At 42.3% G+C, this 72,089-nt stretch overlaps 8 protein-coding genes across 8 annotated transcripts in view; all 8 read left to right on the forward strand.

Moving 5' to 3' along the window:
- Positions 1 to 17, forward strand: part of LOC138801849 (olfactory receptor 1M1-like) — a 576-nt gene extending 559 nt beyond the window's left edge. Inside the window, exon 1 of the mRNA XM_069984949.1 lies at positions 1 to 17. This exon is cut by the window's left edge and continues 559 nt beyond it. Within this exon, the coding sequence (XP_069841050.1) occupies positions 1 to 17 (17 nt within the window).
- A 19,094-nt stretch (positions 18 to 19,111) lies between these two features.
- On the forward strand, positions 19,112 to 22,232 carry LOC138801850 (olfactory receptor 1L4-like). Its single transcript, XM_069984950.1, has 3 exons — positions 19,112 to 19,221; positions 19,882 to 19,956; positions 21,296 to 22,232. The coding sequence occupies exons 1-3, from the start codon at positions 19,112 to 19,114 to the stop codon at positions 22,230 to 22,232; spliced, it is 1,122 nt and encodes a 373-aa protein (XP_069841051.1).
- A 6,141-nt stretch (positions 22,233 to 28,373) lies between these two features.
- On the forward strand, positions 28,374 to 29,060 carry LOC138801851 (olfactory receptor 11H6-like). Its single transcript, XM_069984952.1, has one exon. The coding sequence runs from the start codon at positions 28,374 to 28,376 to the stop codon at positions 29,058 to 29,060; it is 687 nt and encodes a 228-aa protein (XP_069841053.1).
- Positions 29,061 to 33,611: 4,551 nt separating this feature from the next.
- On the forward strand, positions 33,612 to 34,298 carry LOC138801852 (olfactory receptor 1M1-like). Its single transcript, XM_069984953.1, has one exon. It carries the CDS (start codon positions 33,612 to 33,614, stop codon positions 34,296 to 34,298), a length of 687 nt encoding a protein of 228 aa, XP_069841054.1.
- A 13,920-nt stretch (positions 34,299 to 48,218) lies between these two features.
- On the forward strand, positions 48,219 to 49,142 carry LOC138801853 (olfactory receptor 2K2-like). The gene has a single exon (XM_069984954.1). It carries the CDS (start codon positions 48,219 to 48,221, stop codon positions 49,140 to 49,142), a length of 924 nt encoding a protein of 307 aa, XP_069841055.1.
- A 6,979-nt stretch (positions 49,143 to 56,121) lies between these two features.
- Positions 56,122 to 56,889, forward strand: LOC138801854 (olfactory receptor-like protein DTMT). Its single transcript, XM_069984955.1, has one exon. The coding sequence runs from the start codon at positions 56,122 to 56,124 to the stop codon at positions 56,887 to 56,889; it is 768 nt and encodes a 255-aa protein (XP_069841056.1).
- A 7,061-nt stretch (positions 56,890 to 63,950) lies between these two features.
- LOC138801855 (olfactory receptor 1C1-like) lies at positions 63,951 to 64,874 on the forward strand. Its single transcript, XM_069984956.1, has one exon. It carries the CDS (start codon positions 63,951 to 63,953, stop codon positions 64,872 to 64,874), a length of 924 nt encoding a protein of 307 aa, XP_069841057.1.
- A 7,168-nt stretch (positions 64,875 to 72,042) lies between these two features.
- Positions 72,043 to 72,089, forward strand: part of LOC138801856 (olfactory receptor 2T29-like) — a 921-nt gene continuing 874 nt past the window's right edge. The window contains exon 1 of the mRNA XM_069984957.1: positions 72,043 to 72,089. This exon is cut by the window's right edge and continues 874 nt beyond it. Coding sequence (XP_069841058.1) covers positions 72,043 to 72,089 — 47 coding nt within the window.

A 72,089-nucleotide genomic window follows, 5' to 3' on the forward strand; every position in this document is an offset into this window, starting at 1 on the left:
TGGTCAAGGCCAAATAAAACCTCCAAGATGAACTAGGAAGAGGAGAGGATTCTTTTTTTTTTTTTTATAACATTTACATACAGAAAATGTGTGGAGCATTATTTATGGATGTCAATATTACCAGAGGGCTGCCTTTTCCATGCTATGTTTCCGAAGTGGGAGCACAGCCTCTACCCTGATTTAATTGATGTTCTTGACAGTTCCAGCATTGAGATATAAACTGTTTAGAGTAATTTGCAAATTAGGCCCAACAGCCCACAGGGTCTTCCCATGTATTGAAATACACTAATGACCACTTTCCCTAATATTATGACCTCTCAAACTCAATCTTCATTAGTCCTTCCCTCTATCCAACCTAAACCTGGCGTCTTAGTCTGTTGGACTAGCATCACTCTTGTGTGTTAAAGGGGTAGTGCGGGGCTAAAAAATTATTTACAGAATAACACACATTACAAAGTTATACAAAGTTATACAAAGTTATACAAAGTTATACGCGGCCGCGTCATCAGCTGCTCAGTCGCGACTGGCTGAGCACAGTTATGCTCAGCCAATCGCGGCTGAGCATCGGATGACGCTGCAGAGGGCGGCCGCCATTCGGAACAGACGGAGCTGTTCGCCGGCCAGCCGAAGAAGACGTCACTGAATGAAGATCGGAGACTGGTGTCGGTACGTGACAGGTGAGTATAGCGCACCACACTTCCGGGTACACGGGTGGGGGTGGTGGGACACGGGGAAGGGGGCCATTCACGGACATAACATACATTACAAAGTTGTATAACTTTGTAATGTGTGTTATTCTGTGAATAATTTTTTAGCACCGCACTACCCCTTTAAGCTCAATGCCTTGGGGTTATACTAAACTCAGATTTATCTTTTACTCCCTATATCCAAGCCCATCTCGTCCTGTCACCCCCAACTCAAAACACCTTCAGAATCTTTCCATTTCTTACCATGGGCACTGCTCAGACTCTTACTGTCTCCCTGATCCATTCCCGTCTTGACTATTGTAACTCCCTACTAATCGGTCTTCCCTTCTCTAAGCTCTCCCCTCTCCAGTCTATCCTGAACGCAGCAGCCAGACTCATCTTCCTCTCCAGCCGTTACACTAACATCTCCCCCTGTGCCAGTCAGTGAACTGGTTGCCCATTAAAGGGTGACGAATCTAACCTGCTGATCTATCCCTACTGCACAGGAGATGCAGAGAAGATGGTGCAGTTAGTTGTGTACTCTGTGGTCCGGTGAGACCATTAGGAGCACTGCCCGCCCCCATAGCGCCCCCCGGCCAGCCAGCTCTATTCAATATCATTAGAAAGGAGGGGGCAAATCAGCACTATTGGGGCAGGCAGTGCTCCTAATGTGTTCCCCTAGTGCTCCTAATGGTCTCACCGGACCATGGAGCACATGACTAACTGCACCGTCCCCTCAACGTCTCCTGTGCAGTAGGGAAAGATCAGCAGGTTAGATTCGTCTAACCTGCTGATAGTTTCCCTTTAAGTGCAGAATTTAGCTCAAACTCCTCATCCTCACCCATAAATCTCTCCATAATTCTGCCCCTCCATACATCTCCTTCCTCATCCTTACTTTTATACTGAAACAAACATTTTAATTAATTGTGAAGGACTTTGATATGGTCCTCTCCATTTTCCTCCCAATCTATCTGTAATCTCTTTTTGATGTTTGGCAACTAATATATTCTTCAGAAACAGATTTGACTTAGTAGTCTCTGTGTGTTGAAAATGTGTTGTAAGTAGGGATAAGCGCACCTGTGGACATTCAGGTTCAATGGGTTTGTCTGAACTTGAAGAAAAGACAGGTCCCAGTAACCGAACTCAAACAGGGAGTTACAGTCTGGCTCTCAGTAGGTTAAAGGGGAACTCCGGATAAGAAAAACTTGTTTTCTATTAAAAGTACATTAAAAGTTAAATAGACATGTCTATACAATGTATTACTGTATCTGTACGGTTCTGCCACACTGGTAGCTGATAGAAATCCAGAAAGTGAAAAAAAAATGGCCCCTGTGCAAATCCACATTGTCTTCTGCTCCTTCTGCTATCCTCCCTTAGGAGACAAATCTTCCATGCCTCTGTCTCACATTGTGTGTATTTGCTGAGTACAGGCTGATGATGCAGACAGCTGGCAGGACGTGATGTCACAGGAGGCTAGGCTGGATCCCCAATCCCCTGAGTGATTCACCATCTCTGACTGGCCAGAAGCAGGTGTTGCACTGATTTTTCTAATTGTGCAGAAGTGTGCAGTGAAATTAGGGCTGTGTTCACACATGTTGGAGTGTCATTGCAGTACTGCAGCGTATTCACAAAAATGATGCAGTAACACAAGTAAATGATGCTATGTGGTGCGTGGTGTTACAGGTAGAGAATACAGTGCTGTGTGGTGTTACAGGTAGAGAATACAGCGTGCTGTGTGGTGTTACAGGTAGAGAATACAGCGTGCTGTGTGGTGTTACAGGTAGAGAATACAGCGTGCTGTGTGGTGTTACAGGTAGAGAATACAGGGTGCTGTGTGGTGTTACAGGTAGAGAATACAGTGTGCTGTGTGGTGTTACAGGTAGAGAATACAGCGTGCTGTGTGGTGTTACAGGTAGAGAATACAGTGTGCTGTGTGGTAATACAGGGAGAGAATACAGCGTGCTGTGTGGTGATACAGGTAGAGAATACAGCGCGCTGTGTGGTGTTACAGGTAGAGAATACAGCGTGATGTGTGGTGTTATTGGTAGAGAATACAGCGTGCTGTGTGGTGTTACAGGTAGAGAATACAGTGTGCTGTGTGGTGTTACAGGTAGAGAATACAGCGTGCTGTGTGGTGTTACAGGTAGAGAATACAGTGTGCTGTGTGGTGTTACAGGTAGAGAATACAGCGTGATGTGTGGTGTTATTGGTAGAGAATACAGCGTGCTGTGTGGTGTTACAGGTAGAGAATACAGTGCTGTGTGGTGTTACAGGTAGAGAATACAGCGTGCTGTGTGGTGTTACAGGTAGAGAATACAGCGTGCTGTGTGGTGATACAGGTAGAGAATACAGCGTGCTGTGTGGTGTTACAGGTAGAGAATGCGGAAAAGAAACGAGTCCAGCTCCCGGCAAGGTGGAATCAAGTGCGTTGTTTATTGTATCTCCGTCACCGTACGGTGACGGAGATACAATAAACAACGCACTTGATTCCACCTTGCCGGGAGCTGGACTCGTTTCTTTTCCGCATCTACTCAGGACACCTGTTGGAGTGTGAGCCCGTGCTGTGAAGCTCGGTGGATGGGGTAAGCTGGCTTTTTTCCGTTCATGACTTACAGGTAGAGAATACAGCGCTGTGTGGTGTTACAGGTAGAGAATACAGTGCTGTGTGGTGTTACAGGTAGAGAATACAGTGCTGTGTGGTGTTACAAGTAGAGAATACAGCGTGCTGTGTGGTGTTACAGGTATTAACTGTGTGCTGTGCGGGTGGGACAACAATGAAATCATAAATTACTGCAAATAATTCTGTAACACAATGAAACTGCAATGTGTGAACACAGCCTAGATGTTCTGCAACAGATTTGGGTGGGGAATAGGCAGGGTGGAGGGCTGTGATAAACAGCTGAGGGAAAGCATTGCATTCTGAAACCTTTAGTACTGTGTACAACTGATAAACCAGGAAGTGCGGAAACATCAAACAGAACAAACCCCCCCCCAAAACAAATGGGTTTTTGGTAGTTTCAAAAATGGAATAGATAGGTAAATAATGCTTTATGCTTCTGCAGAAGTTTCATTTTTTTAACCTCTACCTGGAGTTCCCCTTTAAGCAGGAAAGCCACTAACTGGCTGAGCAGACACTGCAGGAGCCGACCCTCCTGAAGAAAGAAAACGTATGCTGAGCATATAAGAGTGAACTATATTCCCCCTTCTCCCAACACAGAACAGTATGGCCTCCAGGGCTTAAGTGGGAATGCTCTGCGTCCCCACTTAAACCTCTCAAGGACAGATTGTGCTCCACCTGTTGTGCTAAGGCACATTGACGATCTCAGTAAGGAAGGGGTTAATTGACAGGAGTAATCCTGTTTACCCATCTGGGCTCAGGTGTTCTATCTTCAGCAAACCTGGCATACAGTGTTTCATGTGGAAGTCTTTTCCTGCAGTGTCCGCTCAGCCAATCAGCGACTGATGCATGACATGCTGACACGCTGCAGATGCTGACTGTCTGAAAGCTGTTTGCAGGGGCCAAACAAAACACAACAACTGCTGTGTGTTGATCTGCTGAAAACCAGAACCCAGGACGATAGTTAAAATTTCCCCCCAATGGGTAATAGTTGTGGAAATGCCCACAGCCTTAAAGCTTGTTGATCAGCTGTTGGTGTCCTTTACAGCATGCAGCATCTGTACAAATAGCTGCTCACTATCTGGTCTCCAGGAGCTTAAGTAGGGATGCTATGCATCCCCACTTATTCAGACTGTGCTCTACTGGCTGGCTGAGTGGGGCAACCGTCAGCCGGGTCAGGGCCGTTTCTAGCACCGCGCAGGCCGGGCCACTGCACGGGGCGCTGACAGCTAGGGGGCGCCCTCCCTCACCACACAGCATCAGTGATGTTCTGCACAGGGCAGCAGGCTCGGACTTTGGAGCGCCCACACACACAGTACCTGGCTCCTGGGGGCTCCTTTGTGGCCTGTGACCAGAGGGAAGAGGATAGAGGAGGCAGCAGGGACTCCCCCATGTTCCCCCCTGCGGCTCTGCTGATGATCCAGCACAGGCAGCAGCTCCAGTCTGAGAACGTCTCCTCCCCCGACCCGGCCTGGACACAGCTGAAGAGAGCGTCTATGTAAGTGCTGCTGTCTGTCTGGAGGGGGAGAGGGGGGGTCACTGTGGGGGATCAGCAGTGTTGGGGTGTATGTGATTGTTAGGTGGGGGGGCAGCTTCATACCCCACAGTCTATACTTTCTCATCTTCCCTCTAACTTTCATCCTTTCCCCATAGCTCTCAAGACTCTGCAGCTTCAGTCAGGAGGAGGGGGTGGGGGAGGGTTATTAGCATAGGACCTGTGCCTGGTGATTTAACCCTTCCTAGACTGCACCCAGCTACAAAAAACTACTCCACTATATTTGTGTGTAAAGAGTTCAATGTGCAAAGGTATGTGTGATATCCTTTGTAATGTATAGTGTGCTGTGTGTGATATCCTTTGTAATGTATAGTGTGCTGTGTGTGATATCCTATGTAATGTATAGTGTGCTGTGTGTGTGATATCCTATGTAATGTATAGTGTGCTGTGTGATATCCTATGTAATGTATAGTGTGCTGTGTGTGATATCCTATGTAATGTATAGTGTGCTGTGTGTGATATCCTATGTAATGTATAGTGTGCTGTGTGTGATATCCTATGTAATGTATAGTGTGCTGTGTGTGATATCCTATGTAATGTATAGTGTGCTGTGTGTGATATCCTATGTAATGTATAGTGTGCTGTGTGTGATATCCTATGTCAGGGGTCCTCAACTGGCGGACCGCGGTCCGAACCCGGACCGTGGAGGCCAGCTGTCCGGACCCCTGGTCAGACCTCCTAACCGCCCCGGATCCGGTCCGTCCCGCTCCCCACCGCACTGCCTCCCGTCCCATAGGCGTACTGTCCTTAGATGTCAGTACGCCTGTGGGGCTGGGGGCAGTGTCGGTCCGGCCCTCGGCTGATACGCGCTTTCTGGGGATGTCCCGGGGATTCCCCAGCAGAGCGCGCACCACAGACCTCAGTGTACGCTGCCGGCCTGTCCTTCCCGGAAGTGCAGGCCAGCGGCGTACGCTGAGGTCACTGATGCGCACTCTGCTGGGGAATCCCCGGGACATCCCTACAGAGCGCGTATCAGCCGGGGGCCGGACCGACGGGAAGAGACGAAGACAGCCACAGCGGGGAACGAGGTGCTAGGTGAGTTGTTTTTGTTATTTTTTTTTTCTGTCTGGGGGGCATCTACAAGGGGAGAGCGCACAGGTGGACTATATACTACAGGGGGGACCTCACAGGGGGCTATATACTACTGAAGGGGCTATATACTACTGGGGGGAGCGCACAGGGGGCTATATACTACAGGGGGGACCTCACAGGGGGCTATATACTACTGAGGGGGCTATATACTACAGGGGGGACCTCACAGGGGCTATATACTACAGGGGGAAAACACAAGGGGGGCTGTATACTACTGGGGGGAGAGCAGAGGGGCGCTATATACTACTGGGGGGAGCTCACAGGGGGCTATATACTACAGGGGGACAGCGCATGGGGGGGCTATATACTACAGGGGGAGCTCACAGGGGGCTATATACTACAGGGGGGAGCTCACGGGGGGGCTATATACTACTTGGGGGGAGCTCACGGGGGCTATATACTACTGGGGGGAGCTCACAGGGGGCTATATACTACAGGGGGAGAGCACAGGGGGGCTATATACTACTGGGGGGAGCTCACAGGGGGCTATATACTACTGGGGGACAGCGCACAGGGGGCTATATACTACAGGGGAGAGCGCACAGGGGGGCTATATACTACTGGGGGGAGCTCACAGGGGGCTATATTCTACAGGGGGAGAGCGCACGGGGAGGCTATATACTACTGGGGGGAGCTTACAGGGGGCTATATACTACAGGGGGAGAGCGCACAGGGGGGCTATATACTACTGGGGGAGCAACAGGGGGCTATATACTACTGAAGGAGAGCGCACAGGGGGGGCTATACACTACTGGGGGAGCAACAGGGGGGCTATATACTACCAGGGCAGTCACCCCCTTTGTACCTTATATCAAAGGCCTGGTGAGAGAGAAAAAAATTCCAATTTTCCCGCTAATAAGCAGCAATTCTGTATATAAATAGTTGAACGTTTGTGACAAAGTAACAAAACACGTTTCCTACTGATGTTCAGCTCGGACCTTCACCTGACAATAGACCCCGGTAAGTGGACCTTCACTAAAAGTTGTTGAGTACCCCTGTCCTATGTAATGTATAGTGTGCTGTGTGACGTGATATCCTATGTAATGTATAGTGTGCTGTGTGTGTGATATCCTATGTAATGTATAGTGTGCTGTGTGTGTGATATCCTATGTAATGTATAGTGTGCTGTGTGTGATATCCTATGTAATGTATAGTGTGCTGTGTGTGATATCCTATATAATGTATAGTGTGCTGTGTGTGATATCCTATGTAATGTATAGTGTGCTGTTTGTGTTCTATGTATGTGTCATGTCCATACTGTGTAGTATACAAGTATATATATATAATTGTATGTAAATACATATCTATTGATCTGTCTGTATATACACTACAGATGAGACAACTTAGGGTAGCTTCACACGTACCGGATTCGCAGCAGATCTCACGCTGCGAGTTTGGAAGTGTGATTTGCAATGGGGTTACATACCCACAACTCGCAGCATGAAATCTGCTGCGAATCCGGTAAGTGTGAAGCTACCCTTACAGTAAGGTCCAGAACCAGACCCGCATGGTGCAGCTGTTGATAACGCAGCCTGGAAAAGAAAAAAGATACAGCTACACCATCCAATTCTGGTTCAGGTTCAAACTTACCATAGGTTTATAAGGGTACATCCACACATACCGCATTTGCAGTAAATTTCACGCTGGGAGTATCACAGTGAAATCTGCTGCTATACTGATTTCTATTCCAGTCTATGGCGCTCCATTCTTCCATTCTTCCATTCCTGAGGCGGATTTTCATTCCTCTGGAAGAATGTATAGTGCCATAGACTTGTAAAAGATAAAGCAAATCATTAACTTAGATTTTCCCGGTAATGCTACTAGCGGTGCCCGGAAGATGCCAAAATGCTTCCTTACCCTGTGTTCTATGTCTTCTGTAGAAATTTAGGTGCTGAAACGGTCTAATATTTTGGCGCATGAAACAAGCAGAGAGCCAGGAACTAGTCACCTGGGCTGTGACTAGTCATGGCTCTCTGCCTGTCTGTGAGCTCTGCAGGATGACTGACAGGAAAATAGGTCGGTTAGAAGCCTCTTTTCCTGTCAGTCATATTAGAACGCATCCTCTTTTTTTTTTAACGTACACAAAAATTCAGTCTACTGTGTTTTTGTGTATGTTAAAAAAACAGAAGTCAATGGAAAAACAGATCAGAACGAATGCACACGAGCATCCATTTTTCCATACATTTTTTTATCCGTTTTTTGGGAAAACATCGCAAAAAAGTAGTGTGAACCCAGCCTTAGTAAATTCAGAGGGGCCTGCTCCGGAACAAATGCGACTCCAACTACAACAGCTGCAAACACTACTACTCCCAGCATGTACTGACAGTCCACAGCCCTCAGAATATACTGGAAGTTGAAGTAAAAATGAACAGACACCTCAAGGTGTTGTCATCTCACAAGCTATAACTTCCAGCATACCCTGAGAGCTTCATAAGTGTAAGGCATTCTGAGAGTTGTAGTTGTTATTTAATGAAGCTGTGGTGTCTCTTCTCACTGGTTCCTTTGGTAGGTGTCCCCCAGTATCAGCCCTCCCAGGAGTCCAGGACACATGTTCCATATAGGGGCGCTCTGCAGTGTGTGTCCTACCCAGACCTCGCACCTCACTCAGCAGTGATTGATAGCGGCCCCCCCATTAATAGGAGGTGGGGGGGGGGGCGCTTTTCTCAGAGTCGCCCTGTTGCCAAAATGGCCTAGAAACTGCCCTGAGCCGGGTCATGACTGCTGGGGAGCAATAAAGATGAAGATACATGGGCATCGGGATAGGTATATATAACTTCCTTATTATGTTCCCCCACCCCACCCCAAATCCTTTTTTGTCCTGTTCCTATTCTTACAGTGCCTGCTAATTACAAAATCCCATCGAAGCCCTGAGCTACTTGCAGCACATAATGAATATTTTTTTCCATCGTGTAAATTGCTGGACTGGGAGCTGGACTAAGAGATTTGTCCCTGAATACATGTCCCTGCAGAGAATATTCTGGTAAATAGATAGACTATTACATGTTTACTGCACAGTATATATATCTCCTGGTCCGCACAGTACATATATATATATCTTTCATCCCTTGGTCTGCACAGTATATATATGTATATATATATATATATATATATATATATATATATATATATATATATCATCTCCTGGTCTGTATATATATATATATATATATATATATATATATATATATATATATATCATCTCCTGGTCTGCACAGTATATATATATCTCTCATCTCCTGCACAATGTCATCTTTCAAAACAGCTGCATGAGATATTACAATAAGGTAAGATCTGCTGATCCTGGACAGATAGAAATTTCTTGTACAGTATATAGTTAGAAGTTACCTTCTATGTTGCTTGTGGTCTAGCGCAAGACTGATAAGCAGGCAGTGACAGTATAAGAGGGCCCAACACTAGGGGTCACACTGCCCGTCTGCATGTCCCAATCTATGACCCAGGTGCCGGGGTTCCAAACAAATAGATTGGCCAAGTGAGAAACTAATAAAAAAAATGTATATTTAATAATGTAAATGAAAAAAATCAGTTTGATCATAAAGCATTTTTATATAATTTATAAATATTTTATATATTATTTTTATATAATGATTATTGTTAATAATTATAATGTAAAGATGACAATAAGACCATAAGTAATAAAAGTAATAGACATGGGCTGCAGTAATAGCAAAAATAATGGAAAAAATACAATTAAGAAAAATTTCAAAGAAGCTGTCCAAAAGATCACTAGATCCTATACGATCCTGGACAACTAAGGACTGCTGAAGCTGGTTGTATACATAAATGCGAAGCTCCCTTCAAGGGGCCCCTACAAGACAGTGAAAGTAAAAAAAAAATAAAAATAATAAAAAAAAAATATATATATATATATATATATATTATTATAAAGCACAAATATTAGGCGTTTCAAGAGGTATACTCCCTTTATCAGATAACAGTGCATACCATACAGGAGTAATGAACAGGTTTAGGCTATGTTCACACTACGTAAGTTTCCGGACGTAGCGCGTTCCATGAATAAGCGGCCGGAGACTTACGTAGTTTGCGTACAATGGGAAGTATACGATGTACGGCTGCACAGTTCACACTACGTACGAACTTACGCCCGGATCGTACGCGGCGCCGTAAAAAATGAACCAGACCATTGTTTAAGGACCAAAATGCTGTAACTTACGCCCGTAGTGTAACATGCGGTCCCGTACGTAGTGGTGATTACTTCATTTTTGCAGCTTTTTGTGCCGATCCAAAAGGTTCTGTGGGGTGTCCGGGGCTAGGCGAAGATTTCCAAGTAAAAGACCGCTGTCAGGTCGCTACGTAGGGCGCTCGGGAAGCGTAAGTAGACTTCGGGCGTAAGTTCGCAGTCCGTACGTAGCTGGCCGCAAGTAGCGTAAATCTCCGGCCGGAGTTTACCGCGGCCGGACATATACGCAGTGTGAACATAGCCTTAAAAAAGGTAAAAATAAACAACAATAACAAAACAGTATAAATAAATGGAATACATGATTAGAACTGTAAAATGTAATGAGTTTGATGAGACCTGAGAAAATGATGTTAAAGATGTTATCCAGCGCTACACAAAAATGGCCACTTTCTTCCAGAGACAGCCTCACTCTTGTCTCCAGTTTGGGTGCAGGTTTTGTAACTCATTTCCATTGAAGTGAATGGAGTTTAATTGCAAACTGCACCTGAACTGGAGACAAGAGTCATGCTGTCTCTGGAAGAAAGTGGCCATGTTTTTGTAGGCCCAATATGTCAACGACCCCGTAGCCCGGCGCTGTGTCCCGCCCACTGTGAACTCCCCCTCACCCTTCCTCGCGATCAGATTTAAGCCTTGATGGTATTTTCCCATTCAAAATACGATCCCACATCACTGCTCCTATTACGAGATAACGCCTTACCAGCTGATCTGATACATACATTGCCCGGGCGGCACTACATAAGCATTAACCTCATTTTCTCAGTTCTCATCAAACTCATGACATTTTACAGTTCTAATCCTGTATTCCATTTATTTATACTCTTTTCACTCACTATTTTATTCTCTACTATTGTTTTTCTCTTTTATTGAATGTGTTTAGAGCAATGTGTTTCCCCGCCCTTTTGGCGCCCTTTTACCCTTTTTAAACCTGTACATTACTCCTGTATGATATGCACTCCTGTATACCTCCTGAAACACCTAATATTTGTGGTTAATAATAACTTGGCTTTGGTGGACATTCATCTTGACGGCGCTGGTGATAGTACATGTATTTTTTTTATTCTTTTTTCTTTTTTTTTCACAATATTCAGTCCACCTTCACACCAACGGCCCAGGTATTAAAGGCGCAGGTCACATGAAGATCATGAAAATTTTATTAAAAACTCCATTGTCACGTGTATAACTTTTACACTTTAGGGTAAGGTTCACACACCGTCTTTTTTTGGCAGTTTGACCATTGTCTTTTTGGACGTCCATCATTTTAAGGCCATATCATATCCATTATCTTGTAATGATGTCTGTGAATTCAAAATAAGGTTATTTCACCTCAAAAAGTGTGTGAACCTGTCCTGTAAAAGAAATGGCCCATTTCTAAAACCCATACAGAGTCCTGGCCCAATGAAACGCTAAAGTACTGTAATATATCTTAGCTGTGACCTCTACCTTGTACCATATTTCTACATCATTATATAGGTCTGGGATCCTCTAGAGTAAAGGATTGTACACAGTCATGGTGGTTGGCATTTCATATAGTTTTTTGGATGTTTGTCCTGAGTTGTGATGGCCTCATATGAAATAACAAAGAAATTATCCACTTCTCTTCTTAAAAAAAAACTATCAATATAACATCTAACTTATATATCTAACCAATATAAAAGCAACAGAAAATGACTTCAGGTACGAGCAAGTAAAAAAATAAGTCGACTTTAAAAAATTAACAAAAATTTGTTTTAAATTTTCCCGCCGATTGTCATGGAGAATTACACCTATAATTTTTTCACTTTGACATTTTCTACGAATTCAGAGGATATGTCATTTGTATCTATTTTTTTTGTTGTGATGTACCTAATCGGACTGATAGCCAACTCCGCCACCATCACAGCGATATACACAGACCGCCACTTACACACCCCCATGTATCTATTCCTGGGTAATTTATCCATTGTCGACATTTGCTATACAACCACCACAGTCCCTAAGTTGGTCCACATGTTACTCAGTGGTGACTATACATTGTCCTTTGCCGAGTGCTTCACCCAGATGTACTTCTTCCTACACGTGGCCACTACGGAGGACCTCTTGTTGTTCATCATGGCTTATGATCGGTATGCCGCCATTTGTCACCCTCTACACTATAATCATATATTAAATAGGAAGAATTGTATCCTGTTGATGGTCGTCGCTTGGGTAACTGGATGCATCAATTCTACTGTTGCGACATTGACCACGTCTAACATCCCATTGTGTTATTCTAACACCGTCCCTCAGTTCCTCTGTGAATTTAAGGCTTTTGCTAAAATTTCCTGCCCTAACACTGGTTTCCAGCTCTTTTCCTATATGGAAGCTATAATATTTGGTGTCGCCCCTTTTCTATGTAGTATAATATCCTACATCCGGTTGATCACTGTGATCTTATATATTAAGTCTAGTGATGGGAGAAGCAAGGCTTTCTCCACCTGCTCGTCCCACCTCATCGTCCTAACCATGTATTATGGCACCTGGATGTCTGTCTATGTAATACCACCATATAAAAACAACAGGCTCTACGAACTGACCCTTTCCATTCTATTTACCACCGTAACCCCAGTGTTAAATCCTCTGATTTACACCATACGAAATAAAGATGTAAAGAGGGCTCTACTGAAGATGGTCGGAATCAGAACAGGAGAAGAATAATGTCATAGGGGCATGCTAAGTTTTTCTTCAAGGGATTTGTCCACTTTTGTCCAAGCGTTATGTGTGGGCAAAGGCAAGATGTAGTTGTTACCTATATTGTATGTATGGCCTGTCTAATTTATTCAGGTGCTGGCAGAAGTTCCAGAAAATATTTGTAAAATAAAAACCCTTTTTACCCAAGCAGCTGGTTCTGCAGAACAAATCCACTAAAGGGTTCATCTAATCCTTCTACAAAAGCCTTCTAGATGAGTCAACATTAGACGACAACACCACCCTCGCCTTCATACTATCACAGGAGATACATTGAGACACCACCTTCAATGAACAAATGGTTAAATCTCTTTTGGTGGTGCCTAAACTATTAGATGTATTAGAATACAAGAAGATGGTTACAAAGCCTCATCTAGCTGGTATCTGACCACTTCTGAGTTCCACAAAATTGAACAAAGCCAACGAGACTTCTGTTGGAGATGCATTGCCAGCTCAGGCTCTTACGTACGTAGGTGGTGGCATTGTTACGGTATAATAAAGTTTTGGAACAGATTATCTCCAACAATCTCACAAAACAGAGACTCTCCTGTACCCCAGAAATCTGCCCCCACATCTACTCTCCTCTATCGCAAACTACTCAGCTGCTCAAAAGAACTCTCTTGGCTGCAGAGAGCTCCTTATTGCAGCCTCCTTGAGGCTATGTTCACACTACGTAAAACTACGGCCGTAGTTCTCGCCGCTGGTGTGTGATATAGCTTTATGTTAAATGGGATCCCGGCCGGAGCGTACACACATCGTACACGCTCCGGCCGGGAGCCCATGCGGCGCCGGAACAAAACTGATCAGTTTTCTGCCGCCGGAATTTAGTGAATTCCGGCCCCAGAAAGACCTGTCAGTGCACACAGTCATTGTGGGCTATGGGAAGCTCTGATGCGGGCGTGCGCTGATGAGCCCGCATCAGAGCTCCGCAGCCGGACGGATCATCTGCCCGGTACTTAAGTACCGGTCACGATGATCCGGGCACAGACTGGCCGTTCCGTGACCCGGCTGGGGTCACGGAATGGCTGGTCTAATACGCCGTGTGAACATAGCCTGAAGCTGGACTCACCTAAACCCCCTCATTGCAAAACTGGATCGGAAAGATGGATCAGCTTTTCTGACTAGAGGATCTGGCCTACTGGGAGCAGAGACCACCAAATTCAGGCACTTTCAACACCATGCGGACCACCCCCTACATTTTTACCCCCTTTTTGTTTGTATTTTAAAAAGGAAAGGGCAAACCCTAACTATACACTCCCAATATTCTTATTGTAACCTTACTGTGCTACCATGGCTTTAGCAAAAGGGGCATTACATACGTATGTTCAAAAACTCGGTTATGAAGTACGTCAAGTAAACTTAGGGCCCTATTCCACGGGACGATTATCGTTACATCGTTCGGCTCTAAACGATAATTGTTCGGTTGAATAGCAGTTAACGATTAAACGACGAACGAGAAATCGTTGATCGCTTAATAAGACCTGGACCTATTTTTATCGTTGCTCGTTCCCAAATCGTTCGCATTGAATAAGACACCGTTCAGTCGTTCGCAGTAGCCACAAACGCAATAGCGATGACAAGACGACCGCAAGAACGATCAAAAGTAACGATTATCGTTCCATGTAAATGGGTGAACAATCGTTTGAAATCGTTTAGCGTTAACAATTATGCGAACAATAATCGTCTCGTGGAATAGGGCCCTTACAATAGTGAGTTGTCCGTCGGTTGTATACAGTTGTCCATCTAAGTTTGCACTGTGTGTTTACACAAGCAGATAATCATTTAAATTATCGTTATCACGAAGATTTGAATGTTTACCGCTCCAACTAAACGGACCATAAATTATAGTCATACAGTTATGTTTAAATAGTAAAATAAATTAATTAATAAAAACATATTCTTAATCCATTCATGTCGCAGCTAATTCTTATTTTGCATCTTAATTTGTTTCATGCTTGTTTTTGAGGAGCCATAACTTCCATCTTTCAAGTGAGGGATGAGGAAGATTAGTGGGCAGCAGAGAGGAGAGAACAAAGCATTACACAGCAGGAGCTGTGTGAAAGCTGGTATTCAGAGGTCAGAGAGGTCAGTGCTGACTTCAGAGGAGATAGCCCGGTGATGTAGCTGTAAATTTGTTGTCCTGTTTTGGTGCCTCATCTCCCTCCACCCCTCCCCTCTCCACAGACAACCATGAAGACAGGGGGGAGAGCTTCAAGCTGCTTTTTCATGATAAAAATGCATTTTTCAGCTAATAAACCCAATTACAAAGTTTCCTATACTATTCATTTCTTTAAAAAAAAAATCAAACGACAGTTTGGTTCAGTGCAATAACAATGATACTCAACTGATCTGTACGGATACCCAACTGATCTGTGTTTTTTATTTTATATTACCATTTTGAAAAAAATAATTTAAAAAATGCTTAATTTGCTCTATTCTGACCCCAGTCATTTTTTTATTTCCCCATTAATGAAGATTTTTGGGGGAGCTCATGTTTTATAGTTTTTATTAGTACTACTTTTGCCTATACGTGATCATTTTTTATTCTATTTTTTAGGGCTGGGTTCACACTACGTATATTTCAGTCAGTATTGTGGTCCTCATATTGCAACCATAACCAGGAGTGGATTAAAAACACAGAAAGGATCTGTTCACACACTGTTGAAATTGAGTGGATGGCCGCCATATAACAGTAAATAACGGCCATTATTTCAATATAACAGCCGTTGTTTTAAAATAACAGCAAATATTTGCCATTATATGGCGCCATCCACTCAATTTCACCATTGTGTGAACAGAGCCTTTCTGTGTTTTTAATCCACTCCTGGTTTTGGTTGCAATGTGAGGACCAAAATACTGACTGAAATATACGTAGTGTGAACATATAAAGCTACGAACCCCAGGATGTCATCACTAGTCTGGTGTGCAACGGAATCCACAATGTTTAGTGTCAGCGTTGTCCATGCACCAGGAAAACCCCCATCATATACACATGCAAAGATCTCTATTACCCAACAGGGTCACAGATATCTCTCAGACACAAGAATGGAAACTGGCCAGATGTATATCCTCAATGGACAATGTAACGGGAGGCGATCACATCTCCTATATTCCATCACCTTGTTAAAAAGATTCAGTGAGTCTAAACTCTTATAATGAAGTCCCCAGGGGGATGGAAGCCAATCTCTACCCAACGCCCATAGTTATTTAACCTGATCCAGTCCTAGTCACCCCGGCAGTATTCATCCTGCCTATAGTGCCAGTCATTGTACGCCAGACCATCTGCAGTATTGGGTGCTGGCGCAGAGCCCAGCCGACTGATCTGCCTCTATAACAGTGAGTAATATAATACTGCTCAGCACATGGGGCGGGATGGGGGACGGGGGGCATGGACGGGGAAGCCGCAGTATATATTATATACTTCTGCTGCTTAGATTAGGAGAGAGGAGCCCTGGATATAGATAGGAGATAGATAGATAGATAGATAGATAGATAGATAGATAGATAGATAGATAGCAAATAGATAATCCACGGCACTCACGGGGTTAAACGGTGAAAAAAGTAAGTGAATTATTGCAGCATTCCAAAACAAGACACAACGTTTCGGTAACCTCACGTTACCATCCTCAAGTGAGGTTACCGAAACGTCGTGTCTTGTTTTGGAATGCTGCAATAATTCACTTACTTTTTTCACCGTTTAACCCCGTGAGTGCCGTGGATTATCTATTTGCTATTTGGGAACGATCTGTGGTCAGGATCCAGGACCGCTGGCACCTGAACATTTTTGAGCAGTGCTGCTTAGATTTTCTGTTACATAGATAGATAGATAGATAGATAGATAGATAGATAGATAGATAGGAGATAGATAGATAGATAGATAGATAGATAGATAGATAGGAGATAGATAGATAGGAGATAGATAGATAGGAGATAGATAGGAGATATATAGATAGATAGGAGATAGATAATAGATAGATAGATAGATAGATAGATAGATAGATAGATAGATAGATAGGAGATAGATAGATAGATAGATAGATAGATAGATAGATAGATAGGAGATAGATAGGAGATAGATAGATAGATAGATAGATAGGAGATAGATAGATAGATAGATAGATAGATAGATAGATAGATAGATAGATAGGAGATAGATAGATAGATAGATAGATAGGAGATAGATAGATAGATAGATAGGAGATAGATAGATAGATAGATAGGAGATAGATAGATAGATAGATAGATAGATAGATAGATAGATAGATAGATAGATAGATAGATAGGAGATAGATAATAGATAGATAGGAGATAGATAGATAGATAGATAGATAGGAGATAGATAGATAGATAGATAGATAGATAGATAGATAGATAGGAGATAGATAGATAGATAGATAGATAGATAGGAGATAGATAATAGATAGATAGGAGATAGATAGGAGATATATAGATAGATAGGAGATAGATAATAGATAGATAGATAGGAGATATATAGATAGATAGGAGATAGATAATAGATAGATAGATAGATAGATAGATAGATAGATAGATAGATAGATAGATAGGAAATAGATAGATAGATAGATAGATAGATAGATAGATAGATAGGAGATAGATAGATAGATAGGAGATAGATAGATAGATAGATAGGAGATAGATAGATAGATAGATAGATAGATAGATAGATAGATAGATAGGAGATAGATAGATAGATAGATAGATAGATAGATAGATAGATAGATAGATAGAAGATAAGGGCCGCACAGAGGAGGAGGGAAGGACCTCAGGACCTGGTGAGTATGGGCATTTTGCCTACTGTCTGTGTATATACTGTATGCATTCAGTGTGTGGGTGTATGTGGGTGTGTGTACAATTTATTCCCTTACGTTTTTACTGTGACGTTTCATTCATGCACTAAACCCCCATAATTTGGAATATATTTAGTTGCGGATCTTCAGCTATACCTACAGCTATATCATTGGATTTCTATGGACTTCATGTTTTTTTCTCATATTCAGCTTATAAGTGCATATACCCATAGACAAAGGCCCCACATCTGTCTGTCTAGGCTCATATCCCTGTGCTAGATGGATGTACAGTATACAGAACGGAAGGCATGTACTATGCTAGATAGAATATACTGTAAATCTCTCCATACACGGCTATTACCACACACAGACCGGAAGAGAGTCATTTTGGCCTCCATTCAGGTTTTCAGTGCTATTTCATAGTGTTTTACTGTGTATTTCTGCACCATTTATCCAAAATCACAAACAGCCAAAATATGTTACGGAAATGTTGGAAAGCTCCGAGCAATCATATAGGTTGTAAGGGATACGGGTGTATAGCTCAGATACAGATGGGAACACAATAGCAGCGTTCTCTGGGAACTGTAATACGAGAATCACCAGAATCTGACCGGGCTTATTCAGCTTCAAAAAAGAAAGCACAAATGTACAAAAAAAAAACTCTATAGACATAGAAGGGTTATATTATATCATATAAGATTTGTAAGATAGAAATAAAAGCAAAATCTTCCATTTTGAGTTTTTTCAGTTTTTTGGTGAAGTTAACCCTTTCCCCTTAATACCCAGGTAATTTTTTTTTTGTTCTTTTCACTTTTCTTCGGTCTCCTCCCAATCTGTGTAACCTTTCTATTCTCCCATTGACATGGCCAGATGAGGGCTTATTATTCACGGGACAAGTTGCATTTTTTTTTTATCAGTACCATTTTTTATTACGGTATTTTGGGAGGCAGATTAACAAAATACAGTATTCAATGTGCAGAATAAAAATAAAATAATGTTATTGTTCAGTTCGGTATGGATTTTTATGTTTTATTTAGAAAAAGGAAATGTAAAGGGAAAAGTATTGTTTATTTTTGGGGAGGATGGGGGGAATTTATGTACATTACATTAATTTTTGTACCTTTTTTTTTTACTTTTTTGATGTCGCATGTAAAGGGTTAATCCACCAGGAGCTGTATCTACTGTTCTTGGTAGATGTAGTGGGGACCTGGCTGTCATTTTGACAGCCGCACTCCTATGATCTCCGCACAGGGGCAGCACGGAACCTTATTTTAGGCTCTCCATTAAAAAGCGGCAGCCTAGAATAATGGACCTTAAAGGGGTACTCTGGGTGGGAGGGTGCCTGGAAAAGGGCACCAACATCCACTTACCTCCCCGATTTCAGTGCTGGGCTCCGGTCTCCGGTCCCTGGCCGCTTCCTGCTTTCTGACAATGAATGGCTGGGCAGGCTTGAAACATCACGTCTCAAGCCGCGTCACAGGCAAGGAAGCAGCCGAGGACCAGAGGAGCACGAAGCAGGACCCAGCGCTGGAACCATGGAGGTAAGTGGACGTCGGTGCTTCATCCACCCCCTGCCGGCCATAGCCAAAAAACTTCTCCTGTCCGGAATACCCCTTTAATAACAGTTATGAAAAGGCTAAGAGGTTAACTTTATCATGCGGGGTCAATACAATTACAGCAATAGTAATATATTAAAATGCCAGAGACATAGAACGCCAGCACTGACCTAACAACGTAAGCGCATCTGGGCAAGGTCTGCAAAGAGTCCGCTATGAAGGCTGAGTGGATACTAAGGGTCGTGGTCGGGTAGTGGCAGTAAAAAAATATCCAGTATAAGAGAAGCAAAGCCAGCACTCACAGTCATAATAGACTTTAAGCTTCAGTTTATTACCATGATACATACAGCAGGGGGAGAACATAAGTGCAGGAGCGGACCTGGGACAGCCATTTCAGATGGCCAGAAGAGGCGCAATGATGCGCGAAACAGGTTTGCGCCACCACCTGGCTATGTTCCCCCTCCCTGCTATATGTATCATTGATATAAACTGAAGTTTGAAGTCTACTAGTGAGGTGAGAGCTGGCTTTAATCTTATATTAGAAATATTACATAGTTTTTGTTGTTTTATGACTTATCACATTAGCAACCATGTTTAGATTGCTATGCATCTCCCTATTCTGTAACTTCTTTTTATTTTTATCAGGTTGAATGAGGGTTCATTTTTTCTAGGCGGAGCTGTAGTTTTTATTGATCATGTTTTTATACACGTCTTTGATGGGTGAGTTTTATTAGTCAATAATTTACCAATATTAATTCTGTTTATAATTTTTTGATGATAAATGTGAAAGGGTAGATGATTATTTTAATTGTTTTTAATTCTTGTAGGTTTTTAAGTTTGCATTATAATTTTAGTCCTCCTAGGGGACATGTACCTGGTGTGATATCTTGTGCAATGCACAATCTAGGGGACATGTCTGATCACTTGTGCAATGCACTGCCAAACAAAGGGATCTAAAAAGTTAAGTACCCAGGATCAAAATTTCCTTTGAATTGTCTTGGCTGAAGTCACTAGCCAACGTCTACAGTGTGGGCCACTCCTGATCCAGCTCCCTACTCCCTTCCTGACATTATGACATATATGCCAAATCTCGGGGGATGGAGGAGGGGTGAGGGGGTTAATATCCTTAGGATTAATTCGATCAGGCTGCAAAATGGTACAAGGTGATTTTGTTAAAATAAAAATGCTAGTCACCAACATAGTCCTTGAAATCCGGAATGGCCCTGTCATAAACTCTTTGGCCATTTGGGCACCGCTACTGACCATTTCCCGAGACCTAGAAATGCCTTTCCAGGTTTCCAGGGGAATAGGCATGAGATGGCGATATTTTCTTTCAGCCTGGGAGTCTGGGGTGTCTGGTTTTACACCCTTACATATGTTATCTGGTATTTCTCCTGTCTTGGTGTTTTTGCCTATACTTGTTCATTTGGTGTTTACCGGACTGCCTGATCTTTTTTTCTCGTAAAGGGACCTTCACCAAGTTTGAGGCCCCACTAAGGGTGGATAGTCTAACTAGGTAGGACATGTAGAGTGGCTGAGAGCAGGGCTGCACTTATCCCTGACTAATGTGACAAGTCCCCTATAAACATAAAAAAGAAGAAAATAACATGTTGGTAAGCATACAAGCTAAACAAATTATTATACTTACCTTGGCTCAAGCCAGGGCAGAAGCTAACTCTGGTTACTGCCACAGGGCAACTGGGCGTAAAACCTTTTTAGGACTCCCCTTCTAAAATGACATTGTTTTTGAAGGGCAGGGGTGAGAAAGTGGATAATAATTCATAGAAAGGGTGCAAAGGGATAACCAAAAATCAGGCCCCTATTTCTTGAGCGGGAGCAGATTGGATTAGATTAGTAGAAAGCCCATATGCTATGCCTGTGTATAAAAAAGAATCTTCTGAAAATTATAACGCAGTCATCTCTAATTATGGAAGGTACAAATTCCAACCTGAAGAATATATCATCCGTATAGGGTAATCAAAATAAAAATTTATTAATGTATTTATTTAGTTTAGTTTTTCTTTTTACCTTCTTCCATTGTGTTTCCACTGTCTTGAAGGAAGTCTGACAACATCATGGCAAACCAGAGTTCTGCAGCAAATTTCCAGATTGTTCCTTTTTTTTCCAACCCAAAGGACACTCCGTACATTTTTACCGCACTCTTGACTATATATTTGTTGGGACTATTAATAAATATGATTATAATCACGGTCATCTATAGTGATCGTCGGCTCCACACCCCCATGTATCTGTTTCTTTGTAATTTATCCATTATTGATATTTGTTTCTCGACAGTAATAATTCCTAAAGTCCTGTACACGTTATTGACTGGTATTAAAACAGTATCATTTATACAATGTTTTACTCAGTTTTTTTTTTACGTCTTGTTTGGCACCTCAGAGGATACCTTGTTGTTTGTAATGGCTTATGACCGATATGTCGCCATCTGTAGACCTTTATATTATAGTCAAATTTTGAGTAAGAAATCATGTTTTGGGCTGATTGTCGGCATCTGGTCTTCTGCCTGTATGAACTCTCTATTGATCACAGTCCAGGCCTCCAAGTTGACCTTCTGCAGCACCAATAAGATCCACCATCTCTTCTGCGACTTCAAGGCTCTGTTTAAGATCTCCTGTGGTGGCTTAGAAAAGTTCTTCAATCTCGTGTATTTTGAAATTTTAGTTTTTGTCTTCTTTCCGTTCTTGTTCAGTTTTGTCTCATACATAAAAATTATCACGATCATCTTGCATATCAAGTCACACGAGGGAAGGAGGAAGGTCTTCTCCACCTGTTCTTCTCATCTCACGGTGCTCCTCCTCTACTATACAACAGCTTCATCTGTCATATTGGCTCCAAACTCAAAGTACTCCGATATCTTAGAACAAAGCTGTTCAGTGCTATATACCACTGTGACCCCCATGTTAAACCCTCTCATCTACACTCTTCGCAATAAAGAAGTCAAGAATGCCCTTTGGAGACTGATGAAGGCCAAATAAGAGTGGGTTGACCCCGTGCTCATATTCTTGTACTCCAGCATAAATGGTAGAGATGAGTGAATTTACATTACAAGTGATTACAAGTGTTTGCTAGGCTCTCGGCTTATACGCCGGCTGCCTTTGATCTCTGTGCCGCTCCCTATTGCTCCACACAGGGTGGCAGGAAAAGCTGGATCCAGTCCTGGGAAACTTATCTCAGTTTTCAAGGACTGGATCCAGCTTTTCCAGGCACCCAAGATGGAGCACCACGGACATCAAAGGCAGCCAGCATATAAGCCAAGTGCCGCTTCCATTGTAATGTTAATTTGCTCATCTCGCTCATTCGCTGATAAGTGGCTAAAGTATACCCAGCGAATACCTCTGACACTAAAAAATGGAGAGTAACTAAACTCTAAAACCCCAAGGAGGATTAAAGGGGTAGTGCGGTCTAAAACATTTTGTCACTAAATAACACACATTACAAAGTTATACAACATTGTAATGTGTGTTATTTACGTGAATTGCCCCCTTCCCCATGTTCCCCTCCCCCCCCCCCCCCGGCCACGGACCCGGGAGTGTGATGCAGTATACTTACGGAATCACTGTCGACCCCGGCCGCCATCTTGGGATGATTATGTGATCTTCATGAGGCAGGCTCGACTGCTCCAGCCCTCCCTCATGACGGCCCCCCTCCAGCGCGTCATCAGCTGCTCAGCCGCGATTGGCTGAGCACTGTTATGCTGATTATTTTTTTTCTAGACAACTTATCCAAAAATCACCAACAGCCAACATTTTTCCAGAAACCTTGGAAAACCATAATAGATGATAAAAGATATGAGTGTACAGGTCACAATTTACTATGTATTTACTATAAAAAAAATAAAATCATAACTACAATATCAATGACCTTGCCAAGTCCCTCCAATGGCCAAAAAATCATGGACAACTTTTTGTCATAGACACTGGGAAAAATTCTCCAGTGTGAATAGACAGTGAAGGAATATACAGCACAGATGATCGGCAACTGTGCCCCAAAGATGAATTTGGAAGAGTGAAATATTAAGGGTACTTTTTTATTACTTGGGCCCACATTATCAGCGACAAAACATAGGGCGCAAGATTTTATATAAAAGAGATTTGCTCTTACAAGGCTTCATTAGGTTCAGTCAAGTGCCTATAGGGAGCTTGGATGGAATTTTGAAATCTGCTCCTTATCCTATGCCAAATTACAGGATAAGAAGTTTCGTAGGGTTTATGTCATTAAGTTCTCAGGACACTTAAAGTGTCACTGCCATTTCAAAAATGCGTCTGAGAGGAATGTCAAAAGTTTTGATTGGTCCACGCCTGAATGTTCAGACCATGACTGATCGTGAGAATGAGCGGGGAGAAGACTGCGCTCCCCCTCAGTGTCGAGGGAAAAGATGGCCTCAGACTTTCATTACGAGTCCATCTTATTACAGGACACAGAGCCGGGAGAGGAATGCGTTAAGATTGGTCGTCTCCCGATCGGTTGGGGTCTGAACACCCCAGTCTGATCAAAACTTTTGACATGTCTCTGTGACATCCAGAAATGAAGTTATCCAACCACATCCAGTAGTGAAGACAAGGTGAAGTTTACTCAAGTATCGTACGCAGTGGTGTTTGAATAAACTTCAATTTATCTTCCCTACTGGATGCTGTTGGATAACCTCATTCCTGGATGTCATACGGTCTCTAGTTGGGATTAGAGACTCTTTGATGTTCGTCCCACATCCACTAATACAAAAGCTATTTTCCACACACGTAGTTTGAAACCACAGTGACACTATAAGGCTATGTTCACATGACGTATTTATTCAATTAATAACGGCCGTTGTTGAAGATTGCAGTGTCACAGAACGGCCGGTGTCATACATAATGTGAACTAAAGGGGTATTCAAGACAAAGGGTGATTTTTACTATATGGCTGGGCATGGGCTGGGTTACTATAATGAAGTAAATTTACCTCCAGGGCTTCACCGCTGCCACCACAATCCTGCCACTCCGTCCCTTGTTGGGGGGCTTCTGGGTGTTGGGGCCATGATGTTGGAGGCCCACCCATACAATCAGCGACTCTGCTGCAGCTACCGATTGGCTGGAAGGGGCCAAACAAGGGACCGAGCGCCAGGATTGTGGCTACGTTGGAACGACGGGTAAATTTACTTTATTATGGTAAAACAGCTCATGTCCAGCCATATAATAAAAAAAAACACCCTTGCCCAGAATACCCTTAAGGGGCAAAGGAGTTCTGTACTTATTAAAATCCTAAATACAGATCACCTATAAGTAATTGTTGGGGTCTTCTCATTGAGACTTTTATGGATCATAAGAACAAAGATGAGATCACAGTGTTTAGTAGTTTGCAGATGGAATTCTCGTGTTTCAGGTTCTGTAAATAATAGGCAAATAATGTCACCTGTTGTATTCTATGTATTCATTATATTCTATGTATTCATTGTATTCTGTGAAAGAACAAAGACACAGACCGGCACAGCTGGTGAGTCCTCTAATACCACTATTACGGGGGGATTGCTGGGTGCAGTGGTGCGTAAGGGTAAATCTGCTAGATGGGGTGCTCAGTCAGAAAATATAAATGTCCAAAGTAATATCAACGTAAAGAAGGGGCGGCACTCACCATCAATCTGTGCAGAATATCATGCTCGGTTTATTTCCGTATGTCCATAATTACATACAATTCAGCAGGTAAAATGCCAACCGGCCATGATGATGTCAGATGACAGCTGTTTTGCACCTTACTGCGTTTCTTCAGACCTGGAGAAGCGCTGTAAGGCGCGAAACAGCTGTCACCTGACATCATTATGGCTGATTGGCGTCTTACCTGCTGAATTGTATGTAATTATGGACATACGGAAATAAACCGAGCACGATATGGTGAGTGGTGGTGAGTGCCGCCCCTTTTTTACCTTGATATTCATTGTATTCTGTGTATTCATTGTATTCTATGTATTCATCACTTTTCTACCAATGTCCTGTAAGGAATAAGTTATCGTGTTTTCTCTAATAAAAAAATAAAGGTAACGTCTGGTTATTTCTATGTGAACTATAAGAATTTACAATACACACAGTGAAGTCCCTAAAATCATCAATTTATTTCATTAGGTTATTATGATTAAGTTAATTAATCCCAACACCTTGATAGCCGTCCCTGCAGGAGCCATCACCTTGTGGGTGCACAGTAGAAATATATCTCATTCTCTCCACTGAGCATTTACTGTACAGGATGCATGGACGTGACGGTAAGACAGGCAGATCACAGTTACGCTGAGTTCACACTACTTTTTTTCTCCTGTTTTTTCATTTGTTTTTGCAAAAAAAAAAAAAACAATGAAAATCAGATGGAAAACGGATGCATTTGTGGATCCGTTTGATCCACTTTTCGCATTGACTTTCATTATAGAAAAAGAATCAAAACGCATCTGTTTTTTTTAATGTACCGAAAAATAAGGTCGCCTTCATTTTATGTACGTTAAAAAAAGGGATGCGTTTTGATTCGTGCTTTTTAAATGGAAGTCAATGGAAAAAACCGGTGCACACAAATGCATTTGTTTTTCCATCTGTGTTTCATCCTTTTTTTGCAAAAACATATTAAACAAATGGATGAAAACTGTGATCCTGTATCTGCCATGGGCTGCTAGAAATAATACGGGAGCTTCTGTATTTAGTATATGTGTATATAAGTCCTTGCTGGATATATAGAACACCTACTCGCCATTGTTCTCTGTTGTCAGCAATTATCACAGTCTGTTCTTTATAGAAACCCAAACGCCTGAATTATTTGGCCCCAGATTTGGCACTTAGAACCACTAGATATCCAGGAACGTTTTTGTAAAGTTCCTAACATTGCCGGATGTATGCAGCACTCACTATTGTTCCCTGTTATCAGCCATTATTCTGTTTTGTCCTCTATAGCCATCTATACCACCTTTCAATCACGAATTTGAGTACACTGGGTGTTTGGGAAGGTTTATGTGAAGTTCCCAATCTTGGGGAAACTGCTCACCATGTCTTATGACTACATCTCCTACCAGTTTAGCTGTTAGGTATTTACTTGGCCATACCAACCAATCACAGCTCAGCTTTTATTCCTCTATTCTAGTAAAATGAAAGCTCAGCTCTGATTGGTTGCTATGGGAGATAATATTTTAAAGGGGTTATCCAGCGCTACAAAAACATGGCCACTTTTCCCCCTCTCTTGTCTATTAAGCTCTATTTACTTTACTGGAACTGAGTTTTAAACCCCACCCAATCTGGAGACAAGAGAGGGGGATAGGTGGCCATGTTTTTTTAGTGCTGGATAACCCCTTTAAGTTTATTTTATATTAGCTTCCTAAATAGCTAACAGCTACACCAGTGGGAGATTATAAGACCCCATGAGCAGTTGTCTGTAGCATCCAATCAGATTTCAGTGCTCATCTTTCCAAGGCCCCTTTGAAAAGTTTTGTTCTCACACAGGTTAGGTGGTAACTTCAGGGGTATCTGGGGCTTCTTGCAATTAAGAAAAAAACAATAAAACAATGGCGAGGTTTGTCCTCCTCCCTTTAAACTACTCCTATGAACATGTAAACGGGCAAACTGACACTTTACCTAGACAGGGCCCGCTACTATAATGTTGGTGGGGTGGATTTCAATTCCGCTGCGAGAATGTAGTGACAACTTTCTTAAATTACTTCTATGTCGGGCAAGTAAAAATAATGAAGAGGAATAGATATGAATCCCGGCACTCACCAAGTAGAATAATGCTTATTTATTTAGTGCAGTTCAAGCAGCTACATGAAGGACGCGTTTCGGCTGGAATAGATGATGAAGGCTATATTAGCCTATAGATGATGAAGTCTATACTAGCCGAAATGCGTCCTCCATGAACCTGCACTAAATAAATCATCATTATTCTACTTGGTGAGTGCCGGGATTCATCTATTCTACTGCCTAGGGACTGCTCCTACCACAAGCACCACTAACATGACATGAGTGCCATCTTCTATTATACCGGTAAAAATAATAAAGACAACATGCTTAACAACTTCTGTTTCTCCGACGTGGTCTCGTCCACTTCTTTGGGTCCCGGCTCGCTGAAAGTCTGATCACTGCGCTGTCCCTTGGCTGACAGTGATTGGCTGACTGGACTGTCAGTGAGCCGGGACCCAATAAAAGCAGACGAGAATACAGTGGAAAAACAGGAGTAGGTAAGCATGGTATCTTACCGGCCTGCCATAGAAGTGGAGTAACACAATGGATTTGCTACACAGCATGAAATCTGCTGTGAACTCATTTCGTGTGAATCTTCCCTTAATAAAATGCCAGCACTTGCCGTGTGGTGGTTGACAGCTTCCACCACACCTGTCTGGTTTCTTCTGCTGGTCTTTGCTGCGCTGCAGATGATATAGCCTGAGTAGTGATGGACAGTTACCATCTCCACTTATCTCCCTTCTCTGTCAGTCTGTGTCCTGTGTGGTCTGGATGTCAGAGGACTTGTCCAATCACGCCCTGGACTGGGACTCTAGCAACTCATAAGAAGTCCACTTGTGCTCTGGGACATTGCTTGCAATAGTCTTTTGTAACTAGAGCTGGCATTGGATTGCATTGTATTCTAACCCTTTTTTTCTGTCCTTCTTAGCTTTGTTTTTGTCCCCTGTGTTTTTACTATTCTGCTATCTCTGCTTTGACCTGTATCTGCCTGACTATTCTTTATTGTTTTGTCTGTCTTGTCTTCTTCACTTACTCAGAGTAGCGACCGTCACCCAGTTGTTGGCAAGTAAGCAGGGACACTTTTGAGGGGCCTAGTATTACGGCTGTCACTCCCTGTATTCCATCCAGAACCCAGGATCCCATTCAGCCACACTAATATTTCATAACATCTTCATCTACCATAGAGATATGACAATTCTGATGCCAAATTTCACCTATGAATTCTTTATATTGACTTTTCCTACACAAGCAAAGAATAAGCCATTTCTATCTATTATCTTCCTCCTGATATACCTGACTGGAGTGATAGCAAATTCCATGACCATCATAGTGATATACAGTGATCAGCACTTACACACCCCCATGTATCTATTCCTGTGTAATTTATCCATTATCGACATTTGCTATACATCGACCACTGTCCCTAAGTTGGTTGACATGTTCCTGACCAGTAACTATACATTGTCCTTCACTCAGTGCTTCACCCAGATGTATTTCTTCGGCCACCTGGCTACCACGGAGGACCTACTGCTCTCCATCATGGCTTATGATCGATATATGGCCATTTGTAACCCACTACATTATCACAGTGTGTTGAATAAGAAGAACTGTGTTGTGTTCATGACCATTGCCTGGGCTTCAGGGCTTGTAAATTCTGTCATTACAACTTTCGCCTTATCCAAGATACCAATGTGTTATTCTAATACAGTCTCACAATTCTTCTGCGAATTCAAAGCCTTCGATAAAATCTCCTGCCCCAATGTTGGGTTTCAGTCGATGATCTACTTGGAAGTTGTAATATTTGGTCTTAGTCCTTTCCTGTGCAGTGTAATATCTTATATTAAAGTCATCATTGTCATTCTACATATCACATCTAGTGACGGGAGAAGCAAGGCTTTCTCCACCTGCTCGTCCCACCTCATCGTCCTCACAATGTGTTATGGCACCTTCATGGTTGTGTATGTCACGCCACCACTAAAAGAAACACAAGTCTTTGGACTGACCCTTTCTGTCCTGTACACAACCATTACTCCTATGTTAAACCCTCTAATATACAGCGTACGGAATAAAGATGTAAAGAGGGCTCTACTGAAACTGGTGGGGAACAAAGTCAGCGAAGAATAAAGTTACTACCTTTATGTATTTTGGGGTCTTGTGTTTATGGTGCTTTACCTACGGACAGCCAGGTTTCAGAGACATAGACATCCCATATAACCCCCAGCAGGTCATAAATTTAAGTGTCATCTGGACTCTCCTCCAAGCCTCTTCCATATCACCTTGATTGATGGGTTCCTATTTGTTATATGGAGTCCATTTCATCAAGATGAGAGGGAAAAGCGGTATAGACCCCCCAGATACTTCCGGCACCCTAAAGTACCTCTTGGTAACACTAAATGCTCAGTCTTCTAATATTATTGGTTCCCCATAGATGTCTCTTGACCTGGTTAACAAGTAAAGTGTATATTTTCTATATAGAAAAAAGTTACTAATGCTGGACAACCCCTTTAAGACCAAGATTTTTTTTCATTGTGCGTATATTTTTGCCTTTAAAATTCTATGCCGTTTACTATGTATATCTTTTGGTTTACTCAGTATACCAAGTCAATTTTTTTCTGTCAGCGTATAGCTGTCTGGCAGTAGATTGAAGTAGATGAATAAAGTTGTCAGGAATGTGCACAAACAGATCAGAGACATCATCTTTAAACACATCCACATATTGCGGAGTGACCCAATGCTCAATCACATCCTACAGCCAGGATGCCGGGTAGTGTCCAGTAGAGCCTCTACCTTGGGGGACATTCTCTCCCCTTCCACCACCAAACAGCATAGGTCCCTCACGTGGCTTAGCTGCAAGGGTTTCTACAGGTGTGGACAAGTTCCTTGCCGCACTTGCACGGTAGCACTGCCTAAAAAGTCGTTCGCCAGTAGTTCTGGCAGGGAGTTCCAGATAGGCTGCTTTTTGAACTGTAATAGTACACATGTAGTGTACATTATTTTGTGCACTCTTTGCAATCTTACTTATGTTGGTTGTACTACACGTAAATTCAAGACTCGTATCGTGGAGCACATTTATGACATAGGACATCCCACTACACGCAGCCTATCTGGAGCCTCCCATCATTTTGTGCACACCCATCAGGGCAAATTGGATTCTTTCAGAGCTTTTGCTATTGACCGTGTACAATTGCCACCTAGAGGGGGCGATATTACACATGCCTTAGCTAGAAAAGAAGCCTATTGGATTTTCCATTTAAACACTATTGCACCATATGGTTTAAATCTTCGCAGAGAACTTCAACTGTATTATTAGAAGCTTAGAACTAGCTGTCTCATGTTGTACCATTTAATTAATTATTTATATCTCTTATACATGATGTGCTTGGATTGTTTTGACACAGTTTATAACTGATAACAAGAACGTAAAAATTGGTTTTAGTCTGCACTTTGTTTATTATGGGTGTGTGCATATGTAAAGTTCTGACGCCATCACGCTTCTGGGCGGAGTCAGACCACCTATTTATACTCACCTGTATGGCTCTAACCTTAGCCATGATTAAGGGTATGTGACGTACCAGAAACATGTTGGCGTGAGACTGTGAGAGCCGATGTATTGTCTCCGTTGCTTTCAAAGGATCACAGAATAAAGCTATCATTGAGCACTGCAACGCTGAGCCCAGGTGATTTTCTTCTAAGGAATGTGCACTAGCCTGGTGGGAACTGGGCCTGGTGTTTGCTTTTATGTGCCACACCCGATTGCTTCTCAACTTCCTGGCAATGCAGGAGTTAAGCTGAGAAGCTCCTAGACTTGATTTATACACCTGAGTGGTCTGTGTGATTTGCCTGTCTGCAACCTGTGAGATCAGAGCGCCGGACCAATGGGGATCCGGACCAGGCTCTTGGTAAGCATAAAAGGAAGCTGAGGCAGTCTCCAAGCACTGGCTATTAGGTTAACTCCTGGTCCCAGCTCCCCCGTGTCTATTCCTGCTACTCCCTTCCTAATTCCCTCTGACTGCTCAACTTGTTATCTGACCTCCCGCCTGACCTTAGACTACCCGATTGGTTTGCTGATTTTGTACTGCGTTGTTCTTTTGGTTCTGACTTGGCTTGCACACTATTCTATATTGTGTTTGTCTGTCTTTCTTGTTTTGTGTTCCACATATACAGTGTATTGAACACCTTTGTGGTTGTCCGCGGCTGCCTAGGGCCGACTGAGACAAGTAGGTAGGGACAGTGGGTGGGTTGTGACCTAGGGCCCACTGTCTTTACCTGTCCGTACCTCCCTGTCCTGACAATAGTCATTGCAGTCCTGAGGGCCTTTGCCAGGCCCCCAGCGGTCTTGAAAAACCATAGTGACTTCCAGTTGTGCTAACAGGCTACCGGTAAAAGAGGCAGACCCCTTTCCTCAGTCTAAACACTTAAATGTAGTGGAAACTAGCAAACATAGCATCTAAGGGGTTAAACAGAAGAAGTAGAAGTAACCTCTAATCCTAGCAATAACAATGGTAGCCTGGCTGGTAGGCAATCTCTTGTTGTGATTGTGTAAGCACAACTTCTGTGTCCATGCTACCTGAATGATGTGCAGATGCGTCCACTCTCATCTTATCTATGATTAGTGACACATAATATACAAGTAATAGAGGTCATGACCTTCTCTCACCAAGTGTAAGCACAATATAAGTCTATGAGAAGAGATACAGAGATTGTGGGAAATTGTGGTGAAAGGCTCTAATGAAAACTTATTCAAAGGAAAGGTAAGGCTGGACACATCTGAACACTATAACTAACCCATGCAGATAACACACTGGTATTTGCAATAAGGAGGTAAAAATGAAAAGAAAACTCAATTAAATACAGTTGATCAATGAGTAATAGTGAGATTGTGAATTAGTAAAAAGACAAAGATATTGTCATGTCTGGTAATGGACTGTTTGTATCTGAACAGTGATAATTGTGAATTCCCTTGAGATGAATTGAGCAGATCATCAGATTCTACTTCATTAGGTAAATGAATTCCCAACTTACCTATACGTCTCTCTTCAGGGAGCTTTACATTGTTACTGAACAGTATAACTATATCTCAGTTTCCATTCTATCTGTATCCAACAGTCACTTGAAGCCACAGTACGGGTGTGTATAACAAATGGAATAATGTGAGGTTACAGGTGTATATAAATATGGGTATCTTGGTGCTGCTCCCTTAGATTTAAAGTCCAACAATCTTATAGAAATATATGAAAGAATTGATAGGGAGCGCACTCACCCGTTAAAATCTTCTCTTTATTTCTTCAAAAACATAAAAGCCATAAGCTCGGCTTGAAGATGGTGGGATTGCCAAACACCTAGAAGTTACATACTTCAAGGTGTTTGGCTATCCTACCATCCTCAAGCCGAGCTGATGGCTTTTATGTTTTTGAAGAAATAAAGAGAAGATTTTAACGGGTGAGTGCGCTCCCTATCATTTCTTTCATATCATTCTATCTGTAAAATGCACAGATTAATGCTCAGAGGTAAGATTATTATAAAGATATCTATAATGCACTGGTAGACATGATGTGAGACCTGGGCTTATAATTCTTTCCATGCTAACGTTCTGCTATTTAAAAAGAAAAAAAATGAAACGAAAATAAACTTTTAATTTATAAAAAAAAAAAAAAATCTAATTGTGTTTGTTTTATCTGCCCCATATAGTAATTCTAGTATCAACATCATCATGAGCCTGGTATTATTACTGTTACTGGTAAACGCTGTCAGGCTGGTTTGGACTCCAGGCGACCATGATGCTGCTTCCTCACAATTTCCATATTCTGTTGGTACCTTCAGACTCCTCTATATAATGGTTATGATTTTTGTGATTGTCTCCATTTACCTTGCAGCCGTTCATCCTCCTTTTTTCCCTTTAGGCCTGTTATAGTAACTCATAACTTATAGTTCTCAAAGAACTGGGTTGTCCTCTCTCGAGATTTGGATAGAACAGCTTATAGCACTGTATAGATACTTTACCTCCCTAGAGTCAACAGCCTTATAACCAACCCCATTGGGATGCCGATTCTGATTGCAGAGATCCATGAATATAGCGGAACATCAAGGCATTTCCATTGTTAACCAGGACTATGGACAACAAGCAACAACTCCAAGATTAGTGATTCTCTTATCTAGAATATCTTTCAAGACTACAAGACAAGTCAAGCATACTGCTGGTAATGTCATTGTCGGGATGAGAAGGAAATTTTGGGTTCCTGTAGAAAAAAAATTATGGTCTCAGCAAGTTCGTATTCATGGATACCCAAACTTTCAGCCATAGAGAGGACGCCCGAGAGCCATCCTATACTCATTGTATCATATCTCTTGTCATTAAGCTTCAGACAGGACAATAGAGAAGAAATGATAGTTAGATAATAAGCTTCAATGTCTTTGTCTTCCAGAGAGATGACAATTCTGATGCCAAATTTCACCTATGAATTTTTTATTTTGACCTTTCCTACACAAGCAAAAAATAAGCCATGTCTATCTGTTATCTTTATCTTGATATATCTGACTGGACTGATAGCAAATTCAGCTACTATTACAGTCGTATATAATGACCGGCACTTACACACCCCCATGTATCTATTCCTGTGTAATTTATCCATTATCGACATTTGCTATACATCGACCACAGTCCCTAAGTTGGTTGACATGTTCCTGACCGGTAACTATACATTGTCCTCTGCCAAGTGCTTCACCCAGATGTATTTCTTTAACCATTTGGCTACCACGGAGGACCTACTGCTCTCCATCATGGCTTATGATCGATATGTGGCCATTTGTAACCCCCTACATTATCACAGTCTATTGAGTAAGAAGAACTGTGTTGTGATCATGACTGTTCTCTGGGTTCTGGGGTTTGTGAATTCCGCCATGACAATCATCACCTTATCCAAGATACCAATGTGTTATTCTAATACAGTATCACAATTCTTCTGCGAATTAAAAGCCTTTGATAAAATTTCTTGCCCCAATGCTGGGTTTCAGTCAATGATCTATCTGGAGGCTCTGATCCTCGGTCTCGGCCCTTTCCTGTGTAGTATAATATCCTATATCAAGGTCATCATTGTGATCTTACGTATTAAATCTAGAGATGGAAGAAGCAAGGCTTTCTCCACCTGCTCGTCCCACCTCATCGTCCTCACCATGTGTTATGGCACCTGGATCTCTGTGTATGTAATGCCGCCATATGAAGATACCCGTGTCTTTGAATTGACCCTTTCCGTTCTATATACAACCATTACTCCCATGTTAAATCCTCTAATATACAGTGTACGGAATAAAGATGTAAAGAGGGCTCTACTGAAACTGGTGGGGGGCAAAGTCAGAGAGGAGTAAGATCGTTCATTATGTATTTTATAGTTTGTATTTCTTGTGATGCGTGAATTCAAGTGCCCATATTATCACTGATGGTTGATGGTGCAATTTTTTGATTCATTTTCTAATTACATTATTGTATACATTAATTTGGGAATACCTATAGAGCCAACACTATATATTGACTGAAAATTTGTAGGTATTAGATATTGTAGGTACTAGATATTTTTTTGCACTTGGTAACCCTCTAACATTACATTGTAGTCTTATTCCATTTTGGTCTATTAAAGGGGTTATCCAGCGCTACAAAAACATGGCCACTTTCCCCCTACTGTTGTCTCCAGTTTGGGTGGGGTTTTGAAACTTAGTTCCATTGAAGTAAATGGAGCTTAATTGCAAACCGCACCTGAACTGGAGACAACAGTAGGGGGGCAACTGGCCATGTTTTTGTAGCGCTGGATAACCCCTTTAAGCATCCTCAAACAAATTTGTTGTTTTGTTAATTGACTTTTCTTGCCATTATGATAGCAATGTGCTCTGTCCTTAAAGGGGTTGTTCACAAAAAAAATTTCTTTCAAATCATCCGGTCCCAGCAAGCGCCCCTTTGAAAGCAAAACTGTCCATGTTTAAGAGTGTTTAAGAGTCAACTCCAAATGTCGAGATACCTAAAGGAATAGTATGCATCTGATTTCCAACCATAATTTCATCCTGCATCCTCCAGCTGTCTCTGATGTTTCTCCCAAAAATACCTTTGCTTGAAATCAGAAATCCAAGCATCCCTCTAAATTTACAAAAGGAACAATCACCCCTTTCTAAACTAATGGATGAGAAGGGACGCCCCTTAGACATCGGTAACTCATTTATCATTGCTCTCGTATCTCAGGGTGTCCCTCCTTGAAACCTGTAAACGTCACAGCCTGGCTACTTCGCTCTCTTGGTTTGAGGAGTTGCTTAGCAGGAATTTTTTCCCAAGAAAGATCATCTCAAATATTTATAAAAAAAAATACTTATTATCCCTTGGCCAGCCACTGCCCCACCTCTTCTGTAACGTTGGGAGAGGGATTTGAGGAGGATGTTCTCAGGCTCTTCTTTCTGGATTCCTCGTCTAAGCAGCTCGATTGTTGATCCCAATTCATAGGCTACCTACGGAACTACCCACATTAGAGCAACAGAAGTTGAGTGTCAAGTCAAATATATAGAATGGAAGAAATTTTACATTGGGATACTAATACGAGGCGTACAATTTTAGCTATATGGTCTCCCAGGGCCACCTAAAGAGGTTTTCAAGAGTCAGTGCTTGCGGCACACCCTACAATCTATAGCGCACCAGTGGTAGCTGATTCTTAGTGGGGTAATACTAGTTACAGACCTTATCCTCTCCCCTTCCGTCTCTAGAGTTGCCCTTGAATAAACATATCAGATCACATATTATGGTAAATAGTTGTGATGTTGTCTCTGCTCTTGCAGATTGAATAGACAATGAATCGACTAATTGTTCCAATGTTACACAATTACACTAATATACTATTATATAGATATGATGTTAATCTGTTTGTTTAAGTTCCCCCCTTTCTACCTCCCCATCTGTTCCTTCCCTTTCCCCATCTTTCCCATTTTCTCTCCCTCCCTTCCGCCCCCTTTCCTGTTACCCTATAACCGCTAGCCTCTCTTTCCCCTACTTACAGACAATAGCTGCATCTCTATGGTTTTTATAACTGCAGATGATAACTGTGAGCCTCGAGATACTGTCTATATATTATTGAAAATCTTATCAAAAATATATTTAAAAAAAAAAAAAAAAAAAGAAATCCAGACCAATGTTGACTAACTTTAGAACCTTTGAATCTTATATGTTTCACATTTGCTGTACTAAAACTGTGTTAGGGTATGTTCACACTGTCAAACAAGCCCAAAATATAGCCGTAATTTTAAAGTAAAAATTACGGAAGTAATTTTAAAAAATATGTGCCCCTTTGACTTTAATGGGGCACAATATATTTTTGAAATTACATCCGTAATTTTTTCCTCACAATTACGAATGTATTTTACTCTTATTTGACGTTGTGTGAACATACCCTTAGTCTCAAAAATAGACAGACATCCAAAAAGACGAGCTTTGAACAGCCAAAAAGTTGAAGGTGTGTGAACCTAGCCTAAGGAAGCATTCCTGTCTGAAGAAGAAGTTACAATTTGTAATCTGACTTCCCTTGAGACCATCAGAGCAGATCATCAATTTCATTCATTCCGTTTTCATGGAAATGCAAAGAATAAATATCTTTTATTTCACACACACAAAGATACGTAGATTAACGTCTAGATGTAAGACACACGATAATGTGATCTGTAATTTACTGATAGAATGGATGTCACAGTTGGGCTTATAATTCTGTATATCAGAGATTCTGCTATGCTAGGAAATACTAAGAAACCATCTGGCCCGTAAATTGATTACAAGCGGTGGGACTGGTCTCCGGACCCCCGCCGGAAGGCATTTTCCCTCAAGTTATGATGACGCCCATACTTGGGGGAAAAGGTCTGTCCCGGCTGATGGACTGGCTGCTCAGCCAATCAGTGACTGGAGCGGCGTCCTGTTCACCATGGGCACAGGGAATGGTAAGTTTCTACTTGTAATCAATTTCTCCCCTTCCCCATCAGCTGCCAAATTTTAAAAAACGAAGGACTTCTCCTTTAATGGATTTTAGAAGTTTGAGAAAAAGTCTGCCCTTATTTCAGAAACAGCGCCACACTACAGGGTGAGTGTGGTATTGCAGCTCAGCCCAATTCAAGTATCTGGAACTTTAACGAGTAGCAATCGGAGATTTTCTCAGAGAAAAAAAGTCCTGGAGACCATAATGTTGATATCTTTAAACTCTTCAACATAATCTTTATGATTTTTGGGATTGGCTCAGACAATTTCTTTTTTTTTCCTACAAAATCAGCTTAGTGTAATTTGCTATTCAGAACTGAAAAACTATTTGCCACATATTTAGAAGATTCACCACAAGTTCAACTTCATCTATCCTTACTTACGCTCCTCGTCTCACATCCAAAGTCTACATCATTGTCAAGAATGGCCATATAGTAGCAGGCCATATAAGTGACTATAGTGCTGTTACATCAAGAGACTTCTCTGACTTTTACTTGTAATTGTTCTCTTTCCTTTTGCTTCTCTAGCTTTTTCTTTTCATAACAATTTCAGCCGCAACTTCTCTAGGTTCCTCAATCTTCCTCCACCATCCAACTTCTTACTAACTTCCCATCACTGATGCCTAAAACAGTAATAACACTCCCAGATTGTAGACGGCTTCTTATTGTGCCATGACATTATAGATTACCCCCTTTTGTGTCTTTACATTGTAGTTGACTTCTTTTTGTGCAACCCTACTCTGTACTTGACCACCATTTTTGCCCTCGCATAACAATTAGGCTCCTATTATGCCTACAAAAAGTATTTAACCTACATTTGTTCCCCCAGAATATCAGCCTTTCTAGGTAATCACATACTGCTTATGAACCCCCAATGTGTCCCCCACGCTGTAGTTAGGCCTCCTTTGTTATCTTGCTATGTATTTAGGTAACTTTCATTCTCTTAAAGTGAGGGTAAGCCCCGCTGGTTCCCCAGCCCTATAACTGACCCCACTTGGTGCCATCACACTGTAGTTAATCCCCATTTGTGCCTCCACACTATATATAAGTATGATAAATGCTCCCACACTGCTTATAGGTCATCCTATATGCTACACTCTACACACTTTATCATATCCCTTTAAAGTGCCCCCTCACTTTTTTAAATGCCACCTATACGTTATCGTGAATGTGGCCCGATGCAGGCATCACAATACAGTAAAGCACAACTTGTTCTGGCATATTGAAGACCTCAGATACCAGGCAGAGACTCATTTTTACCAGGCACCAGAAAGCGACAAAATGGTTTAACGTGGTACAAAGTTTGCAGCCAGGGACACACATTCTCCAGCAGAACATCGTACCGATTCAGATGCATTTCAAAAGATTGTATCCAAAGCAATAGATGGTTGGCACTCCAGTCTATGTGGGCACCATACTATTGTCCAATTTTGGGGGGGAATATCAAGTGGTACTTGCTATATGTAGATTTCCAAACAGACAGTGAAATGATTAATAAGAACATGATGAAAGACGCACTCACCCGTCTTCATAGTTGTGTAGACTCTTTTTTCCATAGCGTGGATATAGTAAGGGCGACACCAGCCAGGTGTAGGTAACAGGCTGTTTCACACAAGTGTGCGCTTCAACGGACCCATTGTTCATTGGGAAACAGCTGTTACCTGCACCTGGCTATCATCTGCCCTGAATATGCCCTGATTATGGAAATGAAGAGTCTATACAAATATCAAGACTGGTGAGTGCGGCTTTCAGCTTTTTTTTCCGCTTTATTCATTTCAAAAGAAGAAATGAGGAGAAGAGGTCGTTCTCCAGATGTTTTTTGGTATTGTATTTAAATTAAATCTTGGTCCCGCCAAATTCTGTGTCTTCTTGTCTTATCGGTTCCGTAAAGTTTGTTCTTTATGCAACTCTAAAAAGAAAATTTACCATTTACTTACTAAGGATTTGACCATCAGCTGTAATCACTGTGACCATTGTTACCACCACAAATCAAAGGAAAACACTCTTATCCTTACAGAAGTTTTAATCTCTACAGAAAATTATAGAATAAATAGTGTGTATTTTCCTTGAAAACACACATATATAGCAAAAGGGGTTGCCTCCTGAAAGTAACACAATTACTTTCAGGAGGCAACATTTTATAAAGCACAGCACAACAGGTGTAATAGCATTCACCAAAGTGTAATAATAACAAAGTAGCAATTTGGGAAGGAGGGAGAGATAAAAAGAAAGAGGTAATCCCCAGCCTTATAATTGTTATGGAATACAGTTTGGCATAATATGGTACATACATGATAAAGATACATGATAATGGATACATAATAAGGTGAAGGAGAAGCCCCAGCCCTATGGATCTTGAGCATGATCAACCCGTTGGGAACTACTGGACCATAATCTTAATGTCCCTAATGTATAAAAAAAAATATATAACTCAGATCAGACATGAGATACCACATGTTATGTTATGTTAGAACAGTGCTACTATTTCTCTAACCTTCTCTGACTATTTCTCTGACCTTCACTTACAAGTAATGGAACACCATAAAAATTCACATCAAAATGCACATCTCATCTACCAACAGGAAGAGTTTAAGATCCGCAATTACAGCCGGGACCCCCAATATAGCCAGTTTGATAAAAATCACCTAAAAGGTCTTGTTTGGCCACAAAAAAATGAAAACATGGATGAATTTGGGAACGAGTTTTAGTAGCCTCTATGGCCGTCAGATGAATGCTTTGAAAAAAATAAAATGAATGGGTCACTTCTAATGTAATGAATCTCGTTTTTTTTCCAAAAGCAAAGTGTATGAGGGCATTGCCACATTCCATGGCAGAAATCCATGGCTAGGTCCATACATTTGGGACAATAGTCTATTCTATGTGGGAACTCAAAGTAACAGGATATGTGAATCCATAACACACCAAGTGCTTCATTTTTATTATATATATATATATATATATATATATATATATATATATGCCTTTATATAGGACATAATAAAGATCCCCTCACCATGCTCCCCTGGGGCCTCCTTTGGTGTCTTCAGGACCTTTTGTTGAACTCCCCTGTCGACACTTCAGAGTCAGTCTCGGCAGTAACACCCTGATCAGCCAATCACTGGCCACGGCACTGTCCTGATTCAGTCAGTGATTGGCTGAGTAGGCTATAATTGCTGAGACAAGTCTGTGGTGGCGGAAAAAGACCGACACCGAGCGCAGGAACCAGGTGCCACCGCCATCCCCGCATCGGCACTGATCGAATAAGGTAAAAAAGAAGCAACCATGTACCTGACGGCACATTCGCCTAAATGCAATTTTTTTTTCTATTTAGAAGAATCACAAAGTATAGTTAAGAGAATATCTATTGGAACAGCTATATGAGTTTACAATGTATGAAATGACGTCCCTCGAGATGAGCGGATACATTGATTCACTGTACATGATTAAGTAAATTAATTCCCAACACGACAACACTTGTTCCTTCAGGGAGATGTACATTGTCTATGCACAGTATATAGACTACTCATTTACCATGAATCACATGTATTCTATAAGACCTGTGGATTCCTACTTAAGAGGTAAGACATCAATACATCTGTAATGTACTGGTAGAAAGGACAGGGTAGCTGGGCTTATAATCATCTAGATCACGGGTCTCTCCAGGCATGATGGGAATTGCAGTTTTGCACCAGCTGGAGGACTTGGGTTTGACGACACCCGTCATCTAGATGATAGAATTCTTCGATGAAATGGAATATTTAGAAAATGTTTGAAAAAGTTAAGAATCGTGTTTGTTCTACTTTTCAGACTTCACCAACAGAGACGTAACCTTTATTAGGACATGTAGGAGAATAGACCATGGATAACATATAGTATGATAAATCATCAGGGCTTAGGGCACAAATGAGATAAAACTAACAATGCTTTTGAGGGAGCAATATCCAACCTGACATAAAGAAACGCTTAACCAATGTATATACACCACCAAGCAAAGCATCTGAAGAAGCAGCTCCGACGCATTTCTCCTGGTTTTTAGTCCGGGTTCATCAGGGATTCATGACTGGCCATCAATGATAGAACAGTCTAGCGTCATTAAAGGGTTAGAAAGGTAGGACAGATAAATTATGGTAAGTGCAAGTAACCCTGCTAAACATCTAGACTGACGAGCATTGCTCTGTATCTGTATGGGCAGAAGGGTTGGGAGTGCACACATATCGGCAGCGGGTCTCTCGCTTCAACATATTGCTATCTATCTTTCCAAGCACTGAATAAGGGTTAAGAATCACGTATCTCTCTTCGGTATTGCAGCTGCCATAGGTTTTTGTTGCAGTTTGAACCCTTGCTTACTGGTTGCTGTGCTATATTGTGCAGCAGCTTAACCCCTTGCACACTGGATATAAAGAGCACTTATTGTACCTGCCGAAATCACTCATTGCTGCTAATTAACCCTTGCTGCTCTTTATATCTACTGCAATTCAGCACTGCTGCCCTTTCCCTGTATATGTGCCCTATGACTATATTGCTGTTATTGTACTATCTGTATATGATATTGCTGGGAATGGAGTCTTGCATCAGGGAAGGGGGGAGGACTGAGAAACATGTCCCAACTGGTTCTTGAATTTAAATTTCTCTTGAGTATTGGACACTTTGATGTATTTACATTGGTTAAAGGAGCAGTCGGGCATATTCTAAAAGCCAGCAGCCGGCAGGAGGAGGGGGCCTGTCCCAGCTGATGGATTGGCCACTGAGCCAATCAGTGATTGGAGCGGCTTCCTGCCCCAGTCACTGACTAGCTGAGCAGCCAGTCCCTCAGCCAGGTTGTTACATGTACACCTTAGAGATCCCAGAGCACCGCGGGCATGAGGAGAGGTAAGTGCCTACTTTTAATCAATTTCCCCCTCCCCCTGCCGGCAACCGGCTTTTAGACTTCTCCTTTAAGTATCTTTTGTCAGATTGGACATTGAGTGCTGCCATTTTGATCTGATGGTTTGTTCTTACAATGGATTTTTCTGTTGGATTAATCCATTGTGGAATCCATGTGATAAATTGGAGACATGGTTGCAGCTTGGTTCAGCCAAGGTTTTATATACAAGAGATTAATGGCTGACCTCAGGGAGATCAACTAAAACACCGCGTAGACACCATTACGTGTTTCTCAATGTCAGTGAGCCAGTAAAACCTTCTACCGGGAAGGAACAACCAATCCAAGGGCGGTTTCCAGTCAAAGGAACAACCTTCCAACAAGCCACAGTCAAAAAATGACAGGACTTACCCAAGCTTGAAACACGATGGTGTCTCTGCAGTGTTTTGGTTGATCTCCCTGAGGTTAACCATCATTCTCTTGAATGCACTTACTAGGCTTTTTTCCCACTAGCCAGAATCCTGCTCCACACTGATGAGGGGCAAATACCCTGAGACTGCCGTCTGTATTTACCAAGTCCTGTGATTTTTGACTGTTAGTTGATGGAAGGTGGTTTCCTTGACTGGAGTCCCCCTCGGCTTGGTTATTCCTTCCCAGTAGAAGGTCTGGCTAGCTCACTGATGTTGAGAAATACGTGATGGTGTCCCTGCAGTATTTTTGCAATGTTTTATATACAGCTTAGCCTTGTTCTATAGGGCTAATCCATATAAAGGCTAATTGATACTGAACTTCATTAGAGGTTAAAGTCACCCTTAAAATGTACAATTTTTTTAAACCAAACTTTTGCACAATAATAATTTTCCAAATGTCTTTGTCTTCCAGAAAAATGATAATTCTGATGGAAAATTTCACCTATGAATTCTTTATTTTGACCTTTCCTACACAAGCAAAGAATAAGCCATTTCTATCTATTATCTTCCTCCTGATATACCTGACTGGAGTGATAGCAAATTCCATGACCATCATAGTGATATACAGTGATCAGCACTTACACACCCCCATGTATCTATTCCTGTGTAATTTATCCATTATCGACATTTGCTACACATCGACCCCTGTCCCTAAGTTGGTTGACATGTTCCTGACCGGTAACTATACATTGTCCTTCACTCAGTGCTTTACCCAGATGTATTCCTTTGGCCATGTGGCTACTACAGAGGACCTACTGCTCTCCATCATGGCTTATGATCGATATGTGGCCATTTGTAACCCACTACATTATCACAGTGTGTTGAGTAAGAAGAACTGTGTTATGTTCATGACCATTGCTTGGGCTTCGGGGCTTGTAAATTCTGTCATTACAACCTTCATCCTATCCAAGATACCAATGTGTTATTCTAATACAGTCTCCCAATTCTTCTGCGAATTCAAAGCCTTCGATAAAATCTCCTGCCCCAATGCTGGGTTTCAGCTGATCAGCTACCTGGAAGCTTAGTTCTTTGGTCTCGGCCCTTTTCTATGTAGTATAATATTCTATATTAAAGTCATCATTGTCATCGTACATATTAAAACTAGTGATGGAAGAAGCAAGGCTTTCTCCACCTGCTCGTCCCACCTCATCGTCCTCACCATGTATTATGGCACCTGGATGTCCATGTATATAATGCCCTCAAATAAAGATACCCGGGTCTATGAATTGACCCTTTCTGTCCTGTATGCAACCATTACTCCCATGTTAAATCCTCTAATATACAGTGTACGGAATAAAAATGTAAAGAGGGCTTTACTGAAACTGGTGGGGGGCAAAGTCAGCGAAGAATAAGGTCAATTAATTTAAGTATTTGGGGCCTTTAAAGGGGTAATCCAAGAGAAATTTACTTGCCCCCTATCCACATAGTGGACAAGTAAATTTTTCTTGGAATGCCCCATAACCCCTTCCCTATACATGTATGACATAACATCATTCGATATGATATGGATGCCTGCCATCCTAGTACTCCTTTTACAACCTACTTTTTTAAAGCACAATACACTGTAATAGGTGTTCAAGTCCCCTAAGGTGGGGCTAAGGACCCTTTTACATGGGACGATTATCGTGCAAAAAATCCTTCATATTCAAATGATAATCGTTCCTTGTGTATGCAGGCAACGGTCGAAAAAAAATCATTCACAAGTCATTGATCGCATCTTTTAAGTTGATGCTCAAATCATTCTTAATTGTTCACTAAATGTGCGCGACTATTAACAACTAATAGGCGACTAACGTTCTGTGTGTTATGGTGAATGATTTCAGGTCGTTTATAGTTAATATTGTTTACGATTAATCGTTAAGAATCGATTAGTCAAAGGGGTCCCAAAGGTAAAATAAAAAGCTATAAAATATATTAAAATTTTAAAATTAAAAATCTATTTTCCAATATATTATATATAGATAAAGAACAATAAAAAATTAACACAATTAAAACTGTATCTCTGTGAAGGGAAAGTAACAGCAGGTTAGAAAGTTTCTTATCTTGATCCTCGTGATTTAACCTTCTATAAGTTTTCCTTTCAAATAAAAAGTGATCACTGAAAAAGAAAATTGATATCTTTGGCCATCTTGCCACCCAAACAGATCAATTAAAACCAGATTTGGAGCTGGGAAGGAATTTTCCCCCCTGGAACATGACAATTAGTGTCTTGCTCATAAGGGGTTTTTTTTGTCTTTCTCTGGATCAACACAGAAGGTTAAAGATTGAACTTGATGGAGTCTTTTATCATTCTTATAAACTACAGTATGTTATAACTATGTACTTCAAAACGGTAAGAATAAAATTACATTTGTCCCTGCAAAAAACAAACCCTCATATAGCTTTGCAGACAGATTAAAAAGTAATGGGGCTTAGATTGTGGCGATGTGAAGAAATTAAAAAAAAAAATATTTTTTAAAAGAAGTCAAATATAACAAAATCTGTATACATTTAGTATTGATGTAATGGTTCTGACCCACACAATAAAAATTATTTATTGGGACTTTTTTCAAATAAGCAGTCCTGTTTGTGTACATGAGGAGTAGCACTATATCTGGTCATCATATATCTTGTATATGACATTTTTCTTCCGATTTCTTCTCTGGGAGTTGTCTTTTACCTGTCTTTCTCTTTCTGCAATGCTTGCGTATTTCCCATCTTCCTCCTTCATAGACTTAAGTAATCGGATCCCTAAACTTCTACAAGTCATAACCATTAAACAAAAGTACTAGCTGAGCTGAGTTGTTGGGTAGATGACAGATTAGCAGGAAGCAGGGAGATGGAAGCATTTTTGTCTGATAAGATATATTAAAAAGTTCATTATATTCACTTGCACTTTTGATCTATGCAAAGTTTTTACCTCTTTAATGTCTCCGCTGACCAAAGATAAGGATGATCAAAGGAGAAAAATTTATATATAATATATTTTTTTAAAAATGTTTAAATAGCTACAGTATATTCCAGCAGTCCACCTTTTCCTTTAAATAGAAGGACAATTTTGGGACAGAAGGAATAAGCTTGTTTTTTCAATTTCAAACTATTCAGATGCAGATGAATGAATTATCAAACCATGATCAATTATTATTACGGCCACTGCTGCTTGGCAGTACCCAGTACATGGGGTGATCACTCATAGACCCTGATTTACCTTAGGGACATAATAGTTCATAACATAGTAAATAATTATTACAATTCTTAAAGATTGTCCAAACTAGGCACTAGTATCGTATAATACACAATGGAGGAGGAGGCTCCTGTGAAGGAAAATGCCAGCATTTGGGAGACGCCAAGCATTGAGTCCACTGGACCATCATGAAGAATAGGGTTAAAACAATATGTTTATTCTGGTTAATGGACAATGCATTTCAGGAACGCTTCTTCTTTCATGATGGACCTGGCGTAGGGGAAAGCAGCTCTCCCGAAGCAAGGAGAAGACATGTCTCTGTTCTGACAGCACCCTGGAACCCCAAAATCAGGGGCGTACTAAAATGTTTATCGGCTGGGGTGCAGAAGTTTGGCTCAGGCCTTCCCTATCCAATGGCGTAGTTACAATGATGGCAGACCTCTCAGCTGCTATGGGGCCTGGGGAGAAAAGGGTCCTGATCATGGTCTGCCATCATGGTTTGCCCCTATCAGAGCCCCCACCACCTATCACCACAGGAGATGACAACAATCCCCTTATCACAGCACTCTCCTGCGTTCTCCCAGCCTGGTATACCCCCCCCCCCCCTCCGCTGTCCCGGATGGGGGGTGCTGTCGACGGTGTGATATCTCTGGCCCAGTGCAGTATTCCATCATTATGAACAAGCCTAAAGGACAGAAATGGCTGCACATCGCACCCATTAAAAACAAACATCAGAAGTTAGTTTATAATTTGATCAAACCATATTGCCTCATGTACCACGTGCAGGTCTCCTGGTTCACATGGGTCCCTACACTAAACAACACTGTGCCGGTCAACGGCCCCTAACCCTGCAAAGCGAGAGCAAGCAGGGAAGGGGGAGCCATAGAAGGGCCCTGCAACCCCACTGTCACAGGACCAAACCCCAAGGGCCCCCACAAACCCCGCAGGCGCTGCTGGCGGAGAAAGCGTCCACCAAGCAACAAAAGTGTGAACAAGGTCTTACAACTCACTACTGCACCATTAGGTAGAATGAGAGAAAGAAAGGGTACTTTCCATCATTATGACAGGTCCTTGGTATCTCTCGTGTGCTGGAGACCTGTGTGCCACCATCTATTGTCTTATTGATATGCTGTCTCCATTATATATTTATCCTTTTGTTCATGGACAACTATGGCAGCAGTTCCTCTGAAACACCAACCCCTGTGTGAGGATGTGTTATGCAGATACCACTCTTTTTTTATTATTATTATTATTATTATTATTATTATTATTATTATTATTATTATTAAAGGATTTGTCCGGGCAGGGGAGTATTAAAATAATTACCAGTCTGGCTCCTGTGCCGCTAGTATCTTATTGATCTATCCCTGCTGTTTGGCTACTTTTGGGCCCAGGGGGTGTTATATTGCAGGACCCCTCAGCCAATCAGCAACTGAGGCGGGACATTGCTGCTGACTGATGACTGGATGTGCAGGTCTTCTATTTCACGACCCCAGAGCACATACAGCGTAGATGGAGCAGTAAGATACTGGTGGCCGCACAGGAGCCAGACTGGTAAGTGTAGGTTATTACTTTCTATCTCCCCTTCCCCGGGCATATATCAGAAAAGTCCCCTGCCCAGGCAGCCTGCCTAAAAGGTTTATCCAGCGCTACAAAAACATGGCCACTTTCTTCCAGAGACAGACCCACTCTTGTCTCCAGCTTTGGAGGGGTTTTACTGCTCAGTTCCATTGAAGTGAATGGAGCTTAATTGCAAACCGCACCTGAACTGGAGGCAAGAGTTGTGTTGTCTCTGAAAGAAAGTGGCCATGTTTTTGTAGCACTGAATAACCCCTTTAATACACTAAATCCACTTTGCTCCGTAGTTCAGAAGAGCGGGGCCTGGAGCTGGAGTGTAACGTTAATCTCGCCCTGTCCATAAAAATAACCTCAATAATAAAGAGTTAAAATTTATTTCTTTTTACCCCTTGTTGGTAAACACCATGGGCAGATACCAGAACTGTCAGTGCAGCCTCTTGGTTTATAACTTTACTTCTCTGACCTGTAACCTCTGTGACACCTCTGCTCCTGTCAGTGCTGCTGCACAGATCTCCATATACTGCGGCACATAATGAATATTGTTTTTCCATCATGAAAATTGCTGGACAGGGAGTGGATACAAATAAGAGATTTGCCCCTGAGTACATGCACATTCCCTGCAGAGAATATTCTGCTAAACAATAGACTATTACATGTTTACTGTACAGTATATATATCTCTCATCTCCTGGAGTGCACAGTATATATGTCTCATCTCCTGGTCTGCACAGTATATATATATATCTCATCTCCTGGAGTGCACAGTATATAGAACTCTCATCTCCTGCACATTGGTAAAGTTCTATAACGCCACATGAGATATTACAGGAAGGTAAGATCAGCTGATCCCAGATAGATAGAAATGTCTGATATAAGAAAGTATTGGTAGTTTAGAACGTTCTCCGACGTGTAATAATCAAGACATTTTGGAAGATGTCGAATTATCAGTTTTGGGCTAGACGGGGACTCACTAAAATGATCAGTCCACTATGATCAATCTAAAGTGACAGGTAGAGAACGTTCTAGGTCCAATGTCAGTAGACAGCTGGGAATCTATAGCACAAGTGTTTGATGGTTTGCACACTCAGATCTCATCCTCTCTCCTCAGTTGTGATGGACAAGTCTTCATTCGAAGTAACAAAAGTTTGGACACCTCTCCGACAAGTAGATATCACTATGAGATCTGACCATTGGATGTGATCTGATTGTATCGTATACATTACCATGGAGAATTACACCTATAATTGCTTCATTTTAACATTTACTTCGTACTCAAAGAACGTGTCGGCTTTATCTTCTTTCTTCATGCTGGTATACCTGGTCGGATTGATAGCCAACTCCACCACCATCACAGCGATATACACAGACCGCCACTTACACACCCCCATGTATCTATTCCTGGGTAATTTATCCATTGTCGACATTTGCTATACAACCACCACAGTCCCTAAGTTGGTCCACATGTTACTCAGTGGTGACTATACATTGTCCTTTGCCGAGTGCTTCACCCAGATGTACTTCTTCCTACATGTGGCCACTACGGAGGACCTCTTGTTGTTCATCATGGCTTATGATCGGTATGCCGCCATTTGTCATCCTCTACACTATAATCATATATTAAATAGGAAGAATTGTATCCTGTTGATGGTCGTCGCTTGGGTAACTGGATGCATCAATTCTACTGTTGCGACATTGACCACCTCTAACATCCCATTGTGTTATTCTAACACCGTCCCTCAGTTCCTCTGTGAATTCAAGGCTTTTTCCAAGATTTCCTGCCCTAACACTGGTTTCCAGCTCTTTTCCTACATGGAGGTTGTAATATTTGGTGTCGGACCCTTTCTATGCAGTATGATATCTTATACCAAGGTGATCGTGGTCATCCTACATATCACGACTAGTGATGGGAGAAGCAAGGCTTTCTCCACCTGCTCGTCCCACCTCATCGTCCTCACCATGTATTATGGCACCTGGATGTCCTTGTACATAATGCCGCCAATGGCCGATCCCCAGCTCTTTGAACTAACCGTTTCTATTCTATTTGCCATCATAACCCCCATGTTAAATCCTCTGATATACAGCGTACGAAATAAAGATGTAAGGAGGGCTCTACTGAAGATGGTCGGATTCAGGACAAGAGGAGAATAAAGTCTAGGAATATTCCTGTTTTTTTCTGTAAAAAAAAATTATTCACTTTGGACAATAAATTTTTGTTAGAAAAGTCCCGAAATGTAAGTCATAGCGGACTATCAGGTTGAGCAGTGGGTAGGTGTCAGTCTCCCTTTGACAATGTCATCTTCTGCTGTGGATACCTGTGTCCCCAGCCCCCACTTCATATAGCACCACTTCCATTCCAGTCCTTTTGCCTTAAGACACAGACCTCTCTGCTATTTTTCCCTTTGCCGTTCTGCCACAAAGCGTGCAAAATCAGAGCAAAAAGACCACAAACGTGCGAAATCAGAGCAAAAAGACCACAAACTTGCCACAATTTGCAAAGAACAACATTGTCCACTGTAAGTCACTGCATGTAAATAATTCTTCTACCACTGACAACTTATGACCAGTAATGGATTCACCACATCTTCCAGCATATCCTTACTATTGTCCATACCTTACTGGGAACTGCAGTTTTACATGATACAAACTGTGGGTGTAACACAGCATGGGATATGCTAACTTCATAATTCATCTCTCTTCTGATCTTAGTTTTTCTACTATATTTAAGAACTATGCTTTATTCAGGTGGTTTATATGTGTTAAGCCCAGTTCTGACAGAATATATATGAAATCAGCTTGGTTTTTGTACCATATCTACATAATGTGCTTTATTCTAGTATTTTATATATGTACTTAGCTCTGATAAAGTATTGATATAATAAGCTTTGTTCTGGTACCATATTCCCTTACTGTGCTTCATTTTAATGCTAGAGAAATCTACTGAGTTTAGCTCTGATTGCATAATTATGTAATAAGCTTGATTCTGGCATTATATTTATTTACTGTGCTTTGTTCTGATACTGTATGTATGTACTAAGCTTAGCTCTGAGAGAATATTCATGTAATCAGCTAGGTTCTGGTACCATATTTACATACTGTGCTTTGTTCTAGTACTGTATCTATGTACAGTTCTTAGCTTTGATAAAGTATCGATGTAATAAGCTTTGTTCTGGTACCATATTTATTTACTGTGCTTTATTTTGGTGCTTGATAAATCTACTGTGTTTAGCTCTGATTGCATATTTATGTAATAAGCTTGGTTCTGGTATCATATTTATTCACTGTGCTTTGTTCTGATACTGTATGTATGTACTCAGCTTAGCTCTGACACAGTAATTATATAATAAGATTAGTTGGCACCATATGTATTTGCTATGACTGACTTTTGTTTCACAAGTATAAATGAACCTTTATTCTAGTAAGGCTACTCAGAGGCTACCTTTGGGTAGTGTACCACTTTTGTCCAGTTGACAGAAATGTTGCTGAGCTGACAGACCTTGCGACGGGTGCATCATAGAACTGAAAGAAGCAAAATCATTGTTTCAATAAATTTCCTTCTATCTAGGCTGTTGTGCCCAAGCTGTTAGAAAGTGTTGATAGTAGTAGAGGCTAACTCACTATTGTTCACTGCTGAAATTTAGATTTATGCTGAGCAGAAATGATGGCCGTCAACAGTGTTGGAGACGTCAAGGAGAGTGCTATAAATCAGCCACTATTGCCTTTGGTGGTGAGTGTGGTGGTAGTGTTACAGTGTGCAGGGCAGGTGTGTCTAGTGGTGGTGGTGTTACAGTGTACATGGCAGGTGTGTCTAGTGGTGGTGTTACAGTGTACAGAGCAGGTGTGTCTAGTGGTGGTGGTGTTACAGTGTGCAGGACAGATGTGTCTAGGGGTGGTGGTGTTAGGCCCCATTCACACGTCCGTGTCAGTTTTTACTGTCAGGAAATCCTGATCAGGAGACCTCAAATGTCATCAGGATAGTATCAGGATTTCCTGACAGTAATCCGTTTTTACCATCAGGAAACCATCAGGAAAAACCTTCAGGATTTCCTGATGAGATGGTCTAGTATGCCAACATAAATCACAGGTACCCACACAGCCCCTAGTGTACCTGGATGGCCACAGGCTGCAGAACTACAACTCCCATCATGGCCTGCCAGCAGAGCCATGATGGGAGTTGTACTTCTGCAACCTGGATGGCGGGCGAGCGGAGCTTGCGGGCGGGCGGGCGAGCGGAGCTTGCGGGCGAGCGGAGCGGGCGGGCGATCGGAGCGGAGCTTGCGGGCGGGCGGGCGAGCGGAGCGGGCGGGCGGTCGGCCCCGTGGTGAGGTCCTGGCTCTCTACCATTCCGGAATCACGGGCACTTTCCTGATATACATCAGGAAAATGCCCGTGATTCCGGCGCTCCCATAGACTTCTATGGGGGCGTCCGTGCCGGATTTCCGGACGAAAATAGGACAGGATCTAAAAAATCCGGTCCTATTTTCCGGAACGGACACCCTTCCGGAAAAATCCGGAAGGGTGTCCGTGTCCAATGTTAGCCTATGAGTCCGGAAATCCGTCCGGATTTCCTGATAGGAAATCCGGACAGATTTTCCGGACGTGTGAAGGGGGCCTTACAGTGTACATGGCAGGTGTGTCTAGGGGTGGTGTTACATTGTACAGAGCAGGTGTGTCTAGGGGTGGTGGTGTTACAGTGTACAGGGCAGGTGTATCTAATGGTGGTGGTGTTACAGTGTGCAGGGCAGGTGTGTATAGTGGTGGTGGTGTTACAGTGTAGGAAGGTGTGTCTAGTGGTGGTGGTGTTACAGTGTGGGAAGGTGTGTCTAGTGGTGGTGGTGTTACAGTGTGGGCAGGTTTGTCTAGTGGTGGCGGTGTTACAGTGTACAGGGCAGGTGTGTCTAGTGGTGGTGGTGTTACAGTGTGGGAAGGTGTGTCTAGTGGTGGTGGTGTTACAGTGTGGGAAGGTGTGTCTAGTGGTGGTGGTGTTACAGTGTGGGCAGGTTTGTCTAGTCAGTGCAGAACCGCCCTACATTTTGTGAATGATAAAGTGACAAGCCCATATGACTTAAATAAGTTCAGTAATCCAGTAATCCAGTAATCCAGTAATCCAGTAATCCAGTAATCGTGCCTCTGCATGAACAACACGGTCACCTAATGTCATCTTCATGGACAACATTGCTCCAGCACATAGAAGTTATAGCATCATTAGGGCACGGCTACTGGAGACTGGGTGACTTCCCATGGAGTGGCCGCCAGTTCTGAATCCCACAAGAACCTATTAGATCAGCTGAGTGGTCGTGTACAGACTCACCACCCTTCAAGAAAAGTAGCCGTGATTACAGAGCGCTGAACTTATGATTAGGGGGTTAACATACAAACTGCAAAGTAAAGTACAAAGGACGTGAATAAAGTAAATGATAGACTGGTACATAAGTAGAAAGAACCCTCCCTGCAAGGGCTTACAATCTGCAAGGTGAGGGAAGCGGCTGGAGGCAGCAGAATTATTGTAGGTTGTAGCCTAGTTTGAAGAGATGGACTTTCATGGGTTGTGATGGTGGATGAGAGCCGGATGTGTCAGGGTAGTGAGTTGGGGGGGGGGCTCAGGAAAAATCTTGGAGATGGTTGTGGGAGAAGAAGATAAAGGGAGAGCCCAGACAGAGGCCTTGTGAGGATCAGAGATTGTCTGAGAGGAAGTATCAGAGATATATGGAGGACACAGAGTATGGACGACCTTGTATGTCACGGATAACAGTAAAAGCGAATTCACTGGCGAGTGTTATACAGTGGGTATATACTGAAATTGCATTGGAAAGTGGTCCGCTAAAAGGGGGTCCTGTACAAAATAGGCAGTATGTACACACAAGAGGAAAACTGAAATCACACGGCAAATCTTAAAACTATTGAATCAAGTTGACAACATTTACTAATAAATAAATGGTATAAACAATTATCAACAGTCACAGAGACCCAAAGGTCATCAACAGCTGTCATTAAGTTTGTGCTGTCTTAAATGAGGGCAGAATAATCTAGTGACAGAGATGCTGAACAGATCGGTGTATTACTTCCGTCATTCTGTTCAGCCATTCTCCTAATATGCAGGAGAATAGAATTCTTGACCCACCCCTCCCCCACCCTCCAGCTGCTGATTGACAGCTGACTGCCTGTACACTGCATGGATAGATAACTGCCAATCAGCAGCTGGTGGGTGGAGTTTCCTGCTTCTCATGAATATCCAGGACTACTGAGCTCATGCACATAATGGAGAGGACTACTTATTGTCCATGTTACTCAGGAGGAGATCTCTGCATCAGCTGTACAGAACAATGTAAGTGATACATCATTCTGTTCAGCTTCTCTGTCACTAGTTTATGTTACCCTGAGATAGGACGGCATAAACCTGCTGACAGAGTCTTAATCGATTCCATAGAATCCAATTTGCCGGCAGGGATAGAGTTGGGAGGAGAAGTGAGGGGGTGTGACAGCCCACAGAAGCTCAGGGGTTTGGGAACGCCTCTTTGACTATTTACAAGAGACAATAAAATAATTTTTCTTGCATGTTCTGGAACCACAAATCGATGTATGGAAGGTACCGTGTGTCTCCTTATCCCAACAGCATCTAACAGTGTCAGCAGCTTGGAGGCGGAATTACAGCTGACAGATTCCCTCTAACAGATCCTGAGCAAAATGTCGTCTTCAGAATTCAGATGCAGATAGGTGCTGGATAGGTGCTGGATATGCTGGATAGACACCGGGAATGCCTCACCTGCCCATACTGTGTTCTGTGCATAGCTAAAGACATCCTAAACACTGGAGGCTCCATTGTGCTTAACCCCAAGTTAAAGGGGCTATTCAACAGGATATTTGTTTCTTAAGTAGGGTCAGGCTGGTGTTGATCTTTTCCTGTATTGGCCATTTAAAGGGGCAGTTCACACTTTTTTTTTCTTTCAAATCAACTTGTTCAAGAAAATGCCTAAGATTTGTAATTTACTTCTATTAAAAAAATCTCCAGTCTTCCATTACTTATCAGCTGCTGTATGTCCTGCAGGAAGTGGTGTATTCTTTCCAGTCTGACACAGTGCTTTCTGCTGCCACCTCTGTCCATGTCAGGATCTGTCCAGAGCAGGAGAGGTTCTCTATGGGGATTTGCTGCTGCTCCGGACAGTTCCTGACATGGACAGAGGTGGCAGCAGAGAGCACTGTGTCAGACAGGAGACAATACACCACTTCCTGCAGGACATAAAGCAGCTGATAAGTACTAGAAGATGCAGGATTTTTAAATAAAAGTAAACTGCAAATCTATGGCACTTTCTGGCACCAGTTGGTTTTAAAGAAAAATATTTTGAGCAAATAACCCCATTTAAACACCCTCAGCCCCCACTCCACTAAAAAAAAAAAAAAAAAGCAACTAAGCCAATCATTGGCTGAGGCGGGTCACCACTGCAACTGGTGATTGGCTGATTCTGTGTTTAAAGACAGGACCAGAAAGTAAGGATCAGCATGGTGAGCATCAGAATGGTAGAAGTGGGGAATCGGTGAGTTATACTTACTTTTTTTTAGACCATTGACCTCTTGTAAGAAAATGATCCTGTCACTCATCCCTTTAAAACATAAAATGTGGCACCGCTTCATCATTTCTAAAAATAAAAAATAAAAAACTACCACAAATATGTAAATTCTAAATTCATAAAACAAGGTCCCTGGGGTTCAATTTCATCTTTTTCGACATAAATGCAATGGGAGTAGGGATTTGGAAGTAGGGACCAACATTATTGGTGGTTGTCCATAGAGGAAACAGAGCATCAGATGTTTGGCCATTGGATGTTTCCTGCACTGTATATAAAGCCTGTCTATAACACTAAGTATGATCCACCACCCTCCTACAAGTCACTAAGGTAAGATGTGCGGACACCTCCAGAGTCTTCTACTACATAGGTCCGGAATGGGAAGAGGTAATGGTAATACATCAGCAGCATCTATGGGAGTTTTAATTTTCAAGGCTTTATTCCATGTCCAAATACAGAAAAATGCAACTTTTCAACCACAACTGGTCTCTGTTAAGCTTGCAAAAAAATGCTAAGGTCGAAACGTCGCATTTTTCTGTATTTTGATATGGAATAAAGTTTGAAAATTGGAACTCCCATGGATGCTGTTGAATCCTCCATTTCGGCATACTACTAGAGGTAGTGGGAAGTATCCTATCCCATCTATATACACCAAAGTACCTGTGCTGCTGCTGCTGATGATGCTGGAGTCTCCATTTGTTTTTTTTGCTGGGGCTACTGAAGAGGTGAGAGCGAGACCTACCTGCTCAGACAATGAGTGGCCAAGATGACTATTGTGGCAACTGATTTGCTTAATGGATAGATCATGCTCCATCTTTTTCTTTCTACTTTTTACCAGCCTCAGCAATATATCAATAATATAAGAACACTCGGATACCCCTTTAAGAACTAAGACAGATGTCCAGATGGTGTGTTGATCCCACAGCAGCATAACATGTTACAAGACACATCTCCCATACTCTGTTCTGTAGTTGGGCACATAGACTATCCGTACCCATGACATACGGGGCAGCACGGTGGCTCAGTGGTTAGCAGGGGTCCTAGGTCACCACCAAGGATGACATCTGCAAGGAGTTTGTATGTTCTTCCTGTGTTTCCGTAGGTTTCCTCCCAAAACATACTGGCAAAATTTATGGAGATATTATGGAATAATAATAATAATAATAATAATAATTATTATTATTATTATTATTAACCCCACTGCAGAACCTATATACAAAGATAGTAGATACACCTGCTAGGGTGGTCCAAGGGATCCGTGGAACACTTTGGGGCACATTTATCATTCTCTTTACGCCATTATTTTGGTGGTTTTTGCGCACACCAACATTTATTAGGGTGTTTGAGCTATTTTTGAACTTTACATTACTTTACATTATTCTTGTGCCTTTCATTGGGATGTCATCATGAAGAATTCTACATTTCATATATTCGTTTTGACCTTTGCTACACGTGAGGAGAATAAGCCGTTTCTATCTTTTTTCTTTGTCCTCGTTTACCTGACCGGAGTTCTTGCCAATTCGGCCACCATTATAGTAATATATAGAGAGCAGCACTTACACGTCCCCATGTACCTGTTCCTGGGTAATTTATCCATCGTTGATCTTTGCTACACGACCATCACTATTCCTAAGTTGGTCCACATGTTACTCAGTGGTGACTATACATTGTCCTCTGCCGAGTGCTTCACCCAGATGTACTTCTTCCTACACGTGGCCACTACTGAGGACCTCTTGCTCTTCATCATGGCTTATGATCGGTATGCCGCCATTTGTAAGCCTCTACACTATCACCGTATGTTGAGTAAGAAGAGCTGTATCCTGCTCATGGTAGCCGCCTGGGTCACCGGCTGCTTCAATTCGTCCTTTGCAACATTTACTTCATCTAATATCCCGCTCTTCTCTAACACCGTCCCTCAATTCTTCTGCGAATTCAAAGCATTTGCCAAAATTTCCTGCCCCAACGCTGGTTTCCAGCTATTCGGTTACATGGAGGCTGTAATATTCGGCTTTGGTCCTTTCCTGTGTAGTATAATTTCATATGTTAAGGTCATCAATGTCATCTTACATATTAAATCTGAAGACTGGAGGAGCAAGGCTTTCTCCACCTGCTCGTCCCACCTCATGGTCCTCAGCATGTTCTATGGCACCTGGATGTCCGTCTACATAATGCCGCCTCTAAAAGATACCCGGGTATTTGAAATGACTCTTTCTATTCTGTATTCAACCATTACTCCAATGCTAAACCCTCTGATATACAGCGTACGCAATAAAGATGTAAGGAGGGCTCTACTGAAACTGATGGGGTGCAAAGTCAGAGAAGAGAGGGGTATGTGATAATCCCTTCTGTTTCAGAAATATGTGCCAGGAACTGTCCAGAGCAGCAGCAAATCCCCATAGAAAACCACTCCTGCTCTGGACAGTTCCTGACATGGACAGAGGTGGCAGCAGAGAGCACTGTGTCAGACTGGAAAGAATACACCACTTCCTGCAGAACATCCAGCAGCTGATAAGTAGTGGAAGACTGGAGATTTTTAAATAGAAGTAATTTACAAATCTATATAACTTTCTGAAACAAGTTGATTTGAAAGAAAAAGATTTTCACTAGAATACTTCTTTACTCTCCTAGATGCCACCAAAGCAGGTGCCCAGAGCTCTCAGTATTGACTGTTTTCCATGCCATTTCGCCTGACTATAATTGATGGCTCTAGAAGGCTCCTGATTGGGCACTAGAACTGTCAATTGTAGCTGAGAGGACAGGCCATTGAAACGCTCAATACCGAGAGCTTTAACCCTTAGAGGACCCGGCCAATATCTATTTTTGCACTTCCGCTTTTTTCCTCCTTGTGCTTAAAAGGCCATAGCACTTGCATTTTTTCACCTAGAAACCCACATGAGCCCTTTGCGTCACTAATTACACTTTGCAATTACAGGCTGAATTTTTGCATAAAGTACACTGCGAAACCAGAAAAAAATTCTATGTGTGGTGAAATTGAAAAAAAAAAAAGCATTGTGTTTATTTGGGGGTATTTGTTTTCACGCCATTCGCCCTCGGGTAAAACTGACTTGTTATGCATGTTCCTCAAGTCGTTACGATTAAAACGATATATAACATGTATAACTTATATTGTATCTGATGGCCTGTAAAAAATTCAAACTATTGATAACAAATATACGTTCCTTAAAATCGCTCCATTCCCAGGCTTATAGCGCTTTTATCCTTTGGTCTATGGGGCTGTGTGAGGTGTCAGTTTTTGCACCATGATGTTTACTTTCTATCGATACCTTGATTGCGCATATACGACTTTTTGATCGCTTTTCATTACAATTTTTCTGGATTTGATGCGACCAAAAATGCGCAATTTTGCACTTTGGGATTTTTTTGCCCTTACGCTGTTTACCGTGTGAGATCAGGAACGTGATTAATTAATAGTTCGGGCGATTACGCACGCGGCGATAGCAAACATGTTTATTTATTTATTTTTATTTATAACATGGGAAAAGGGGGGTGATTCAGACTTTTATTAGGGGAGGGGATCATTTATTAATAACAACACTTTATTTATTTCCCGACACAAACATTGGTGGCAGCAGCGGGGCTGTGTCACCCCCTTTACTTCCAGGCAACGTAAAATGATTTATAAATAAAAAATATAGATTTATTTTATTGAAGTTTTAATACAATGTTACATACCTTTATTAAAGCAATGCATTAAGAAAATAAATCTGTGGGGTACCCCTTTAACATGATAACTAAAAACAGGACACAGGACACAACAGGCCTGTGTAGCACTGGTATCTACAAATATATGGTCATAAAGGGGGGCACTGGTCTTGCTATAGAGTCAATAGGAAAGCCGGAACTTCAAGCCACGCAACTCCTAGAAGGGGATGCAGGTGTTGTTATGTGTTTCTCCACTAGATGTCACTCTCTCTCTTTTGTAAGTCTTTTCTGTGAGCACAGCTGAAGGAAGGTTATGGGTTACGTTATCTGCCATGTGTTATCTTCTTGTCTTAGCACAGGTACAGGTGTCTTTCCCTCACTTTTACACCCATTACCCTTCTCTCTCCTGTCTCCAGCATCCCCACCAATCTCAGTGAAGCTCAGTTGCCCCTATAAGGAGGGGGGGTTAGTTCCTGTGGGGAGGTCTTTGGTCTTTAGGTCTTCAGTTAGTGGTGTGTAGGGACTAATACACAGTTATCCCGAGATTTGCTCCAGTATGCAGTGCTAAACCCTCAGAAGGGGTATCCGTCCTCTGAGGAAACCCTTGTCCATACTGGGGACCTATCTCCTGAATTCTCAGAGCAGTTTCCACAGCTAGGAACTGACCCCCAGCAAGACAAATATCAACCCGCTGAGGTATCTTGCTGACCATGCCTCTACCTGTCTACTAAATTCCCCCCGGCAGAGTACATTGCTACCTGGAGAAGGCCCCAAGACGGTCCCTATTCTACCTACCAGATACTCCTACTTACTCTTCACCTTCTGTCTCACCCACTCTGCTTTAACTTGCATTGCACTGAAGATTCTCAAAGTAAAAGTTTTCCTCGGGAAACCCTCCATGGTCTGTCTCCCCAAGTCCTGATACTATATGCCCCCTGGTATTATTGATATGACAATGGTGGTATCCATTCTATGTTGTGTATGGACAGACTTTTGAGGCATTATGGCAGTGCCATTCATAGAAGGGCCTCTTAGCTGTAGGAAGGTGGTGGGGCCAGCGGTCATGTGTCCTACTTACTAACGTCAGGTCACCTGTCTTATTAAAACAGTGTAAACATAGAACAGGACCTAAGGCACCGGAGAAGGTATTAAGGTAAGTATCCATTTATTTGTCATTTTCATCATCTAAGTGCTCCAATTTTATCCATTATGCAGCTAGTCAGCCAGTATATATAATTCATCTAGTATTACCTCATTTAGCTATTCCTTTCTATCTGAAAATTCCTAAAATTCTTGTGACCTCTCGCTGACCCCCCTGTAATTGCATGTATTTCTGTGCTCTCAGTGGGGTCACCCTTTCAGACAGAACTTCCTATAGGATCAAGCAGCATGAACTGTTCTACACACACCCTCCACATGGGGGAGTCAGAAACCCCTATTAGAGTTACTGATGATGGTTATACAGTTTCTGTTCCACGGTTATAATGGATTTGCAGACTGTTTGTCCTCCATGTCTGTATACTTACAATCAGGGCCGGCCTTAAGGTAATTGGCGCCCTGTGCGAAACTTTTTTCGGCGCCCCCCCTCCCCCCACGGGGTCTGCTGAGACCCCCTTAAGGTGTTATAAAGCTCCTACTCCTCCAGACAATATCCAGCACCCATCACCCGACCCTCCCAAATATTACCGCCACACCACAACCACTACCATCACTATCATATTGTTACTGACCAAATCAGTATACTAAATCCAATAAAACACAGTACCAGATTACAAGTAACAAATATTACCACCGCATACTGACTTATACCACTGCATATTGACTAATACCACTGCAAACTGAATAACACCACCACATACTGACTAATACCACTGCTGCTACTGAATAACACCACTACATACTGACTAACACCACCACTGATACTGAACAACACCACCACATACTGACTAAAACTACCGCCACTACTGAATAAAATCCTCTGTACACAGATCACTATAGAGGTAGAGCCAGCCCTACACAGGTTCTATACATCATTTACATTACAGTGCAGTTATATCCAGTGACTCACAGAAGACGTCTTCTCTGATCGAAGTTCTTCCCTTTTCATCTTCTTCTCCATCTGCCCTGGGCCGTTATGAGAACTTCTCCGAGCCACGAATCCACAGAATCTGCCAGAGAAACATATTAGTCTCCTCACTCTGGCACCATCCTCATCTCTATACTAACTGCACATCTGTATTGGCCCCTTTACACCCTTATTTAGTGGGTAGGCTGACTCTATGTGACCCCCTTATAGTATATGCCCCCCTGTGTAGCCTCCTTATAGATGGCCCCTTGTTTAGACTTCCCTATATATGGCCCTATGTGGATCTCCTTAAGAACCACCCTCTGTGTAGTCCCCCTATGGTATATGGCCCCCCTCTCTGTAGCCCTCCCTTATAAATGGCCCCCTCTTTGTAGTCTCCCTTACAGATGCCCCCCCATGTTGTCCCCTCTGCCCCTCTTACAGATGGCCCCCCTGTGTTGTCCTCTCTGCCCCTCTTACAGATGGCCCCCCTGTGTTGTCCTCTCTGCCCCTCTTACAGATGGCCCCCATGTTGTCCCCTCTGCCCCTCTTACAGATGGCCCCCATGTTGTCCCCTCTGCCCCTCTTACAGATTCCCCCCATGTTGTCCCCTCTGCCCCTCTTACAGATGGCCCCTCTATGTTGTACCCCTTATAAATGGCCCCCGTGTTGTCCATCCCCTTATAGATGGCCCCCGTATTGTCACCCTTATAGATGGCCCCCCTGTGTTGTCCATCCCCCTTACAGATGGCCCCCTTATGTTGTATCTTCTTATAGATTGCCCCTTATAGATCGCCCCCCTTGTTGTCCCCCTTAGAGATAGCCCCCTTATGTTGTCCCCCCTTATAGCTTGCCCCCTTATGTTGTCCCCTCTTATAGATTGCCCCCTTATGTTGTCTCCCCTTATAGATTGCCCCCCTAATGTTGTCTCCCCCCTTATAGATGCCCCCCTATAGATTGCCCCCTTGTTGTCTCCCCCTTTAGATTGCCCTGTTGTTGTCTCCCCCCTTATAGATGCCCCCCTATAGATTGCCCCCTTGTTGTCTCCCCCTTTAGATTGCCCTGTTGTTGTCTCCCCCCTTATAGATGCCCCCCTATAGATTGCCCCCTTGTTGTCTCACACCTTATAGATGCCTCCCCTATTGATTGCCCCCTTATTTTGTCTACCCTCTTACAGATGCCTCTCCAATAGATTTCCCCCTTGTTGTCTCCCCTTATAGATCCCCCCCTATAGATTGCCCCCTTGTTGTCTACCCCCTATAGATTGCCCCCTTGTTGTCTACCCCCTTATAAATTCCCCCCTATATATTGCCCCCTTGTTGTCTCCCCCCCTTATAGATGCCTCCCCTATAGATTGCCCCCTTGTTGTCTCTTCCCTTATAGATGCCTCCCTATTGATTGCACACACACACACACACACACAACTCACCTATTCCTCGTTCCCCCGCCGCGGCTCTCGTCTCATCCCGGCCGATGCGCGCTCTCTGGGCAAGTCACCGGCACCGCACACACCAGTGACTTCAGCGCACGCTGGGGCCGGTACTTCCTCCCTGTGCCGGAAGTACATGGCAGACGGCTGACGCAGAGGTCACTGATGCGTGCTCTGCTGGGGAATTCCCAGGGAGCACGCATCAGCCGGGAGCGTACTGTCCTATCAATCTTGAGACCGCAAGCAGTCACAAGATTGATAGGACACAGTACGCGGCGCCCGTGGGGAGGGGAGGCTGGGGAAGCCAGCACAGGAGGGGGGCGCTGGGCGGCCAGCTAGGGGAGCGCTCGGGCAGAAAGACAGCTGCACAGCTGTCTCTCTGCCTCAACGCCCCCCCAGCTAGACGAGAGTGATGCGCCCTGTGCAAGCGCACAGGTCGCACACCCCAAAGGCCGGCCCTGCTTACAATCTCTTAACCCATTTAGAGATATATAGAGATAAGGATTATCACACTGCTCTCCCAGCAGATAGAGATAGTACTGGCTCTACTGTAGCTGCCCACGTGATGCGGTGCTGCCCATGTGACGCTGTGCTGACGCATCATGGGATTTAAAAACATTTGAAAAAGAGATGACATAGTTTGCAATCTGAAAGTTAAGATGGTGGCTGATCAGAGGTCACATGACCTCTGTAATTATAAAATGTCAGGATACAGCAGAGCTGAGATGAAACAGATGGCACAGCAGGAATAGTGGTGGTAAATAGGCACTATTGGGGGGGGGACTATAAGGACTTTATTTTTGGTCTTTTAGGTGGCCCAATATGGGGCCATCTATGGAAGCAAACATGCTGATCAGTAAGATTGGTGCTCTTTGGCAGTACCCTCTGAAGGCTCAGTCACAATCCCTGTATTATTCACATATTTTGCTGTCGGCTGCACATCCCCTCTCTACACAGGACGATGAGCAGCTGGTAGTGATATATCTTAGTGCAGCACAAAATATGCGATAAGCCGACAATCGCTCAAACTTTTACACCGATTGTCGGCTGAAGGAGGCTTCTAGCAACACTCCATAACGTGCCGGTGTAAAAGGCCCCTTAGATGGACAAGCCTCATCACCAGGACTATTGGGCACCGCTAATGGTTTATTCAGCTCCAGCCTAGTGATTAGTTCCCTCTAAAAGGCCATTAAAGGGGTTCCAAGCATCAGAAAACCCCTTTAATTCATAATGAATCGCCTTATTATTATATCCTTATTAACTATATATAAATATATCTCAACGTAATTAAAATTGGATCCAGATCAATCAAATAAACAACAGATCAATTTCCCAAATTGTTAGCATTTGTCCCCGATGAGAATTCTGCATCAGGGACCTCCCGTGTTCACAGTATATATGTATATCTAGTGACCAGTATTAGGTTGTAGCACATTAGTAATGGTGAGAGGTAAGAGATGCCGGTGGTATCCCGGAGATCTGTGTATACTGTAGGCTTATCCTCTAAGATGGGAAGCCCCCCAAATTGTCACTAACCAGAAGTGGGTGGCAGAGGCCAAGAGCGGGCACAACACCATCTGCGGGGGATTGTGGCAGGGGAGTATAGTTTTATTTTATTTTTATATCGGCATGAATCACTCTTGAATTTTTTTGAAAAACAAGGAGACATGGAGTAGGCGGCCAAATGGGGTTGAAGAAGAGAGGATGGGCTACTTAAATGTACTGTTTTTACCTGTCGGTTTTGACTTGAAAAAATTATCCTGGCATTTATATTAAAAAAAAAATGCCAAAAGCCCCCCCGAAACTTTAACTCTATCGTGTATTAAAAAGCTGCGGCTGATTACAAGCAGGTCTCCTACAATCACTCTTCTCTCTGATGGACTTGGAAAATTGTATAGTACGTTTTCTCTTTCCAGAACACAGGTCGGGATAATCATAGGTAGGAGGATTAAAGGGGTTGTCTTGGCCCATTTCCCGAGTCTCAGACTAGATTTTTCTATCTGGCCCATATGGTGACAAAGTATTGCATAGAGTTTTATTGTGATCCTAACCATCGTTGTGAATATACGGTAGTCCATAAGACTCATTATACTCAGGAGATGATGGCGACCAAGCACTAAGGTCTGGTTTCTAGTGTCTTCATTTATCACTTAGAATTACGAGAACCCTACAAGAACGGGATAAACCATTGCAGAAAGTTCTAATCCTTAATACCTTTGTCTTGTAGTTACGCTATAGCCATGGAGAACCGCACCTACTATTTCTTCTTTTTGACCTTTACTACACCTGCGAAGAATAAGCCGATCCTATCTGTCATCTTTACACTAATATACCTGATCGGTGTGATAGTGAATTCAGCTATCCTCACCGTAATCTACAGAAATCACCACCTACACACCCCCATGTATCTATTCCTAAGCAATCTATCCCTCGTGGACATCTGCTACACCACGACCACAGTCCCTAAGCTGGTTCAGATGTTATCGAGCGGGGACTTTACGTTGTCCTTTACCCAATGTTTTACTCAGCTCTATATCTTCAGCCACGTTGTCACTACGGAGGACCTCTTGTTGCTCATCATGGCTTATGATCGATATGTGGCCATTTGTAACCCCCTACATTATCACAGTGTGTTGAGGAAGACAAACTGCATCCAGTTCATGACCTTTGCTTGGGTTATCGGAGGCCTCAATTCGGTTGTTGCTACAATAACCACGTCCGTCCTACCTATGTGTTACTCTAACACTGTTGCACAATTCTTCTGTGAACTCAAAGCTTTTGCTAAAATCTCCTGCCCCAACGCTGGTTTCCAGTTACTCACATACATGGAAGCCATAATATTTGGTATCGGCCCTTTTCTATGCAGTATAATGTCTTATACTAGGGTCATCACTGTCATCTTACATATTAAGTCTAGTGATGGTAGAAGCAAGGCTTTCTCCACCTGCTCATCCCACCTCATCGTCCTCACCATGTATTATGGCACCTGGATGTCTGAGTATATGATGCCGCCATCTAAACATACTCAAGTCCTGGAACTGACCCTTTCTATTGTGTATACAACTATTATCCCCGTGCTAAACCCGCTCATTTACACCCTACGCAATAAAGATGTAAAGAGGGCGCTGCTGAAGATGTCGGGGTGCAAAGTAAATGTTGAATAAATGTTAGACATAGCGAGAAACTAGAAAAAAATCATTTTATTGGTCATCTGGTTGTATAGTATTAGTGATTTATATATTTTTATGTGTGTTTAAAATGGGGCCTATAAATTCAATATATTTTTCAGGATTAGAGTTTTCTTTCAATTATCTGACTCCCAAGTCCACATCCAGAACGGGTTTGTTGTTTGTTATTTTTAGAAAATACTTTGAAATTGTTGCTTATATTCTTATTAATTGCAGTTTCTATCTGTTTTAGTTAATATACAATTTATATTTATTAGGCTATATAATGTGTGTGTCTGTGTGTGTGTCTGTGTGTATCTAGTTGTCTGCGTGTGTATCTGTGTGTGTGTCTGTGTGTATCTAGTTGTGTGTGTGTGTTTGTCTTGGTTTGTATCTGTTTGTGTGTGTGTGTGTGTGTGTGCGTTTGTCTTGGTTTGTATCTGTGTGTGTGTGTTTGTCTTGGTTTGTATCTGTGTGTGTCTGTGTGTTTGTCTTGGTTTGTATCTGTGTGTGTCTGTGTGTTTGTCTTGGTTTGTATCTGTGTGTGTCTCTGTGTGTGTGTCTGCGTGTTTATCTGTGTGTGTGTCTGTGTGTATCTAGTTGTCTGTGTGTGTGTTTGTCTTGGTTTGTATCTGTGTGTGTGTGTTTGTCTTGGTTTGTATCTGTGTGTGTGTGTGTGTGTGTGTGTTTGTCTTGGTTTGTATCTGTGTATGTGTGTGTGTGTCTGTGTGTGTCTGCGTGTGTGTGTGTGTTTGTATTGGTTTGTATCTGTGTGTGTGTGTGTTTGTCTTGGTTTGTATCTGTGTGTGTGTGTGTGTGTGTGTGTGTGTGTTTGTATTGGTTTGTATCTGTGTGTGTCTGTGTGTTTGTTTCTCAAAAGAGATTCAGGCTCTAGATTAAATTATGAATTATTATACTGTAATTTACTTTCAGTTTTAGGCTATGCTCACACTATGTAAAACTACGGCCGTAGCTCTCGCCGCAGAACTACGGCCGTAGTTTTGCTGGGTGGCTTATAGCTTTATTTTTAATGGGATCCCGGCCGGAGCGTATACACATCGTGTGCGCTCCGGCCGGGATCCCGTGCGGCACCGAAAAAAAACTGACATGTCAGTTTTCTGCGGCCAGAATTCAGTGAATTTCAGCCGCAGAAAGACCTGTCAGTTCACACAGTGAAGCGAGCAACTTTAATGCGGGCGCGCGCTAATGCGTCCGCATCAGAGCTCCGCGGCCAGAAAGATCACCCGGCCGGTTCTTAAGCTATAGCCAGGCGTTACACATGGCAGCCGCTACACTCCCAGTGTTCAATCCATGTAATCACAATATATTAGAATGACAGCAGTGTTTGAAATGGGACCTGTCAGCAGAGACCGCGGTAGAACCCACACTGACCCTTGTAAATTACCACCATTGAGAGCCAAAATTTTGACACAAACTTTGGTGTTAAAAAAAAAAAAAAAATGCCAATAGGCAGTGTAAAGCTTTCTTAGAGCTCATTCGCACCTAGATTTGGGCCTTAGAGGCATAGGTACGTCAGGAAACTTTCAAAAAGCTCAGTCACGTTCATGGTCATTTTCTGAACACACCTTTCAAAATTACCCAAACATAGTGACTAGCTGACTATGCTCACACCATTGAAATTAATGGAGCCTGTGCCGATTTGGGCTAGGACATGTCAGCAGACGGTTTTCCGACTCTGCCCACATATATGTACCACAGAGGCACAAATTTTGGTGTGGACCCAGCCTTACACTTAGTCTTAGTCTGCACTAAATATTACACAGTTTTAGTACTGTATTTTCCAGCATATAAGGGCGTATAAGACAACCCACGACTTTTAAGAAGATTGTCAGGGGTTCGCCTTATACGCTGGAAAATGTTAACCCCTGCCTGACCGCAGCCCTGATGCGGTCAGGCAAGGCTAACTGCAGTTAAATTAAAGAAAAAACTAACAATTAACACCTGGGGCCCGTTCCCGGCCTCTGCGCGTCTTTTGTCCCATTCCCAGCGCAGGCAATGTGACGTACACTGACTGCGCCGGAGATCCCCGAAGCTCTCCCTAGCAGCTTAGCATCGGGAGAGCTTCGGGAGAATGACAGACTCTCCGGAAGTACCCGAAGCCTCTGTCATTCTTCCGAAGCTCTACCGGCAGTTAACTGCTCCGAGATAACTGTTTGTTTTTTTATAGTGGTCGCCCCATACGGTGAGGATGCGGCCATTTTTGAGTCCCCCCACAGAAGGGGCGACCATACCCGGCATCTAAAACGACCCCCGACTTTTCGGGGTTAAAAAGTCATCTTATACGCCGGAAAATACGGTACATCTACCCCCGAAATCTGAAGAAATAAAAAAATATATATACATATGATAATAAGCCGTTGTTATCTTTGTTCTTTGTCCTTGTATACCTGACTGGAATATTTGCTAATTCGGTCACCATAACGGTAATATATAGCGATCAACACCTACACACCCCCATGTATCTATTCCTGTGTAATTTATCCATTGTTGATGTTTGCTATACAACTTTTACAGTCCCTAAGTTGGTCCACATGTTACTCAGTGGTGACTATAAGATATCCTTCACCCAGATGTACTTCTTCAGTCACGTGGCCACTGTAGAGGACCTCTTGCTATTCATTATGGCTTATGATCGATATGTTGCCATATGTAACCCTCTACGTTATCATCAGAAGTTGAGTAAGAAGCAGTGTATCCTGTTCTTGGTAGTTGTTTGGGCCACTGGGTTTTTCAATTCAATATTTTTGACAATGACTGCGTCTAATATACAAGTGTGTTATTCCAATACTATTCCGCAGTTCTACTGTGAATTCAAAGCGTTTGCCAAAATTTCTTGCCTCACTGCTGGTGTCCAGCTCTTTTCCTACATGGAGGCTGTAATATTCGGTCTCGGCCCCTTTCTGTGCAGTGTAATATCTTATATTAGAGTCATCGCTGTCATTTTACAAATTAAATCCAGTGATGGGAGAAGCAAGGCTTTCTCCACCTGCTCGTCCCACCTCATCGTCCTCACCATGTTCTATGGCACCTGGACTTCTTCCTATCTAACACCACCAGTAAATGATCCCCGGGTCTTTGAAATTACATTTTCTATTCTGTATTTAATTATTACTCCAATGCTAAACCCTCTAATATACAGTGTACGGAATAAAGACGTAAAGAGGGCTCTACTGAAACTGCTGGGGCGCGATTTAAGAGGAGAACACAGTCAACCTTGAAGAGTACATTCTTAGTTCTTGTTGGAAGGACTCATTGGATGCGCCATGCCATCGAACCTGTCAATTAATTAGTCAAACTCATCTCCAATTCAGATCCCGATACACATTTGAATGTTGGCCACACAAAATATCTACAGGAGCAGTAACTCCTGTCGAAGAGACAGGAGTCCCTGCTCCTGTGCAGTGCATTGGGTGGCTGGGCTGGATGCAGAGACTCTGGCTCAGAGAATGTAGTGAGTAGAAGCTGTGATGTATAGCGTATCACTGCTTAAAGGGGTTATCCAGAGTTAGAGAAACAGCACCACTCTTACCTCCAGTTTGGGTGCAGGTTTTGCAATTGAGTTCCATCAAAGTGAATGGAGCTTAAATGTGCAAACCATGCCTAAACTGGAGAAGTAGCTATGTTTTTCTAACACTGGATAACTCTAGGTTGTTTTTTGAAATTCAAGGAAGTCTAATTCCTGCTAAATCAATTCACTCCCTCTTCTAATCATCTATTTAACCATCTAGCTGACCCCTGACCTCCAGTCCTGAAGTCTAAAACCAACACACTGCAATAATTGGGAAAGAAATACTCAAAGGCAATACATGGTACACATGGTAATCCCAAACAACCTCAAACAACAAAGTGACACTAGAACTTAGAAGGTTTTGGCTTAATAGTTCACTTTCGGGCAGATGCAACCCTTTGACTTTTTTTGGGGGGGGGCAAAAACAGTAGATAGATAGATAGATAGATAGATAGATAGATAGATAGATAGATAGGAGATAGATAGATAGGAGACAGATAGATAGATAGATAGATAGATAGATAGATAGATAGATAGATAGATAGATAGATAGATAGATAGATTATAGACAGGAGATAGATAGATAGATAATAGATAGGAGATAGATAGATAGGAGATAGATAGATAGATAGATAGATAGATAGATAGATAATAGATAGATAGGAGATAGATAGATAGATAGATAGATAGATAGATAGATACATAGGAGATAGATAGATAGATAGATAGATAGGAGATAGATAGGAGATAGATAGATAGGAGATATATAGATAGATAGATAGATAGATAGATAGATAGATAGATAGATAGATAGGAGATAGATAGATAGATAGAAGATAGATAGATAGATAGATAGATAGATAGATAGGAGATAGATAGATAGATAGATAGATAGATAGATAGGAGATAGATAGATAGATAGGAGATAGATAGATAGGAGATAGATAGATAGATAGGAGATAGATAGATAGATAGATAGATAGATAGATAGATAGATAGATAGATAGATAATAGATAGATAGATAGATAGATAGATAGATAGATAGATAGATAGATAGATAGACAATAGCAGCATCATAATATAATATAGAGTTATCAATAAATACACATTGTCCATACTTGCATGATATTTGGTATTTGGGAGACCATAATGACAAAGCAGGATGGCTGGAAAGCAATGGGGGCTAGGTGTAATATTTTTTTCTTTAACCCCTTTAAGACAGAGCCCTTTGATGTCCGGGTCAAATTAATACAATGTTCCTTCCCGCCTTCTAAGAGCCATAGCTTTTTTATTTTCCACCTACAGGGCTGAATGGGGTCATTTCTTTCGCCCTGATCTCTATTTTTATTTATTTGATCTCTTTAGTATTTTCTTTCTTATTATCTTAGGATAGATATATGTCTATCCCAGGCGTGTTTAAATTCTTTTATTGTAGATTTAGAGCAAAATGGGTGCCTTTAAGAGCAAAATGGGTGCCTTTAAGAGCGACCTGGGCCCCTTTAAGAGCGACCTGGGTCCCTTTAAGAGCGAAATAGGTCCCTTTAAGAGCGACCTGGGTCCCTTTAAGAGCGACCTGGGTCCCTTTAAGAGCGAAATAGGTCCCTTTAAGAGCGACCTGGGTCCCTTTAAGAGCGACTTGGGCCCCTTTATGTGCGAAATAATTCCCTTTAAAGAGCGACCTGGGTCCCTTTAAGAGCGACCTGGGTCCCTTTAAGGGACCCGGGTCGCTCTTAAAGGGATCCAAGTCGCTCTTAAAGGGATCCATGTAGCTCTTAAAGGGATCCAAGTCGCTCTTAAAGGGATCCATGTAGCTCTTAAAGGGATCCATGTAGCTCTTAAAGGGACGGACCCAAGTCACTCTTAAAGGGACCCAAGTCGCTCTTAAAGGAATGGGATCCAAGTTTCTCTTAAAGGGAAGTCACTGGTAAAGGGGCGCTCTTTTCAAGCACTATGTATTTTCCTGGAAATGCAAATCTAGTTAGACTTTTATTAACACATCCAGGGACATTTATGAAGACTCATACTTCAGTCTTAAATTAGTCCCGACCTCCAATTGCACATGCCCCTTAGTGAATCCGGCCTGAGCAATTGCCATCAGGCGAGTAAGGGATACGGCTGGCGTACACCAGGGAGAAGGGGTTAATCTGTGTACACCAGTGGCGCAGCGTTCATAAATGTCCCCCCTCAGGTATAATAGAAGATACCAGCATGAGAATCAAATGTCTTATGTCAGAGACGTCTCAGGATCGGGCAAACTAAATTAAACGACATTTACAGAATTATTACAAAAATCACATTTTCAAATTGACTAAATCTTCAGCCTTCAGTCCCTTAAATCCCAATGGGTAAAATAAGAATAAACTGATTCTCAGTCTTCATCCGTGATGGTTAATTTCCCCAATGTAAAACGGAAACAGACAGAAGTCCCAGGTGCCCCCCAAGTCCCCCCAGAGGGTTCAGTCACTGCATAGATCCTGGGGATATAAGCTCGAGCTTCACCTGGTGATTTGTTGTTGTTATTCTGAGTCCAAATTTATTCTTCCAGGTAAGAAAAAAAGAGAGAAATCACAGGATGAAGGGAAGAGAGCAAAGAAACTCAACCAGAGAGCGGCAATGATGGAAAATCCCCAAAATATGTGTTTGAATATATATATATATATATATATATATATATATATATATACAGCGTGTGTGTGAGTTGGTGAAGTTGTAGGACCCGTCATGTTAGATATTTTTGTAATTATAGTCTTCTAGAATATAAGTTACCGACCACTACTCTGCTCTAAAAGCAGTGATCTGACTGGTGTATATATATATATATATATATATATATATATATTTATTTATTTATTAGATCAGTCAGATCACTGCTAGATTATTTATACAATTATCTAATATATATATATATATATATATATATATATATATATATATATATATTAGATAATTGTATAAATTATCTAGTCCCAGGAAAACATGGATACAGCCTATGCCCTATGCCTGTATCCATGTTTTCCAGGAAGCCTTAGGGTCCTATTAGACGGCCTGATCAATAATGTAAACGAACACTGATCTGCTAGATCGTTTACTCAGCCTATTACACAACTCGAAAATCGTTTAGCAAGGACTGGATGTATATTTATCCTTAGCGATGTCCGTGCAGCCCTTGTCCTAAACTGTTATACATTACATCTCCACGCTCCCTGCCTTCTCTTGCTCTCTGCTTGCTTCGGCGGTCCCGGCCAATGATTGGACTGAACTGCAGAGCAAAGTGTCGGGAAGCAAGCAGAGGGTAGGAGAAGACCGGGAGCGGGGAGAGGTGATGTATGGCGGCTTATTTGTTAACCATCAGCCGCACATCGTTATTACACGTAGTGATGCACGTTCGGCAGCCGATGATTTGGGGGTCGGACCTAAAGAAACTATCAGCCAATGACCGTTGTCAAGTTCCAGTTCAGATGAACCCAAGCTTCCCGTTCTGTGGTCCATACGGTATATACTTTTGTATATATGTGTATAGACTTTATAATGTAGGTTTATCCTTTGGATGTGACGTCTATGTCATTGGTCACACTCTATGGTCCATACAACATCCGATATCTGATATCTTACAGAGAGACCACACCATGTTCCCGATGAATCACACTTCCAGAGAAGATTTCTACCTTCTTCCATTCTTCCT

This window comes from Dendropsophus ebraccatus, chromosome 9, assembly GCF_027789765.1.
Source record: "Dendropsophus ebraccatus isolate aDenEbr1 chromosome 9, aDenEbr1.pat, whole genome shotgun sequence".
Lineage (NCBI taxonomy): Eukaryota > Metazoa > Chordata > Amphibia > Anura > Hylidae > Dendropsophus > Dendropsophus ebraccatus.

Excerpts from the sequence above, each read along its gene's own strand:
- LOC138801850 (XM_069984950.1), top strand. The coding sequence starts at position 19,112 with ATGAATGGCTGGGCAGGCTTGAAACATCACGTCTCAAGCCGCGTCACA. Across the intron at positions 19,222-19,881 it reads CCAGCGCTGGAACCATGGAG|GTTGAATGAGGGTTCATTTT; the intron begins GTAAGTGGACGT and ends TATTTTTATCAG. Across the intron at positions 19,957-21,295 it reads TTTATACACGTCTTTGATGG|GAAGTCTGACAACATCATGG; the intron begins GTGAGTTTTATT and ends ACTGTCTTGAAG.
- LOC138801851 (XM_069984952.1), top strand. The coding sequence starts at position 28,374 with ATGTTCCTGACCAGTAACTATACATTGTCCTTCACTCAGTGCTTCACC.
- LOC138801852 (XM_069984953.1), top strand. The coding sequence starts at position 33,612 with ATGTTCCTGACCGGTAACTATACATTGTCCTCTGCCAAGTGCTTCACC.
- LOC138801853 (XM_069984954.1), top strand. The coding sequence starts at position 48,219 with ATGGAGAATTACACCTATAATTGCTTCATTTTAACATTTACTTCGTAC.
- LOC138801854 (XM_069984955.1), top strand. The coding sequence starts at position 56,122 with ATGTACCTGTTCCTGGGTAATTTATCCATCGTTGATCTTTGCTACACG.
- LOC138801855 (XM_069984956.1), top strand. The coding sequence starts at position 63,951 with ATGGAGAACCGCACCTACTATTTCTTCTTTTTGACCTTTACTACACCT.